This window comes from Parambassis ranga, chromosome 24, assembly GCF_900634625.1.
Source record: "Parambassis ranga chromosome 24, fParRan2.1, whole genome shotgun sequence".
Lineage (NCBI taxonomy): Eukaryota > Metazoa > Chordata > Actinopteri > Ambassidae > Parambassis > Parambassis ranga.
Window position 1 is genome coordinate 10,108,166 of NC_041043.1, and position 71,547 is coordinate 10,179,712.

At 41.3% G+C, this 71,547-nt stretch overlaps 3 protein-coding genes and 1 long non-coding RNA gene across 9 annotated transcripts; 2 read left to right on the plus strand and 2 right to left on the minus strand.

Moving 5' to 3' along the window:
- The first annotated feature begins 2,298 nt into the window (after nt 1-2,298).
- Nucleotides 2,299-8,257, plus strand: LOC114428874 (uncharacterized). 2 transcript variants are annotated; one of them, XM_028397610.1, is made up of 3 exons: nt 2,299-2,548; nt 5,809-6,353; nt 7,393-8,257. In XM_028397610.1, exons 2-3 carry the CDS (start codon nt 5,815-5,817, stop codon nt 7,529-7,531), a joined length of 678 nt encoding a protein of 225 aa, XP_028253411.1. In that variant the 5' UTR covers nt 2,299-2,548; nt 5,809-5,814; the 3' UTR covers nt 7,532-8,257. The 2 variants fall into 2 exon arrangements, with proteins under 2 accessions (XP_028253411.1, XP_028253412.1); XM_028397611.1 differs by having other exon boundaries at nt 2,311-2,431.
- On the minus strand, nt 5,845-16,233 carry LOC114428875 (uncharacterized). Its single transcript, XR_003669617.1, has 3 exons — nt 16,036-16,233; nt 7,316-7,501; nt 5,845-5,968 (listed from the first exon to the last, which is right to left on the minus strand). It is a non-coding gene; the product is annotated as an uncharacterized LOC114428875 (long non-coding RNA).
- On the plus strand, nt 8,689-16,058 carry chrna2b (cholinergic receptor, nicotinic, alpha 2b (neuronal)). Of its 2 annotated transcripts, XM_028397608.1 has the most exons (7): nt 8,689-9,350; nt 12,272-12,423; nt 12,645-12,689; nt 12,840-12,949; nt 13,661-14,440; nt 14,570-14,816; nt 15,340-16,058. In XM_028397608.1, the coding sequence occupies exons 1-7, from the start codon at nt 9,287-9,289 to the stop codon at nt 15,463-15,465; spliced, it is 1,524 nt and encodes a 507-aa protein (XP_028253409.1). In that variant the 5' UTR covers nt 8,689-9,286; the 3' UTR covers nt 15,466-16,058. The 2 variants fall into 2 exon arrangements, with proteins under 2 accessions (XP_028253409.1, XP_028253408.1); XM_028397607.1 differs by having other exon boundaries at nt 13,661-14,816.
- Nucleotides 16,234-17,830: 1,597 nt separating the features above from the next.
- ptk2bb (protein tyrosine kinase 2 beta, b) lies at nt 17,831-31,651 on the minus strand. Of its 4 annotated transcripts, XM_028397000.1 has the most exons (31): nt 31,476-31,643; nt 26,900-27,126; nt 26,467-26,645; nt 26,292-26,379; nt 24,987-25,066; nt 24,834-24,896; nt 24,657-24,711; nt 24,391-24,531; nt 24,241-24,315; nt 24,039-24,140; nt 23,804-23,921; nt 23,671-23,710; nt 23,558-23,592; nt 23,392-23,433; nt 23,216-23,313; nt 23,025-23,106; nt 22,549-22,649; nt 22,306-22,421; nt 21,920-22,020; nt 21,756-21,845; nt 20,867-21,071; nt 20,677-20,776; nt 20,539-20,598; nt 20,333-20,455; nt 20,040-20,192; nt 19,770-19,805; nt 19,350-19,368; nt 19,226-19,260; nt 18,882-19,016; nt 18,718-18,798; nt 17,831-18,591 (listed from the first exon to the last, which is right to left on the minus strand). In XM_028397000.1, exons 2-31 carry the CDS (start codon nt 27,092-27,094, stop codon nt 18,376-18,378), a joined length of 2,964 nt encoding a protein of 987 aa, XP_028252801.1. In that variant the 5' UTR covers nt 27,095-27,126; nt 31,476-31,643; the 3' UTR covers nt 17,831-18,375. The 4 variants fall into 4 exon arrangements, with proteins under 4 accessions (XP_028252801.1, XP_028252799.1, XP_028252800.1 ...); XM_028396998.1 differs by having other exon boundaries at nt 19,770-20,192; nt 31,476-31,651; XM_028396999.1 differs by lacking the exon at nt 31,476-31,643 and adding an exon at nt 28,653-29,422 and having other exon boundaries at nt 19,770-20,192.
- Between the last annotated feature and the right edge of the window lie 39,896 nt (nt 31,652-71,547).

Consider the following 71,547-nt stretch of genomic DNA (forward strand, 5'->3'; position numbering starts at 1 on the left):
TGTGACAGTACAGATATGATTAACGCTTGTCACACGACTGTAACACCGTGGCTCGGTCTGCATCAACTGCAACAGTTCATTTTTGCAAGTGAATTAAACATGCGGCTGCATCAGATATTTGATTGATCTTCAAATCTGTGTATGTCTACACAGCCTACTCAACGCTTTATGTGCAATACATGAATGACACCACACACATCACATATAAATCTCCAGTTAGATGCTGATGAACCCATTCAGTACTTGTATGTAACACATGCTAATTTCAATGTGAGAAACACAATTGACTAGTATGTGATGAAAAAGTTGCATCAAAAGTTAATTTTTTTGTGGTTATTTAAAGTGATGAAACACGCCTGCTGCATCAGATATTTAATTATCTGACTTAAAATCTGTTTATTCTATTCTTAGGTAAGTAAATCTCTGTGAGAAGGGACCTGTCAATGCTGTTACGCCTCGGTTGCAGATTAGATGTCGATAAAAATCATAGATCCCTTCCTTGCCCTTTTAAATTTCTCCCTCTAGTGAAACATTGTACTGCAGTGTAGGCATCATGAATCATTCAAACCATAACTGATCTGGATTATTGGTCCCCATCAGCAGCTGTCAAAGATTTGTACCTCCAAGATTAAGAGCAGAACTTCTGTCAGTGAAGCCACCTGCCTGTGGCATATTTCCAGCAATATGTTCAGTCTATCTCTTAGCTTTTATGTTGTCTATTCGTCTGCATTGAAGAGACAAACACATCTGTGAACAGAGCCAGAGAGCACATGAAAAATGTCTTATTTTTGTCTGGTATTAAAATCCACTTAATGGATGGAACAAAACCCACTTGGCTTGGTCATTAACTGCATAATTTCCCTATTTTACTCGGAGTGATCTAAGTTTAGAATACATCTCTTTTATGATTTTTGTAAGAAACTATGGTTATTTCTTCCAACTGTGTCGTGCAGCTGCAGTTATGATTCCATCACCATGGAAGGAACGCAACAAAGACTGCCCCTGGTTGAAGAAAAACATTATGAAATTCATCAAGATGATTAAAACAAGATGAGAAACCCTGTCGCCAAACTAAATTATTATTGTTGGACAACTCTGCAAAACTCTGTAATGTTTATGTTTGTGGCAAATAAGCATGGAATCTGATGCAATGTGAAGATACCCGTGTAAGTTTCCATTTAGCCTATGAGTCCTATTATTTATCTGTTTACTTATTTCCTGATCACTTTTCTGTATAACTGTAGACAACTTTCTTTATAAAAGAAAACGATATATTTGACTGTTCCCTTTTTTCTGCCGTAACTCTAAATTGTTGCCAGTAGTTGATAGATTAAACAAACTGGAACCCTGTTTCCAGCCCAAATGGCACTGCTAGTTTCTTTTAAAGGTAGGGTAGGTTTTGATTCTGATGCACTTTTTGTTAAATTAGTGTAACTTCTCTTTACAATCCAATAGCAACCAATTAGTTCGGCAGTTTCGCATTAAAACAAAGAATATTGATCATCTGTGGAAGTTATAAAACGCTAAAAACATCTGCCAATCCTCCGGGTGGACCCTGCGCAGAGTATTTGCTGGTTTTCACTCTCTTCAGAGAGGTACGTGGATGATGGCTGAAGTCACAGACCGCAGCTCGTCTTCAGGTAATGCGCATCCATGTGGCTCGGGGTGAGCGCCGGGAGAAAGGGGCATGTGTTTACTTTTGAAATCTGGCTGACTCTCACTGAGTTTTCAAAATCTCCTACTCTACCTTTAAGTCTATTATAAAGGGTAAAAATCCACAATGAAGATGTTTGGCTAGCAGCGACTTTCACGCCCATCTCACAATAGAAAAAATAAGGAAAAACAATCTTTCTGTTATCTCATGATAGTGAATGACAATGATGTTGTTATCACGAAAAACACCAAACTTCCGTTATCTCAGAAGACAGTAGAATAATTAAACTTCTTAACCAGAAAAAAGTGTTATCTACAGATAACTGAATAATTAATGGATCTTTAGATAATGTCCATTCTTGGCTTCTTTTTTTTTTTTTAGCAATGTCAATATTGGTCAGACAAAGTTTAAACAGTGTATACTTCAGACACGCTTAAATGGACCCTACTCTACTATGAATAGGAAACATATATCTGAGTATGTCATAAAAAGACATTCCTCCCTTTGTTAAGGAACCCTCGTGCTTCCTGTGTACCCACCAGATCCCCCCAGATGTGAAGTAGATTACACCCCTTCTTTTCCCCACCTTCTTCCAGCCCCTCTTTCCACTGCAAAGAAAGAAATCATTCAGTCTCAGCCTTTTCTGAAAACCTCCCCCTCCTCTAACAACCCCTCCCAGCAGCAGACAGGGGCACACAGACGAGCACACTCTCCAGCCAAACCCTAATTGTGTGTGTGTCTGCACTTTCTTTTCCCCGACATGAAGAAGAAAACCGAGTGAGTATTTGTTCCCTCTGCCTGTATGTAATGGTCGTTCTGAAAGCTGAGTCGATTTGCTTGACTGAAAAAGTGGAGGTGGCACAATCTAAGGACAAAAATAGGAGAGTTAAGTAGGTAAGTTTGATGTTTGGATCTTTTAACTTTTTGTTAAGCATATAGTTATATGGAAAACAATGTGCATCCTAATGTAGGGAGAGACATTTAATTGAACTGCATTATTTGTATTTACTGCTACTGATGTGGATTTCAAGCACAATATATAGATACATAAAATATAATGTCTATGTACAGATATGTCCATGCAAGCACCTCTCCACTGTATTTATCTTTATTTTTTAATGCTACCAAGTAGCTTTCCAGAATCTCCAAGGCCTCTTTCCTCCTCTAATTTCAAGATGCCTTGTCGTCGTAGCAACACTAAATCATCTATGTGTTGTGACACCTGTGACACACACCTGTTCATGCTGTGACAACTGAGGCCACAAGGCTGACCTGAACCCACACTATAAACGCTTGGATTAGCTTGTACTCACAGCCAAGAGGGAGGGGCAGGTTGGCAGAGATGAGCATCAATTTTTAGCAATCTGCATTTACATGGAAAAGGTCAAGGATTCACTGTCAACTTTAATACTTAGTCACACAGTTCATAACTTCATCACATTCTGTTCTGTCTGAAATCATTTATTTATTCAACTATTCAATCAAGGTAAACTTGAAGCCTAGGTATTGTAAAAATATAAATATATTTCAACTCTGATCAATAAATCAATAAATTAATATTGTTTTGATTTTTAAGAAAAGCCACTAAACAAGGATTAAGTCTCTCTCTCTCTCTTGTTAAAACTAAATAAAACATCCCAGTGGTGGTGGTGGTGAGCTCATGGCTGCTTCCCTTCTACTATTTGAAGCCAAAAGAAAAGTCAGCCTATAAAACTCACTTGAGAGTGACGGCTCCTTCACAGTGAAGCCAAAAAAAAGGGTCACTATAGGCCACAGAGAGTTTAACACAAACAGTGTTTCAAAGTAAGCCATAAGACAAGACGCCAGCGTGGAAACTGTGCAGACATTTTCCAAAAGACAAAGGCGACTGCTCGCGCCAGTCTCTAATACAGAGAGGAGCATGTGTGTTTCTGGTTAGTAGGCCCTTTTACAGAGCGATTTAATGTCACTAAATGTCCTCTGACTTGTGGCTCCTACTGCTGCAACAGTAATTGAACACAGAGACAATAATGTTAGATTTTAAGAAGACTCCATTTGGCAGTATTATGTCATTAGGCTGAGGTGCCATAAGGTTTTTATTTAGCTAAAAGTTCACAGAAATCAGTTCGCAGTGCTATTTCAGTGAGTTAGTGAACATACTCTATACTTTTTATCTATTCTACAGTTGAAATCAGGCATAAGTAAATAATATCTGTAGTATGCATATGGTCAAAATAATAAAATGGCACACAGTATAACGTATTTATGCATATTATCATCATGACACATGTCACCTCTAGGAAAAACACATTAATTCTGTTTTATTCCGGCAGTGATATCAGCCTGTCTGTTTCAATATATGTGTCAGTCACAAGACAGAAATCCTATTACTCCCAACATCCCCACGGCAGGCTCCTGGACTGTGTCTGTGCTCACAGTGGTGGATTGGTTTGAAGGTTTCTGTTTACTACTCGTCTTACAGCTGCTGCAACATATGTGAGGTCACCATTTAAAGTAATCACACACTGAGCCAGCCAACAGTTGGTTGTTTTATGGGCTTGGGCCACACCGCAACTCATCTTAAAGCAAATACACAATTTCCCAGCTTCCGTTCTAGTAACAGGCATGACTGGGCTTTCATGTTTCCTTCAACAAGGCATGGTAATAGGTGCGAGCAGACAAACTCACAATTCCACCTCCACTATGAGCAGCTGAAATAGTTTCAAGGCTGTGGTAAAAGAAAACTCCAGCTAAAACCGGCATGTGCGGCAGAGGCAACCTCGCAGGCCCGGGTCAGCTTTGTAAATGTATGTTCCAGATGGAAAGCAGAGAAGCTTGGATGGAAATCATCAGCATGATAAAGTGACACAATTCCACTAAAAACTGTAAACATGGAAAGGATGTTGTTTGTGATGTGCAGTCTTTTCTCTTATGTGTCGTCAGGATTTACAAGGTGAATGGATGTTATGAAAGATCCCCCAGACAGCCGCTAGTTACCACAAAAACAACACAAACACTACCGCAAAGGGGCCATGTCAGCTTTTACAGTCCTAGCGTGACACAATTCATATATCCACTAAGCTGTGGCCCAACCACAGAATGTGAAGTTCCAGCGCCACACAACTTTGTACAACAGTTTTATAAAACAACAGTAGGGAAAAAAGCAAAAACACACAAGCAAAAGCCACCAGTTCTTCAAATGCTGAAAAAAAATGTATGTATGGTGGTTTAGACCGCAGTAGACTTTTTAGGAGAAGTGCACACTGAAACAGAGTTAATTGGTTAACCACTATGTCCTGTGTTTTTTAGTCATTCATATCATTATATGATTTAAATCTTTAAGTTTCCTGCCTGAATGCCTGTTCTTCTTTGCCAGCTTGTTGAGTCTCTGAATAGTATAGCTCTCATCACGTTGATAGGTAATGTTAGCTTAACATCATTTCAATTATGATTCCGTGTTTCTAATGTTGTTGGATAAATGTTACCAATCCACTGCCTACCCTGACAGAAATATCATTATGTAAAGGTGTCAGTGGCATGTCACAAAAGTTTAACAAGTAAGGATATATTGCCTGATAAATTATGCATGGTATAAAATGATTAGTGATAAAATATGCAGCGTGACATTCAAAATGTCATATTTTTGAGCCACTATACTATTAAAGATTAAAGTAAGTAATTGCCATGTTACTGTAGGTGTGGCACAGGGAAGGACGAGTAGGAAAGGAAATGCATACAATAAATGTTTAAATGTGATGAGACTATAAATCCTATTTTTGCAGTCTAACCCTCAAAGCCATCTTTCTTCTTTGGGAAAATGATAAACACAATGTTTGTGTTATTTACACTGAATGAGGCTATTTAAAACTCACAGACGCAGGAAGCACTGTGGGAAACCATCAGATTAGACTTTGCTGAATCACACAGCTGAATCGTATAAAAACTGTGTTTATCCCTCATGGATAAAGCAGCGGAGTTAGATTAACTTTGATTTAAAAAGTATTAGTGGACAAATGAGGGTCAGCACTTGATAATCCTCTTAGCTCTCTGAGGTTTTGTAAGGGTCTTGACTTTTTTAAAGATGCTTTATACTTAAATGTATTTTTTTTCTTGTTATAACTGTACATAATTAAAACAGTGTGAACAGTGAGTCCCTTACCTTTGCGTCTTTTCAGGTCACTATGTGGCATTGCTGGATGAACTTCATCTTGGCCTGGGTATCCATGGTAACCCCTGCACTCTGCCAGAGTGGAGATGGTGAGTGGGGTTCAGGCATTGACATCTATTCTCTGTTAATGGCCACCAATGACACATTGCAGGCAGCTGGTGATGAGCCTGCAAGGGTGAAAAACAACGACTGGACCACATCAGCAGCATTCTCGCCATCGGCCTCGCCTACACTCCACTATGAGCCCCAACCGGACAAGTGCTCGGTCCACTTCAGCACTAACACTGCCTCAGCTCGGAGGCTAAAGGCACATAAAGAGGAAGTGGCCTATCTGCAGGCCATACAGCATGGAAACAAGGCAGTGATGGAGAACTTAGTGCAGTTTGTGGGGGCAGAGCTAGGAGATCACAGCTATGAGGATGTAATCAAGGAAAATGTCCTTGGTATCCAAGAGGATCACAAGAGCTGTCATGAGGTGGTGGAGAAAGCAGAAGAAGCTCTAGAAAAGCAGCTGGAGGGAGATGTGCCAGAGGCCTCGTCTGGGATGCAGAAGTAAGTGCAGTAAACTTAATAGGAGCAATTCAAAATGTCTACTCTCATTTGTTGAAGATGTAAACAAAGGACATAATTTACTGATATTTTGAGAACAGATATGGGTTAAACCTTCAGACTGTGATAGTTCTGTTGCTGGCTGCTGATTTTTTGCTTATTTCAGTCAACCAGCTTATGTGAAAAGGTTTTGCATGCGAATACTGTGTGTCCAGCTGTTCACCTCATCAGTGTCTGCAAGTACATACATCAAGCTCAGCAGCTGCACCCCCAATCACTCTGAGCACAGGCAGCCTTTCCTGGCTGAACACCTCCAACAACTGAGATTTTGTTTTCAGTGAAAGAGAATGAAGAGTGAAGAAACAATTAGTCCATTAGCTAGCTGTTTATCAAGTTCTAGGCTTCCAGTTAGCCTCAATCAACAATTGTTTCATTAATAACATCTATCACAAAGTCCAAAAAGTTGCTGGTTTCTCAATCAGAAATGTGAGACATGTCTGCTCTTCTGAGTTCTGTGTTAAAACGTAATTGCTTTAAATCTGGCCTTGTGATTGGTTGATACAAGCTCAGATGTTCCTTCTTGGTAAAATTTAAATCCAGTAATTAGCCTGAGATGCCGCAGAACCCAAAGGATTTCCAGTTTCTCTTTGTGGTTTGAGAACTTGCCAATCGTAGGGTGAACCCTGGTGGCATCAAGCTAACACATCATGATTGTTAAGCGAAAACAATCATGGCCAATCTTGGCCCAGATATCCATTATTGGTTATGTGAAAATAAGATAAACTGGAAGCTTCAAAACATAAACTGCTGCCAGATTGTCTGGTATCCAGAAGAGAGACATACACCTGTCAATGGTTTATGGAGCATTTTACTGTGTGACTGTCTCTTTTATAGTTTTTTCCATTACAAAACAGGTCTTAAAAAAGTATTACCCCAATCATGTCTACAGCTCTAGTCGTACTTACTCTTTTTGTCCCTGTGTGCTGTGCTTTCTCCATGTCTTCACTCCATTTGTAACTTGGACTGTTGTCTTCCGGAGCAGAATCAGAGAAGAGTCCTTGGCCTTTGAAGACATGCTTCGTGCTGCAGCTGACATCGCCAGCAGGTTGGAGAGCTCATCACAGGCCCTGCATGCGTCATTCACCAAGCAGCTGAAAGACATTGTCAAAATCCATCGCTAAAAAGTGCTGAAAACTGTTCACCGTTGAGCCCTCTGAATAAAGTTTGGCTCCCTGTCTGACGCCTGAAATGATGGAAATAAACCAACTGCAACTTCATATTCTTATTTTTTTAAGTATATACAGCATGAAACATGAAGACGGAAGCAGAAAGGCTGAGAGGACAGCTGTCACATAAGTTATAACTTCTTAACCGATTAAGAATTGTTTTCCATCCAAGCATTATTCATGGAATTTAGTGAGGTCAAATGTGGCAACAGTATGTGGTGCAGGTTTGAGCCAAGTGGAGTGTTTATGGATCAAACAAGATGGGCCTACCGAGAGCAAACATAATGACTCTGTTAGTCTTCTCTAGAGGAAGCTATGCATTGGCCATCTGGTTCCAGGGTAAGGATGGAGGCCAGGATACACTCGCAATGACTAGTGTGGCAACAGAGATTTTGTTTCTGCAAAAACAACAGAAGGGAGGGAGGTCTGTTACAAACAGATATGTAATGTTTGTTTAAAAAAAAACATCTGCAAGGACATCTTGAATTAGACAATCCCATTGATTAGGACACACTGTGAATCTGTACAGGCCATGTACTATCTATTATTCTCTCTTTGAGCCTGCCAAGATTAACAGAGTGGGGGGAATGCTTTATTATTTTAAACTTTGCATAAACAATAATGGATTTAAATGTTTTATATGATGCATGTTTGATCCAGTAAAAAGCAACAAAAAATGTATTTTGTTTGATGCCTCACAGTATTATGTTTCAAAACTTTCTGTAGTTATTGTAACGCTATCAAGGATTCAGTTCTCATATGTTGAAATTTTTCCTAAGTATATTAATTCACCCAGTCTGCCCTCTAGCTGTTTTGCACAGAAATATCAAACATGGGATTTTTTTTTCAATACTTTAAATAATAATTAATGTTAATATTGATTTTAGGGCAGAATTATGTTTTTTTTAATAACTACAATAGGCTTGAAGGCACTTTGGTCAATTTGACACTGAATATATTTGTGTGTGTGTGTGTGTGCATGCAGGCGTGGCGCGCGACAGAGAGCGAGAGAGAGAGAGAGAGAGAGAGAGAGAGAGAGAGAGAGAGAGAGGAGGGACGGAATACTGCCAGATAAAGATGCAAGTGCTCAGATGTGTCCTGTCTCTCTGAGATGGATGGTGTTACGGACCACAGACCACAGTGTTTAGTTCACTTGATCCTACTCTTAAAGAATCAACAGTTTTAACTTTGTAATAGGGGAAGTTATTGTAACTTTATTATTACTGGCACGCTGCGTAAAGGCGCAAATGCGCAAATATCTGGATGTTCCACAGAAGCAACCCGGACTATTTCTCGTGATTTCATTCATTGAAATCAGAGTTCTGGTAGGCTACATAACGGAGTATTAACAGCAGAGGTAAGACAGAAAGTGATGCTGGCGCTCCAGGATTCAGCACCGAGTGATGGATAGCTCTCCGGCTCAGTGCGCGGAAACTGAGGGCAAGGTGCCGTACACTGCTCGCCACCGACCTTATCGATGCTGAGCTTTAGAGTAAAGACCGTAAAGTTAGGTCGCCAGGGTGCAGCCATCCTCAAACCACGGACAGGGATATAACAGCAGCTCATGTGACAGGAGCGGTGTGGAGTTGTCCTGATATGAGTCCAAGCTGCGAAGATGACAGATGTTGCACAAACATCGCGGAATCAAGGTAACGTTTTGACAGCGGACGGAAGCTGCCCCGGTGAAGTTGGAGTCCACAAAAGTACAAAATGGAATACGACCACCTGTTCTCTGTTTTCTGGATTCTCTGGGCGCTACTATTGAGTCAGATAGGTGAGTACCTGCGCATCTGTACTCAAACCTCACACATTCTCTTGATCTAAATGACTCGTGAAATGTTAAAGATGAGGACCGGTTAGAAACTAGCAGACACGTGTCAGTCTGAAATGAACATTTAGGAAATTACACTTTGAGTTCATGTAAAAAATAGGTACAAGGATCAGCTTCTTTCTGTATAATTTGCTACCAAAAATAAACTGTGCATTCGCTTTAAACTTCACACTTTCCAGGAGTGAAAAAAAATCTCTTTATAAGAGTTATCTTCTTCTATCTATGTCTTTATAGAGCTATCTACAGATGAGAGGCAGGGTACACCCTGACAGGTCACCAATTCATCACAGGGCAACATTCAAACAACCATTCACACTCACTATGGGCAATTTAGAGTCACCAATTGACCTATCAAGGTTAACCCTTGTTACACAAGCACATCTTTAGAATGTGGGAGGAAGCCGGAGTACCCGGTGAAAACCCACGCAGGCACAGGGAGTACGTGCAAACCAGGAACCTTCTTGCTGCTGCGCTTAGTCGACCCCAGTTATGTTTAAAATTAAATGGTGCTCATCTTCCAAGTGCAGATGACGAGTTAAATTTCCATCAACTTTGACGGTGTAACTAAGAGCTGGAGCTGTACCCCACATAATTTGTGACATGTTCCTAAAACATATGTGAGAGAGGGTTTCAAAGCCACAGTCCATGCCCCCTCCCTCATTCATAACAGCAGCCAGATGTGCAGGTACTTGATCTCGTGCCAAATCAGATCTCATTATGACAAGATCTCTGACTTTCAAGCTGCAAATTTCTCACAACAAAAATGTTGCCTGTTATTTTTAGTGGCTATTTTTTACTGCAAGTATTTGACAGTCCAATTTCACCAAGAGCACCTTTGGCCGGAGAAGCTGCTGACTCGATTATCCAAACTGGTCAGTGTTTCGTATGCCTCGCCAAAGGGGGATTGGCCAAGGTCCAACATCCTCGGCCCCGTGTGCTGCATGTTGGAGGTGTCATCTCATTTCAAGACTGGTCTGGCACAAGGCTCTATGTCACCCAAGAGCCGTTTTTTTTAGGCCCACATCTGGTTCTTTCTATATGCACGGACAGATGAATATGCACAAACCTGACGGTCAAGAGAGAAGATAAGAAACCTCCAGTCCACACTTGTTTGCCAGATTCAAATTAGTTCATGATGGCATATGAACCCAAGTGTCCCCTGGGCAAATTAACAGTGTATCAACATATTAAATACCACCTCAAATGTCTGCTTTCTAAAATCTACTAGCCTAATTTATCACTGAGTAATGCTCATAATGTAGAAAAAAACTGCAGACTAGTCCAACAAGCAATTAGCAAGGTCATTAAATCATTAAAGGAGAGTTGCATGTACCCCTCAAATTAGCTATATGAAGCATTTGAGCCCTTTTCATTGACTGTCCTACAGTTATAGGTTGTAAGATCTTGGTGATGCTGCCATCTACAACTACAATTCATGCATGGACAGGTAATGATATGGCCTTGGCTAAGGAGCTATGACTCTTGCCAAGTGCAGGTGGTTCAGGGCCTTGTCTGAAAGTCCTTGATGGTGGTGGCACACTTCATTGGGCTGCATTATAATGTACATTAAAGGAGCACTCCGTTGCCATGTATACCCACTGGCCTATCAAGAGGTATTAAAAAATACACTTGTCTGCTTCCTAGCTGAGAGTCAGATCTGGGCAAAATCAAGGGATCTGCTTTTATTTATCTGTCACCCTCTTGTGGTCATATAAATATGAATGTCAAATTATTCAACGCAGCTATATTTAAAGCTTGACTGTGCATTAAAAGACATTGAGCCAAAGTACGTAAAAGTCCTGTAGAACTGAGATCAAAGTTATAACACCTTAAAGGCCCAGTTGGACATGCAAAGACTATGAATCGGGGTACCATCCTATATCAATAATCCAGACAAGAAATTATTCTTATAAAGTACATATGATCAGAATGAATGACTAATTCCAACCTAAACGAACTACAGACTCGGACGTCACAAACACATACTACTGTTACTCACCACTCCAAATGAAAGCGATCAGTTAATTGTTTTACGCATCAGCTGTAATACAGAGTGACAGACAGCTCAACAACAAACACCCCTCTCTACCGAAAATTAACTCACCTGCACTTAACACTAGCAAGTAATGATGTGTGTAATTGACTCTGACTTCACTGATGAAGGTGGGAGCTGTAATCCCCAAGGGACGGAATTCCTGTCTATTTCCATGCTTTTTTTCAGCATTCTGCTGAAACGCAACACGCAGTCTGTGCTTGTATGCAAATCCGTCTAGACTGCATATTTAGAATCAATCTGATTAAGCCGCCTCCCGCTGTAGAGCCACACATACATGACAATAACACTCTAGATGCTGTACAGCTGAAATGGCACGGCCGTTGATACTACCTCAATCTCCACCTGAAGAACTTGAGAGATTTCAGCAAGACAACCCTCATGGGGAGTTAAGATCAAGAGATCAAAAGATTTGCTAAGATGTGGAAAAGTCAATAGGACTTTCCCTGAGAAAAGTATTAGATGTTCAGAGTGGGATTGAGTGATGAAATACGACACGTTTACCTTTACTCCCAGAAGCCATACTATTATGCCTGACAGATTTACTACTGTTTTTTAAGTGAGGATTAGAAGAGACATGGATGAGAGAACATAGATATTATCCCTTATATATTGAACTTCCACATTTGTTACATTCTTTATATACATTACCATACATATTAGCTGTTGAATAAAAGTTAATTTTGTCATATATAAGACACTTAAACAGTGCCACATAGCTTATTTAAATGTTAAAAACAACCTCTTTATTTCAGTTTCAAGACAAATGGCTTCATAATAAAGATTAAATTAAGACATCATTTATCCACAGTTCTTTGTCATGACATGACCCACTCACATGCTGAAGATGAGCTCTTCAAGACACTGTTTGCTGGTTACAACAAGTGGTCAAGACCTGTGCCAAACATCTCCGATGTGGTCATCGTCAAGTTTGGACTGTCCATAGCCCAGCTCATTGATGTGGTAAGTGACAAACTACTACCACAACATAAGCAGGTTTTCATTCACACAGAGAAAAGTTGGAAACCTAGATTATCCACTCTCTGACCTATCACAAGGCCCACTTTTTGACATAAAGTTGTGAGATGTTTTGCTTTGACATACTGTATATTTCTCTCATCTAAAGCCACAGCTGACAGTATTTTCCATCACACTCTCCCTCCGTTTCTGTCTCTCTTTGTTAGGATGAGAAGAACCAAATGATGACAACCAATGTGTGGCTTAAACAGGTTGGAGAAATTTGTTTCAGTTGTGACTCGTAATTAAGATTTTTTTTCATATACATGAGTGCAAGTGGTGAGATACAATTTTAGGCAGAGGGTAAGCGTAACCTCATTTGATAAAAGTTGATGAAATAATAAACTGATCTGTACCTCCAGGAATGGAATGACTACAAGCTTCGCTGGAGACCGTCTGACTATGACAACGTGACATCCATAAGAGTGCCATCAGAGCTTATATGGGTACCAGACATCGTCCTCTATAACAAGTAAGTTGGTGATTAAATAATTAATTTTAACTAGCATGTACATGTAACTGTTGCTTCATTCTATAAAAGGTGAAGTTTAAATACTTGATGTGATTATGTGATTAAGGCTTTCTTAGAAATACAAGAAGACACTTATTCTGTCCCTGTACACAGTATGGAAAGAAGATGGCGCCATCTAGTGACAAAATATAATGCCTGAACTTCAGTCCTTTCCTATTTCTTTCTTTTCATTAATGATGTAAAAGGCTATATTAACAGTATATGTTCCAGTCTTGGAATTGGATATTTTGTTTGTATAGTTAAAAATTAAGACAGCCTTCAAATATATATTAGTTCTGCAGGGAATCAATTATAAAAATCGTTTTTTTCCTCTGGCCTTAAGTCACCTCCTGGAGATTAAACCGCACAGGTAGATGATGGAGTTCTGCTCTGTTGAGCCTGTGTAATCACAATCTGTAAATGAAATTAAAAGAGGTGAAATGATAAGGACTTATCACCAAGTCTGCCACAGAAGCCATTATCGCCATTAAAGCGGTGAATGGAGGGGAGATTACTGGCAAAGATTATTAGGAAATGATAACACCTTCTATTCAGCCTAGTTTCTCAAGTGCAAAGGGGGTATAGAATTCTTCACAATACAGCTTTTTGTTTTCATATTCTGGGGTATCAAATTTTACGTGACCATCACTTTTATGACATCTTCTTTTACAGTGCTGATGGTGAATTTGCTGTGACCCATATGACCAAAGCTCATCTATTCCACACGGGGCAAATTCGCTGGGTCCCACCTGCCATTTACAAGAGCTCCTGCAGCATTGATGTCACCTTTTTCCCCTTTGATCAACAGAACTGTAAAATGAAATTTGGTTCGTGGACCTATGACAAGGCCAAGATTGACCTGGAGCGAATTGAAAATACCGTAGACCTCAGCAACTACTGGGAAAGCGGCGAATGGGCCATCATCAACGCTGTGGGAACTTATAATACAAAGAAATACGACTGCTGCCATGAGATCTATCCTGACATCACCTACTTCTTTATCATTCGAAGGCTTCCTTTGTTTTACACCATCAACCTCATCATCCCCTGTTTGCTTATCTCTTGCCTCACTGTTTTAGTTTTCTATCTTCCCTCAGACTGTGGTGAGAAGATCACTCTGTGTATATCTGTGCTGTTGTCCCTCACTGTCTTCCTTCTACTCATCACAGAGATCATACCATCCACATCCCTCGTCATCCCTCTCATCGGCGAGTACCTCCTGTTCACCATGATTTTTGTAACCCTGTCTATTGTCATTACGGTCTTTGTGCTCAACGTGCACCATCGCTCACCCAGCACACACAAGATGCCTCGCTGGGTGCACTCTGTGTTCTTGGACTTGATCCCACGCTGGCTGTTCATGCGACGGCCTGCGCCAGATGGCCGGCGTCGCAGGCTGTTGCTGCTCCAGCAGGAAGCAGCGGCTGAGCGACGGCACCTCAGGATAGCCAGGTACAAATCTGGCAACTGCCTCAGTACTTCAGCTACCTGGTTAAGAGACGGGACCACATTAGAAGACCCCGAGAGGAGCTGCTATGAGGACTTAGAGCTGGGAACACTGACTTCCTATTTCTCCTTCAGACCCCCTTCACCAAGACCTCCAGGGTCAACTCCTCCTCCACAACAGAAAACCCCACAAAACAGCCAGAACCGACAAGAGGGAGCTGCAGGGACGAACAGACAGTTAACTGGAGCGATTCAGCGGCCAGCTAAAGTTGACAATGCAGTGGCTGAGTCTACACTGCTGCTTTCACCAAGTGTTGTACGTGCATTAGAAGGGGTGCACTACATCGCAGACCACCTGAGGGCTGAGGATGCTGACTTCAGTGTGAGTATCAACAAAAACTTTAATAATGGAGCAGCGCTTTATTTGCATGAACAAAGGCTTCAATTTCTTTCATCCATAAAGACTATGCTACATAATTGTGACTATTTGGGGGGATGTCTTCTTTGAATTCAAAGAACTTTCAAAACTGCATGCACTATATAAAAACTATGACAATACAAAACAAGCAACTCAGATGTTTTTTGTGGATGGGACATTAAAAGTCACTGAGGAGATGTCTTTGGTAATCAAATGAGAGACGAATAGCAATTGCAATGCATGGTCCAATTTAGTCACTGGCTAAGATGATACAGAACATGCCATTAAATTACAGCAGGGAGTAGTCAAAAAAGAACATTTTAAAAGTCTGGATCCAGTAAACTGATTGGTTACAGCCAAATTAGACACAGGCTGAAGGGAATAGTAGGAAGTAAAAATATACATGGACATATGACAGGGTCAACAAAACACATTATAAAAGCTTTTTTAATGTTTCTTTTTTCTTTCTTTTTTTAATAACTGACAGGTGAAAGAGGACTGGAAGTATGTCGCCATGGTGATTGACCGCATCTTCCTATGGATGTTCATTATTGTGTGCCTGCTGGGGACAATCGGCCTCTTCCTGCCCCCTTGGCTAGCTGGCATGATTTAATGCTTGTGGGAAAATGTTACAATCGTAAAAACATAGATATCATAACCTCCACTGGGGTGATGTCTGACGTTTAAATTGTAGCTAAACTTCAAAACTGGGAATGTGATTGTGAAAGTTTGTGCACCACAGTTTTAACCCACACCAAACTAAAAGGATGACTAATGGAGCGAAGCCTGCTATTTCCAGATTTGTTATGGGGTAAATATTAATGGGGTTTATTCTTTTTGTAGCAATTTCAGGATTCTTTGACGCTGCTTGTCAGGCTCAGCTTGTATCTGCACTTGTCAGCCTCAGGTGTACTCTCTCAACCTCACCTGTAAAATCACTCAGGTTGTTTTAGACCTGAATGCTAACATTAGCATGTTGACATTCATAGATTTAGCAGGTTAACATGGGTGTTACGTCAGCATGTTAGCATAACATGCTAGTCAAATGCGATTAATTTGTGTGTCAATTAGAGCGACTTAATTACGTTCCCCTGTAGTTTCAATGACTTAAAATTCAGTAAGTTAACGTCGTTACATTTGCCTGTAACGGTGGAAGTTGTCACGGCAGGTACCGTTATCTTACCGGTGAGTCAGAGGCTGGGAGGTCAGGTTATCCTGCAGATGCCAGCTTGTTGTGGAAAGAGGCTGAAGAGACGCCACCAGAAGGGAAAAAAGTTCCTCTATAAGCCCCGAGTTTGTCTTATTGACACGTTGTCTTCTTTAGCTATTGATTCATATAGAAATCATCACTAAAAGAATTAGCGACCTGTGAGCGCGCAGTTTAATCGTGAACGCGGATTCACCTGCGTGACCTTTAACCCCGCCGGATGTAAACAAAGAAGAGGGCGTGATCCGTAGGCTGAAGCCTGAGAAGCAGGTTCTGTAGCCTATTGTACATTTTACCACTTTATGCTTTACTTTAAAGTGGATTTTTGTACAGTCTAACTAAGGCACATATATATTTAAGTGTTCCTAAATGTTTTTAGACACATGATTAGCTGCTTCACCGGCCCAAAACACATTTTCCATTTGACTTTATGACAGTAATCAGTGAAATAATTACCTGATGCTGACATTCAGATGTCCAGTCAAAATAATATAGAAGTGAAGGTGTCAGTGGTGTTAGATGATTCGTCCAAAGGAGCCGATGAATGCACCAAATTCCATGATAATCAATTCATGCTGCCATAATACTGGTGCATCAGTTTTCATGGACATGTTAAACTAACAGAGTGGCATACTTGACCATTGTGAATAAAAATAAATCTGAAATAAACTGCAGTGATGCCCAATGTTTGTTCCAGACTACAAAGCTGGTATTGTTTATGTATGATGGAATGACTTTGACAGATTTCCCTGCCTGTTGTGATTCAGTAACAGTACAGGCTTTTCTTTCTGCCAGTGCTGCTGTAAATAAACTTATTTTTTGAATGATCATACTAAAGAATAAAAACCCAGATGAACATTGACTGTAAAAATCTGTCTATGTAGCATTTATTTAAGCATGAAAATGGTCTCAAGGTGTGTACATTATTGTTTGATCTTGACATTAGTTATTAATTTTTTGTTTGACACATAAAGTAGGGTTTAGTAACAAAAACAATCATTTTTGTTTTAGCCCAAACTTCCTGTATGTGTAACACACATACTTTCCATGTCTTTATTATATGCATTGTATATGTCAAAATACATAAATTAGTATGCATTAAATGCAGTAGTTTGATAAGGCTGCATGACATCAGGCATTGACATAACTGTGTTGTATGGATATTTGATTGCATTGTGATATTTTAGTAGTTTTGTAAATTATCTTCACTTCACCTGTGAGCCCAATATTTTCAATTTCCTCCAAGAGGTGGATCTAAACACAAATGTAGCTTGCGAATCCGGCATCTTTGCTGTTCTCTTGAAGACGTTTTTGCTGCTCCTCCAAGCAGCTTCATCAGTTCTGCATGAGCAGGGAAGCGTCTTGAAGAAAACTCTACAAGTCCAGACGCTTGGCTTCAACCTTCTGAATGAAAATGACTTGGATGACTGTGTGCGAGGGCCCGCCTTATCGCCGCTCTCAGCTATAATTATCATTATTTTTAGAATCACTTGCAACTAAGCGTTTGGTCATCAGCTTGTGCATGAAATATATATATCTATGTGGATTAATGGCAAAATTATCTTCATGGCAGTGTAAAATGAAATATGGCCTTTATTAACCCTTTGGCTCTTTAATCGGTTCTCAGTCTGCAGAACTGATTAATGCTCAAAATGAGAGCAGAAATACTTCACACACATCTGTGACTACAAATTACAGTGAAAAAGAGACACTAATATCATTTCAAATTTTCATACAGCACAAGAGATATGCTTTAATGAGGGGGCACACATACCATAGCAGACATATAGTTTATTTTAGTATTTTGCACTGTGTGTCATGAAACCAAAACCCAATTGATTAGACTGATTCTGAGCATCGGAACAAATTACAACCCAAACTATTGTGGTCTTCATCTTATAATCTTAACAATTTAATGAGAAATACATGAATCAAACATCATATAAGCTATATATAAAACATCTGAGAGGGTGACTAAACTTTCATGCCTGATAAAGTAAACAATGTATTTGTGTTTGAATTTGTATAACAAAGCTGTTTCTCAGCTGTAACACATTCATTTTCACATTCTGTATTTACATAGATAATTCATTATGTGCAGTTGACCACACACATAACTCACACATCACAACCCATACCGACACCTATAAAGGACCAGTCACACATTAGTAAACACATTGTTGTATAGTAAATATACAGGAAGTGTACACACAGGGTTTATTCTAAGTCAAGTTGTCGCATTTAAACTAAACATTACTTTACATAATAATGGTGTTCTAAGAGCCAAACCTTAAAAAAACAGGAGTCTAAAGTCCACTAGTCGGCAGCTGGCTTTGCTAAATTGGCCCTGACCCGTGCTTGGTCCACAGCATCCAACATGTTCTTGCTGTCCATAGCCAGAGTGTGTGCAGCAGCCAGCATCTGTTTCTTGCACTCCTCCTTCAAAGAGGTGATGGCGTTCTGCTGGGCCAGACGCATTTTGCTGATCAGCTCTGCCATGTCGTTGTTCAACAGCTTCTGGGTGCCTTCGATCTGTAGTGACAGTGTAGAAACATTTGATCAGTTGTTCTTCAACTCTAAAAACTGGAGCAGTTGTTTTGAAGAAGGAAGCGCAGGGCTGTGCTTGGGAACATTTTTAATATAGACAAAGAGTTATACCTCTGTCCTGACAGACTCATGCAAGGTGGGCAGTATGTCATCCACACTGCAGATCAGGTCCCTTAGGGCCAACCCGACAGACTGTGGATAGATATCAATGCAAAAAAAGTAATCAGATTCCCAGTAGAGCGACTGTGAAATGTGGGCGATTGGTGTCAGTGTACCTTAACAAGGCTAATGTATTGGTCTGTCTTTAGCTCAGTGATGTCATTCTTGAGCTGGACGACGACTTTGACCAGGTGCATGACAGAGTTATATACTTTGTCATCGGAGCGGTCCAACTCGGCCGTAGGTGCAGGCTAAGCAAAGAGAAAGAGTGTGAAATTACAGATCCCAATTACTCTACACAAAAACTACTGGACATTATTTCAGACACATGACGTCAAAACCCCTTTGTGAAGGTCACGTTATGAATCCTCTTTTTTGAAATAAAATCAAAGCAGATAAATGGACGGTTTTTAGCTGTCTTAAAAGCTATTACACTACATAAAAGACCAGATGTAATTACCTGTGCTGTGAGCCGTGGGGGCTTCTCAGGCGGTGCTGTAGGACAGAATGATGAACAACATGACAGATAAAGAGGAAAAAAAGTCTTCAGAATTGATTGAATGTGAATTTCTTTGAGCACTTACCATTCTCATGCTCAGGTGGCTAAAAGAAGACACAAAGGAAGACGTCATGAGGACAAGTACGTCAATCCTGTAGCCATCATCTTTAGGATAATGGTTCTAGTGGTTCATTAGTCAACAGTGTACAAAAGTAAGTATGAGGCAGTTGTTATTACAATACAGCTGACCTAAACATGCAATGAAGAACCCTTTGTATTCTGTTTGCTTTTCGCAACTTCAGAAAAACCTGTGTTTTGGTCACTTTGGCGACACCTGTGGCAATAAATGGTAATTGCAACTCTATTCATCCAACAAATCCCTTGATATCTGCACATCTTTTCTTAACAGTAGTATAATATCTGTGTGTGTAAGAACCGCCCCCTATCGTGACTGTAGGACTTTCATTAAACACACGTTACATTAAAACTCCTGATGGATGCTTACCGCTGGACTGACAGTGTCCTCAGGTCCCATGGGGTCCTGCAAAAGAACAGGCAGGTTCATTTTATAGAACACAGACGTGGACCCTCTTTTTTGAACTGTTTTCACAGGAATATTTAATTTTAGACTAGCAGGGCGTTGAGGGAGTTGGTTGATATTGTTTAATGGTGCCTCGCTCTGTGTGGCCTGCGGAGCCACATCGGATTCGAGAGCAGGGAGAGACAGAGACACAGTGGGAGGTTTGACAAATGTTAATGATGCTCTGTTTCCCACCAGGAGTTTCTCCTCCTTCTCCAGCCACTTTTTATCCTCCATCATCTGCTCTTTCTGCATGCGGAGAGTGTCCTGCATGTTCTGTCTTTCCCTCTGCCACAGCCGCTGGGCGTCCTCCATGCTGTTTGGTTCCGCTCGGAGAAACTCGCCCTCCTACAAGGACAGGACAGGACCGGGGAAAGGAAAAGAGTTTATTATTTATTTTATTTAATTAGGTGTTTAATCTTCTATACTTTGGCATGTCAACCATTAGCCTGTTGTGTGTTGTGTGTTACCCCCATGAGTTCTCTTACCCCCATGCTGCGACGTCGAGGGGACCTGACTGGAACTGCCAAGGTGTTCATCGAGTCAACAGGGGACTGATAGTCACATGGGCTAGCCAGGTCAGGAGAGCTGGCACACAGAGCCTCATTCAGCTGCACAGACACGCACATCAGTTACAATAAAAAAACTTGTAAAAAACCCTGCCATCTTTGAGGTTACATTGTTACAACAGTACCTGAATGTGAAGTCCAATACTTAGTGTGTTCCCAAACCGCACTGGTTTAATTCTGGAAGGCTTTAGTAAAGAAAAGACAATAAATCTGGACTGTCTGCTGTTATGTAGCATAAAACAGTGGCTGATTGAGATTCTTACTTTGGGGGGAGGCTCGCTTAATTTGTCAAAGATTTTGGTTGAGCGAGCTCTGTCTCTCTCTCTCTCTGCTTCCTGCTCCTTCTCCATCTTATGGACATCGCTGACACAATGAGAAGTGTACAAAAACACACTTAATTACACACCTTGTTCACAAAATATATCATTCAGAGCAGTATTTTCTCCACAGTACCTGATCTTCACCACCAGCTCTGTAAAAGTGGGTCTCTCTCTGGGGTCGTAGGACCAGCAGCGGGTCATGAGCGAATAGAGCGCAGGAGGACAGTTTTCAGGTTTGGGCAGCCTGATCCCTTGCTCCAATTGGTTGATTACGTCTCTGTTCTCCAGCCAGAAAAATGGCTGCTGCCCACCACTCATTATCTCCCATGCACACACAGCTACGTACGGAGCAACACAAACACAGAAAAAACAGCAAGGTTGACTTTGTTAGTCATTAAGAAATGACTGCTGACTGCTGTTTAGCAAGAGGGATGTAGGTCTATGCATTAGGAAAGACTAACCCACAGCATTCATGGTTACAACACTGTGATGAAATATGATACATTGCATACATTGGGCAGTAATGTTGTAATGTGATATTGCTAAAGTTTGCCATTTTCATATATTTATTTTTATTCTATTATGATGGACAGATTACACCATTACACTATTACAAAAAGGTTTCTAATGCCCACTAGGGGGCAGTATTATAGTATTATAGAACAGAATTTGTCTGAATCAGCAACGTGTTAAACACCACCTCACACTCTTAGCAGTTGAATATCAAAATGCGTCACAGTGTTGTGTTTCTGACCAATAAGGAAACTAGACAACAGAGGAAAAAAGACTCTTTGCAGCACATTTCTGTGTGTATGGAGGATAATAGACAGAGTGTTGTATGCGTGTCAGCTTAGCAAACACAGGTTCCCTGTATAGTTTTGATATCTATCAGTGTAAATAAATATTTCATAGCATGTCATAAAGTGCTTGTTGGGTTTTATGATCAACCAGCTATCTGCCCTTTTTTCATCAGAGTAGTTCCTTATTTTCTGCACCAAATATGTAAACTAATGTAAACTCACCGAACATCCAGACATCGCTGGCTGTGGTGAAGCGTCTGAAGTTGATGGATTCTGGAGCCATCCATTTGATCGGCAATCGAGTAACAGACGCTGCAGAGGAATAAGAGAATGTTTGTATGTTGAATATTAAAAACCTGTCAAAGGCAATGGTGGTTCTGTTTTACCTTTGTAATACTCCTCATCCTCAATGTATCTGGACAGACCAAAGTCTCCAAGCTTAACGCAGTCTGGACTGGCGACCAGCACGTTCCGAACTGCAATGTCTCTGTGACACGACATAAACCAGATACACGTGAAGACATCTAGATAACAGTAAACTCATCTTTAAAGGTTATTTACTAATTTATCCATTACTTTAAGGCATAACAAGACACTGCCATGACTTATTTTACACCACCAACTGATTCAAATGTGACACATTTAAAACAGATCTCTTAAAACTCATGCACTCTAAAACTGGTTCATCTCCTCCTCCTTCAGCTTTCTCACCTTCTGTATGTTCTGGTTCAGAGATGAATGGCAGCACAAAATATAAAACTCCATTTCTCACCTGTGTACCATGTTAAGCCCTGCGAGATAGACGAGGGCTTTGCAGATCTGCAGGCTGAACAGCACCAGAGTTATATTGGTCAGCTTGTTTTGGTTCTGAGTCAGGTAGTTCCCGAGCTGTAGGAACGTCAGTTATATAATCAGTCAGAGAGGAATTCACCTATTGGACAGCTGCACAGCCATACAGCAGCTGCAACATGATGAAACAAAGAGTTTCCCAGAGCATGAAAAAAAAATGACTAACCTCTCCGTATTGATAAAGCTCCATGACAATCCACACAGGATTTTCCTCTATGATTCCAATCAGCTTGACGATGTGTTGATGGTCGAGCTTCTTCATAATTACTGGCAAATACACACATAGTTCACAAAGTGAAAATGTAATCTTGTTTTTTTTCCAATGACAACACAGGTATAAGTGCTGTAAATGTTAGAAATGTTGGTGGTTTAAGCAAATGCGGACTCATTCCCATTAGTTTGGAGAACATAGCAGTTAGCAGAAGGTAACTTGCCTGAACAACTTCTATTCATCACCTGCATGTGGGTGCTTGACTATGATTCACTCAGAAAAGCTTCATAATATTAATGACTCAAAGCTCACAGTGACATAAAATTATCCTGGGATCATTTTTGGCACTTTAAATATGCACATAAATTGCTTCAAATAATCATATTAAAACCTAAATTATGGTCCCTGTAAACATTTTTTTATCCTTATACCTGCTTCACTCATGAATTTCTCCATCACATCAGGTGAGCAGTCTTTGCAGGTCTTCACTGCCACATTGACCCGTTCTCCATTCTATTCAAATAAAGCAAAAAAAATAAAACAGCAGTAATGTAAAAAAAAAAAAAATATCTGTGCATGTGTATCTCGGATGCTGGCAGGAGGCAGCTGCAGACGCACGTACTTCTTTTTTGTACACTCCGTCGTAGACCTCCCCAAAAAAACCCTCACCGAGAATTCGTCCGAGAACTATGCTCTTCCGGTCGATGCCATACTTCACAACTAGAGAACAACGACAACATTTATGTAGCGAAGAAAAGAGAGTTTTCAAGACAGCCACAAGTTGTGGATTCAACAAACCTGATTTTGGCCTCTCATCGATCTCACAGTAGATATCTGAACCTGAAAATACAAAAAGGGAGAGCAGTCCTTTATGGTGTCCTCGTCCCAGTGATATAAAGTTGGACATTTTAAATGTGTATTGTACAATGTGGGTTGCAGAAAAATATCAAAAGATCTAGCTCACCCACACTGTGTCTGACAGAGCTGGTGTCCCTGTCGCTGCAGAGAGAATACAGTATGAGAGAAAGCTGGTCATAGATTTTTAAGTTATGGTTCTTCAGACAGACAGCCACTCACCCTGTAGGAATCTCTGGCAGAGAATTTCGTGCATTCGCATCTGGAATAAAAATGATCCAAAAGTAAAATGCCTTTTACTGTAAAATGTAACCACTGTTATATATATGTATATAAAAACAAACAATACACACACCTTTATTTGGTCTGTAGATAACAGAATTTTCTGTGTTATTTTCCAGGCGGCAGTATCCATCAATAAGATCCATCATGTTCTCTGCTATAGGGACCGTGGCCACATTGATTGATAGACGCTGTCACAGAGGGGCATGACATACAAGCATATGTGTGTCGGGTCAATCTTCTCCTGAGTCATTAATAACACTGATCAGAGGGATGTTGGGTAATATGTTTTTTTTTGTGGTGTTTACCTGTCTGGCACCCTCTATGTCCAGGTTTAGCAGAGCTTTCCCACCAGCCTGCGGTAGACATTGGATTTTCTTGATCTGCTTGAAGTCAGCTAAAAACACGGCCTGTTGCAGAGAAGGAATACTATTATGTTTGTAATACTACAGACACTGAGGAACCTTTTTTTACATAGGAGAATAGATATGTTGTCTTCTCCACACTTACTGCTGAATCTTTCTGTGTGCGTTGGCGTATGCCTCTCCCACCGATGACCAGCTCCACTGACAGACTCCAACCTTGCTGTTGACAAACAAATTATATTCAATATAATGTTACACAGAATCCAAATGTGTGTTTGACATGTGTGCCACTCACCACTAGCTCACATGGGAAGACCTCTTCATCGTAGCTGGCGAAATCTTTGAGGGTCTCAAAAAACTTCACCATGCAGTTGTCCTCCTTCAGGGCCGCATACTGCTGGAATGTTTGCTGGATCAGTTTCCGTAGTGGCCTAGACTGGATCAATACCACAGACCTTTCAAACAGCTCTTTCCGATGCAGCTCTTGTTTTATTTAAAAGAACTAAATATGTATTTAGAGAGCACACACAGTAAGTAAGCTGGCTTGTAAGGTGTGTTTACCTTCATGCTGGTTATCACCTGTGGAGGAAAGAAAAGGTCCAGACCCACTTCTTTTCTAGAGTAAAGCACAACAATGAATTTATATGTATAATACATCTAGATGCAATCTGCAACCTCACCACTAGATGTCACTGCATGCAGCATACTGGTCCTTTAAAGAGAAGAGTTGTGACTTACTCTAGCAGCTCGAAGTTTGACTTCTTTTCTAGACCTTTTGCATTCATGTCTTTGTAGAACCTCCTGTGAAAAGAGAGAAAGAGACCATGTGATCCTCTGTTCACACAGAAAACTCCTCACACTCACAGAGAGCCGAGGAATGCAGTGACTCACCTGATCTCCAAACAGCCAAGCTGCAGAGCCATCCCATCACTGACTTTACTTGCATGATACTGCATGTAGTCACTACGCACCTGTCAAAAAAAATATATATAGTTACACAATCACACACACACACAGTCTGTGGGTGATGACATCCATGTTGGGTCAAACTTGAACAATATGTGTGGATACAGATCAGACAGGTGAAGACGGTCCTATCAGATATGTGTTAGTTTTTGTCTGAATTAATGTATAAATTCTTGACTTGTGGCAACCAGTGTTAATTTTGGCAGCAATTTTGGATTTAGTTTTTATTTTAGTCTTGTGACTAAAATGTCATTTGATTTTAGTCACGTTTTAGTCATCAACATTTTTAAAGTTTTAGTCTAGTTTTAGTCGACTAAATATCAAATAATTTTAGTCGACTAAATCTGCCGTGGATTTAGTCGACTAAAATTCTATGATATATATTTTTCATGAAATATTTAAGGTTTGATTGTGCAATAAAAACAGGCACAGCTTTAACTTGTGTTATTTGAAACAAACATCTCTTTATTTAATTGCTATGATCTTTTCACAAAAGCAGCAGTGAACAGTGAGCTGCTCTCCCTGAATACACTGTTCAGTCATGACCTTCTTCATGAATACTCCATAACTACAGCAAAACACTTCAGTGACAGCTTAGAAACAGGTCGCATGCTGTAAAACCATCAGCAGCGGTGTCTTCATTTATAGATTTTGTCACGTGTATCTTTGAACGGAAGTTAAGATGACTCGTCTGCAAATGTCGCTTCAGGTTTATTGTTTTTACCGCTGATAGTCGCTCCGCACGGTTTGTAAACCGTCTTGATTGTCTTGAAATTAAACGTGTCTGTGTGTCTGTTCTCCTGTTTTGTGTGACCATGCATGAGTACGCCTTCTTCCAGCATCGCGGCGCAACGTCCTTACACAGAGAGAGCACTTCTGATTGGCTCTCTGCCGCCGTCTCCTGATTCGTCCCTCCCTTTCCACAAACAAAATTTGCTCTGATTGGATCTCGTCTCCATCAATAATTTCGTCTCGTTTTTATTCGTTGACGAAGGTGTCAATCCATTTCGTCTTCGTTTTTGGCACCGTGCGTTAGTTTTTATTTAGTTATCGTCTCGTTTTTATCAGCAAAAAAAGGTCGTTAACGAAAACTATGACGAAAATGATTCGTCAACAAAATTAACACTGGTGGCAACAAGTGTGCAATGAGATTGACCTTTGACCTCTGATCAACAAATTCTAATTTTGTTCATCTGCTCATGTCGTGACAACAAAAACATTTTCTGATACCTGTTGGTAAAAATACACCAAGGTAGATCTGTCGTCTTTGAATTTTTCCAGGAAATTTACAGGTATGTATCTGATACGAAGGTCGTACCTACAACCAAGAGAAAAAACATGAGAGTTCGATACCATAGGTTTATTTATAATATCTCTGATATCTTTAATTCAGATATAAACTTGCCTCCACTCAGCTTCCACATGATGGCTCTCATAGCGTTGCTCCACCTCTAAGACGGTAAGGTCAGGATGGAGCCAGTGAATTTCTTCTGATTTCAGGTGCTTCAGCAGGAGGCCGTAGCATCCTGCATGTTCAATGTTTGGCCCCAGTCGTCCGCTGGCCAGAATTGAACGAATAATGGCCTGAAGAAGAGAAAATAATTGTCATTAATGCTTGTTTCACATGCATGTGTGGTAGGTTAGTACTAAAATAATGATCTCATGCACTAGAAAAGCATTGTTGCTTCATACTAAGAAAAAATAGATTGTGCTATGATAAAAGATCCCAGCGTTCTGAGGAGGCCAAATAAAACATAATTGAAATGATATCCTCTTTCTCCTCTTCATCTTCTTCTTCTGACACGTTAACTCCCTCTCACTCCTTAAATCATGCTCACCCTAATCTGCCAGGAGCTGTCACATTTGACCAGCTTGAAGTTCTTGCCCAGGTTGTTGTTGGTGCAGAAGCACACTTTGAGGATCTTGACAGGCCCTCCATCCCCCGTGAATTGCGCCTCAGGGCTTGACTCTGAGCCACTTTGTCTTGGACTGGTCGCCTTCCAAGAGATGTCACCGGACATCACCTCATACATTTTCAAGGTTGGGTTGTCATATCCACATCATCCTATCAAGATACAGGAGACACCTGAATACATCATGTTAAACAGCATGTGTAATGAGGGATGAATACTGTATCTTCAACATATGGGTACACTCTGTTCTACCATGTGCATCCTCATAGTACTACAGTCATGCTATGCTCCACATTCATTCTGTGATCTCCTGCCATGTGGCTGCTATGATTCACCTTAATAGATTCTCAGATTGGCTGATTACATTCCTTCCGAATTGTGATTTCATGTGAGGGCCTGCATGATTCATAAAGCAAGCCCAACTGAAACTGTGGAGACTTGTATTATCTGCTCCATATCAAGATCCATTCCATTACATAAAGTCTGGAAACCCAGTGCCAATTCTACCCATCCACAGACTGACAGGTTTAACAACCCTTTATAAACAAAGTCAACAACACAAAACAAAACACCTGAGACCAAAAATAACACAGAGATGCTGACGTAAAAGTAGCAGCTTCTTTAGCTTTGGCATGCTGCTTTGATTTGTTTTACATGTGAGGAAATCCCCAAAACATACTTATTGTTTATCGTATGCTAAAACTAATGTGGCAGGTAGTTTAGCTTAGCATAAAGATAAAATTTAGGAGAAAAGTCTGTCTGGCTGTGCCTGAAGGTCCCCAATTCTGCATTCTAGCACCTGACTTGTCACTTATTGACAGTTTATCTTATCTTATCTTATCTATGTTATACATATAATAACATCTAATTATATAATACATATAATTGTTTACAAGCAATGCATTAGGATACTTTCTCTTTGGCCCTCCAGAACCACTTTAACTGCAGATGTTCTGCAGGGATGAAGCCTTCGTTTGCATTAGACAACATATTCATGGTAGGGCACTAAACTGTGGAACATGTTTCCTTCAAGCAGTTCTCTCTATTTGGCATTAAATCTCTCATCCAGGAGATGCATCATACTACCACCACCATGCTTCACTATTAGCAGATTATTACCCACTTAATGTTTTCCTTCATGTTCTATTTGTCCTTTAAAAGGACTCTCTCTTCACTTTCAATTTACTTAATTTAATACCTGCGCTGTATCAGTAAGGGTTATTGTTTACAAAATGCCACTTAATTTGATAAAACACACTTTGATAAACCCAGCCAATGCTAGCTGATTCACACTGTTTCCAGGTTTTGCCAAACTAAGCTAAGCTAAGCTAAGCTAAGCTAAGCTGTCCTTATGGCTTAAGCATATGTTAAACACACAGGTATGAGAGCAGTAGGTTATTAAGCAGTATTATTGTTACCTAATTCCCCCTTAATAAAGTAAATATTTATCTTTAATCTATACAAACAATGTACTTTTACAAAATCTTTAACAGATTCAATTACAACCACTTCATTTAAATCAACACCGTATGCGACCTCTGTGACTGTGCAAACTTCTGCAGCAATAACACATATTTGTGAATCAGAAAAGCCAACAACCTGCACACACTATGACATTGAGAAGGGTAAAAAGGAACTGCACATCAGAATCAGAAAACTGAATTCAAGCTGCTCTTACCTGGAGATTCTGCTCAAAAAAAGCTCAGCAGGTGACTCAGTAAACAGAGTTAAATCAAGCTACTTAAAAACAGTAATGTCAGCACACCAAGTGGATCTCACAATGCCGCCCATCTGCAAAGTGCCTTATTACTGTCAGAAGGTGTTTCCTCTTAGCTGTAGCTCCCTGCTGTCAGTCCGCTTTGGGGAAGCTGAGCTGTGTGAGTTTCTCTCAGGGTTCTCTGCGGCTGCTGGGCTGTGTTTTGTTAGCCTGAGGCCACGAATTCCCCAGCAGGGCTGTACAGATATGTTGGTGTAAGTGTGTGTAGTGAGAAAGAGAGAGAGGAAGAGAGAGAGAGAGAGAAGATAAGTGTGAAGAGTGTTGCACCATCACCTGGGTGTGGGAGGCCTGAGAGAAGGGTTTCAGGAAACAAGGTTGCTTCTTAGAAAATACAAACATCCACAGGTTAAAGCATGGACGTAGAAATACTCAATCTTTTACTCACACGGACAATTATAACTTGTGTCTTCTGACCAGATGTTACAAATACTCTGACTAGAATTGCAGAATCTTATGTGTCACAATATTTTGCACGTGAGCTGTGTGTGTGTGTGTGTGTGAGAGAAAGAGAGAGAGAGATGAATGGGCAGAGTCAGTGTTAGGCTTAAAGCTCATACAGTGAACTTTAAGAAAAGAAATATCTAAAGACTAGAACTTGCTGCAGTGAATGTATGTGTGAATTCCTGTGACCTCTAGTTCTGTTAACAAGTAAGTGACAGTTGTTTTTGTCCACTCTAACACATAGACACTAAAACCTTGAACAATCAGGCACAGAAATTGGACACTTAAGCAGGACAAAGGACAAAATATGACTGTATAAAGCAAGTAAAAAAAATTAACCAAAATGTTTGGCTGAATTAGAGATAGAGATAATGGGAGTTTTTGAGTGCTTACGGTCCAATTACAAATGACCATGTAGAAGAATATTGCACAGCATCACTTCACTTTCTGTTTTATTCTTTAAACAGTCGTATAATATTTGGCTGTGCTCCTCAAAGAAAGGTATCAAAACAGACAGTCCCGTACTCACACTTGTTTTAAAATGACTCATGAAGTGATGAAGTGTACATCTACTACACTAATGAAATATTGTGCAAGTGTATTAGGGAGGGAGGGAGGGAGGGAAAGCTAAACAGAAAAAAACAAACAAAATAATAATAAAAAACCAAAATGAAAAAGTCCTCTAATTAAAAGCAAACATGAAGTCATCTCATCTGCCTGTTTACAAAAAGCGACACTTGCCAGGCACATGCTGTTGTTGCCTCTCTCACACACTGCACATGCTGGTACTTGAGTTGTTATGGTAACAAGGGAGAATTTTATCATAAATTGAGACCGAGGTGGAGTAAAGTAAATCTTTCAACACTCCACCACAACAGTCAGAGTCCTCAGTCGGCCAACTGCTACAGCTCAGAAAATGGCTGAAAGACATCAAACATAGTATTAAAAAAATACTATTGACCTACAGCCACACACCATGTACAGCTCAAATTTCTGAGTCCTGCAGAATCTTCTTGCAAACAAGTCGTCCTGCCTCTGATGCAGCAAAACAGGCCCAAGCCATGATACTACCAACATTATTTTTAACCTGCATCCCAGATTATTTTACCGGAATGCTGTGTCACTCTTTCTACCTAACATAAGGCTTCTCATGTAAGCCAAATAATCACATAATGTCATGTGTCTATAAAATATTTTTGTTCCCAGCAGCCCTCTGAATATTTATTTGTGTGATACAGCTCTCTTTTGCCACATTCAGGAAGTTCCTGCTGATGTTTTGGGTCGTATTTATGCCAAATATAGAACATTATAAACATTATAAACAAAGCCACCATGTTTGTAGTCATCTGTCACTGCTAGGTTAAAAACATGTAACTGTTGCATATCACAGTGTGTTTATTTATGTTTGTTTACATGGCTATTGGGAGATACAGGTGTGGCTAAAGTCCAGCACTGATCAAGCAGTGACAGTGTCTCTGTTGTTCTAAGTCATTAGAGACAACACAGATTGCACAGGGGTAAAATCAAAAACTCACTCCTGAAATCTGCCATGACTTGATTTCCATTCTGTGCACATCAGATGGCTTTTCTAGGAACTGGCAAGGCTGTGTCTCCTTTTGGAGGTAATTTAAGAAAAGCCGGTTTTTGAGATACACATCTCACATTTTTATATCAACAAGAAATCTAGGGCATTGCTGAAAAATAAAAAGGAGTGAATTCTTCCCTTTTAAAGTGACTCTATCAATGATCACACCAAAGCAGGGTGTTTTCCTGTTCACTGCTCACAACACAGGGATTCAGGCCTGCTCTCTAAACAGGGTTTGTGCCTGGGGTCTGCATATTGCAACGTCATGACCCCAGGCACTGGAATGTGGCTGGCTGTCTCTTCACCTGCACAGACATGCTCTGATACTGAACAAAGTTCTCCTTCTCTGGGAGAAAACAGCAGTTAGCTCGTCACACTGTGCCTTCAGAATCACTTTTATTATCCTGGAAATACGATTACATAAGCTTCAAAGCAGAGTTCCTCACATTGCACTGTCCTACCAACAATCACAATCTTTGCAAAAAACAAAAATACATGTTGTTCACGACCAGTTTAACCATAAAAACAGAACTTCCAAGCCCATGTAATCATTTGAAAGCAGACCTGCCTGTTTTTGTCTTCTCCCTCTGTGAATGTGGATCTATTGCAAACATTGTGACTCATTGAAATCACCTGAGCAGCAGCTGCAAATCCCTGTGCTGACATAAACATAAACATGAGTTAATCCAGAGACTTACCTGATTCTGACTGAATTTGAGAAGAAAAGCTTGGCAGGAAAAGTACAATTCCTTCACAGAGAGTGGAGGCCTGACAGAGAGTCTCAGTCTGTTAGTCGAGCAGAGTGGCAGGTGGCCACTCCCTCACCTCTGCAGGCTGATCCAAGGTGGGCCCACTTCCTTATTTCAGGAATCTCATATCCTAGGTTGAATAAGGCGGAGTTTTCGATTGCTGTGACTTTTAAAAAAACACTGAAGTGTCATGAGAAACAAGTGGAAACAAGTTTATAAATGGAAACAATGATTTACTTGTTTAAAAGGAGAGTTACAATACAAGCTAATCTAATCACACACTGAACTTTTGGACTTCTTACACAGTCTCTATGTGCTCAGTCTTCTTCACTGCAGTTACACTTGTGTGGTGCAACATCTGAACAGCAGAGGGCGGTATATGCTAAAAAAACAGGACTTAAACCCTCATTTGAACTGTGTACTTGTTGAGTCAGAGATAGAATTAATGCATATAAAGAACATACATTTTATCACATTAGGTCGTATATTGTAAACACATATAAGGACTTTTTGTGCAACTGATTTGTGTTCTTTTTAGCTCTAAAGGTGGGAACTTCTGTTTATTGATCAATTGTCGCAGCTTTAGAGCATATAGGGAGTATTTAGATAATAGCCTTGTGTGTTTGTCGGCTACTTTTTCAACATGGCACCAAAAAAAAACCTCATAGAAATGATTTTCCTTGCCTGTCCTGACCTCATCAACCTCTATTATACTTTATAAATGTTTAACAGACAGGACAGTGAACCAGAAACATGGAGGTGGTGTTGATAGTTTCAATGTGGCACTGGGCACACATACCATAATGTTGCTTGGATGCTTTTCATTCCATCCTCACATTATATACCCACGATGACAGAGGAGCTAAAATAGCATTATTATCTTCTTTGCTGCTATGGCATACATGATATGTTCCCTTACCCGCACAAAACTCCTCAGGGAGGCACCAGCATGCCAAGAAGCCACCTGTGCACCCGAGTTTTAAACACTGGCACAGCTCTGTGCAGTGAGGAGGAGGAGGAGAAGGAGGAGGAGGAGGAGGGATACAATGGTGATGATTTTGGGGCCAGAGGATTCTTTAAAAAGTCAGTGTTAATGGGCACATGGAGCCAAAGCCAACAGTGAAACCATTGTAAGCACTAATGCTCATCACTGCAGTGCATGTGCCTGCTACTGTGTGAGCTTGATGGGCACCTGTTGTAGATCTTTGCCCTTGACACTGTTCCAGTCGGCTAGATGATGGGTGTGGTTTGGTCTCCCGCTGCCCCAGACTTGAACTCCACTTCAGCTGTCACTGTTCAACTCAGATATTTCAAAACCCTCTGGCACAGAAATCAGAAAGAGAAAAAGGGAGGGCTGACTAAAAAAGGATGTGTGTGACAGAGAAGAAGAGGTGAAGAAGGAACTTTTAGGTCAGTTTGGCACAAGAATTATATATTTCCCTTTACACACACATTTAAAACACCTCAGTATTCAGTGCATGTCATTATTTTTTATTCAGCCTTCACTCATAGCGATTCTTTCTTTGTCCTCAAGAGGATTCATAACACAAATCATCACATGATGATGCATGAGATGTGGCTTGTTACTGTATGCCTATGGGCTTTATTTAATGTTTATTCTACCAGTGTGAAACATTTGATCGTGTCCACAGCCTGAAGTTCAAATATTTCTCTTTATAGTCGAATCATCCGACTGGCCCCTATTTTTAGAGGCCACTTTTTTTATGAGGGATGAACTGTCATAAATACTCTAATGACTCCCACTCCTGTTCAAGCACTCTAATGACCAAAGTCCCCACCCGGAGCGCCTGCTGTGATGAGGAATGCTTTGATCACACAGGTCTGTACCCTCCCACCTCCTCATAGACACCCACCTTCTGTCACTTAAATACTGTCTGGAATATTTATCTTTCCCTCGATGGTCATTACGCTCAAATTCTCCCAGCCGTGACCTCTGAGGTCAGAGCCTTGTTGACTTCACCTCTCTGAGTAATGCTCGGCTGTGACTGTTTCTCTATTTGTTCACCTTTTGACTTGTGGAGGGGACACCTGCATGACAAAGAGATTGCACACTCACCAGAACCAGGCGAGAGGAGGAGAAGGGGGAGTTGTTTGGTTTGGGTGGCAGGTGTGTAGGTCTCTAGTGTGTGTGTGTGTGTGTGTGTGTTTTGTAAAAAGTGGCCAAAGAACCCCATTCAAACTCAGTGGGAGGCCACAGTGTTCACTGAGGTGTGAAGTGGCCAGGGCCAGGAGTGGATTATAAACCTGTCCCCTGCATTACAATAAGGTGAAAAGCAGCAGGGGCCCCGCATTACGGCTTTGGCAAACAAGTTAAAATGTGCACAAGAACATCTTATGCAAAGCCTCAAACTGTATGTTGAATGGAGGCCTGTTGTTTGAAATGATACACAATTAAGCCCCCCTGGAAGGAGGAGTAAAGGTCACAGTGGTGGTTAAATAGGTCCCATAGTAAAAACATAAAAAAACCAGCAGGCCATTAAAGACAGGTTAAACTGGTGAGCAAAACTAGTTTGACCAGGCTGATAACCTCATAAAAACCCTCTAATGGAGTTTAACTGATTTTCCTTTGAGACACAAGGACACAGCAAATTCATGATTTCAAAACTAATAATTTTCTCCAATCTAGAGACCCAATATTAGATCACACATTCTTTCTCAGCATATTTACTGTGTATAAGTAATCTGATTATACAGTTTTAAAGATGGAAATCTCACCCAATATGCCAATAAGTACAATATAATAGCATTTAAATAACATTTAACATGGATATAATTACAATGTGTTGGATCAGATTGTCTGATCTCAGAGGGAGGAGTTGTACAGTTTGATGGAATGGCTTTCTGTGGTGCATTTTGGAGGGAACAGTCTGGCACTGAGAGTACTCCTGCACTTCAGCAGCATGTCAATAGACTAACAGTAGTCCATTGGCAGAGACGCAGAGTCTCGGTTTCATGTGAAAACTGTTGATTAGAAGCGCTTTAAAGAAAGACTCTGTTGCTTTCATTGAGCTATAAAACCAGCACAGCTCCACAGAGAGTGAAAGGGTCACTTATTTTGTTGACTTGTAACATTTTTGTGGGCTGACTCTCAATGAAATGAGGTTTAAATTCCAGGTTGTACATCTGTTTCACATGCCTGAATATGAAGCTATTTTCGGTGTGGTAATAGCTCGGGTCTTTACTTTTCCAGTGACACCAGAGGGTCAGTGGTTTCTCCCAGATTTCTGGAGCAGTGACCAGGGCACAGAAATAATTACTGTAAAAGTCACATTTACCTGTCACCTTTATACAACAAAGGAACTTGTGGAGTGTCATCCAGAGGGAGTCGTATATTTTTTTGGGGTGGTGGTGATGGTGGAGGGGGTGTTGGGACATGTACAAAGGGCAGTGATGGCACGGCTGGCATGCTTCAGTGGGCTTTACGAGCGTCAGCTGCCGAGGGCATCAGATGGTGTAATAACATGACAGAGGACAGTCTTAGCAGCACTCCACTGAGACACACGACGAGGACGTGAGCTGAGTGGTGGACGAGTGGGGGGGGGGGCACATTTGTCAGCAGGGGTGTGTTCATCTGTGCACCACCTCAAATTGTTGAAAAGATTAGTGAGACATTATTATAAAACACTTACATCATTATAAGGCCTTGTACCAGAGTCACTGGATGCCTTTTACTGTTAACATTGTTTCCTGGCCATCTGAGTAGTTAGCCGGAAACAAAACAGAAACATGTATACTGGAAAAGGGGATAAACACCTTATTTTGACAGGCTTGCACATATTTTACACAACTCGCGTATAAGATACAAAAGATGAGGTTGGAAAATGGGTCAATAAAGGTCAAAGGTTGTGACTTTTCCCTATAAGGCACAGTTTTTCATTCACACAATCATTTATTTGTGATCTTCTCAGTAGAGTCCACTCTTAATCAATCAACTTAAAATGTATATATTATGTTAAATTAAAGGTAGGGTAGTAGATTTTGAAAACTCAGTGAGAGTCAGCCAGATTTTGAAAGTAAACACACACCCCTTTCTCTCGGAGCTCACCCCGAACCACGCCTCCCAATGCGGTCTGTGACTTCGGCCATCATACACGTACCTCTCTGGTGCGCGCAGAGCAGGAAGAGAGTGACAACCAGCCAATACTCCACGCAGTACTCCATACTCCACCCGGAGGATTGGCTGATGTTTTTAGCATTTTATATCTTCTACAGATGATTAATATTATATTTGTTTTAATGTGAAACTCCCGAACTAATTGGTTGCTATCGGATTCTAAAGAGAAGTTACACTAATTTAACAAAAAGTGCATCAGAATGAAATCTCCTACCCTACCTTTAAGTTACATTTTCACTTTATATAATTGTATATTGCACAACACTTCCCAGCATGCATTGTTTTAATGTAAAAACTCTACAGACTTTTACTCTCCAGACTTGAGACCTCTCTTTTCCCCAGCTACCTCTAGCTCCTCCAGGAAGATACTGAGGTGTTTCCAAAGCAGCTGAGACATAGGATCCCTTCAGCATCCATGCCCGGAACACCTCACCAGGGAAGCATCCTAATCTCATGCCTAAACCACCTCTACTGGCTCCCCTCAGTGTGGACGAGCAATACTCCGAGCTCCTCCTGGATGGTCAAGAAATTCACCCCTTCTCCCCATTCAAACTCTTGCTGGAGCAGGATTCAGCACGAATCTTGCTGAAGCCGGATTTGTTTACACACCTTTTCTCAATCTGAACAGCACAAAATCCGGTTAAAGCCAAAGACAAGGGAAAGATCAGCCACTCATTTTAGCTGCTTGTATCAACAGTCTTGTCACTACCCACAGGGGTGGAACGTAAGTGAGGGTAGGAATGTCTTCTCCACATCCACCAAGTACATGTGGGCTGTTTTCAAATGTATTGCTCTCAATGCATGACTGTCAATGTCCTTCGTTTCCTGTGCAATGCACAGATGTAGAGACCACTACAAACCACTCTAATAAACTTCTTATTCAGATAAATTCATTTTTTTTTCATCCTTTTAAAATATTTTTTAAAGTGTAATGACAAATTACTCTGTGCCATCTGTTGATGTCTGAACCGCTTATATCATTTAACAGCGTGTTTACATGCACTGCACTGTACAAAGCAGCATTTTCCTTACAACTGATCCACTTGTTTATTTGTTTTTTTTTTGTTATAATCATAAGAACCTTGAGTGTGATAGCATCCTAACATAATGAGGCAAAATCCATTTAAAGTGTCAGTGAAGTGGATTTTACATTTTGTCAGCATGAAAGCTGGAACGCAGACAAACATCCACTCACGCTCGTATCTCTCTTGAAATTGCTTTCCTGCACACGCCTTCATGCACACACACAAACACACAAACACACTCCCTCACCACACACAGCCTTGGAGAGAACAGAGGGGGGAGGGGCAAAGAGGGGATGATGTCACCTCTGTAGACAGCTAAGCTGAGGCTTGAGATAATGGTGACATTTCAGGGAAGGTGATGTCATTCTTCCACTGCTTCCTCCTCCTTCTCATCCTCCCTCCCCTCCCCTCCCCTCTTCTCCCCTCCTCATCCTCAGTGCAGGTGGCTGGGAAGGCTTTTTGAATCCCAGCACTGAAGAATTAGCTTTTGAATATAGGCACAGAGCATGCAGCCCCCCCCCACCCCCAACTCTGTGCTGTGCTCATCGCAGCCTCTTAACGTGTGTGTGTGTGGGTGTCATGTGTTTGAATGTGGGTGTTTTAGTATGTGGGAGTGTGTGTGTGTGTGTGGACGTTGCTGTTTAACTGGCTTTTTTTTTTTACAGGATGTCAGCTTGTATATGTTATAAACGAATTGTCTATGTAGATGGGATTTCTGCCCTCCATCCCAGTTTCCCACTGAGACCAATCAAGTGGAGAGCTGCCAGGCTGCAGGGCGGGTTGGCAGTGAGTCCCTCGCTGAGCTCCTCACCCTCAGGATCTGCTCATTTAAGGCTTCTCTGCCTTCACACGAGCCCCGTTTTTTTCTCTCCAGAAATGTATTATGCTATGTCTAATAAGGCTTAAGTGGTTTATTCACTCCTTAGCCTGTAAAAAAAGTGCTCATTCTGATGTGTGTGTGACTGTAAATATGATCACATGACCTCTATATTCAGTCAATGCAACCTTACTTCCCAAAAAAAGTTGAATCTGAAGACTTACAGGGCATTTGCATTTCATGGAGATTTGGTTAGCCTACTTCAGCGCACTGGGCTGATTGCCACAGATAAGTGATGCTTCAAAGCCCAAAGGCTGTTGTACCTCTAGTATCACCGCTGAGCTCGGCGCTGCTCACCGGCAGTATTTTTATCCCTGAAAACTCACCGCTGGTGCACTGCACTTTCACTCTGCCAAGTTCTGGTACGCTGTCTTCCTTCCCCTGTCGAGAGGACTCAAAGCAGCGTGTGTGAGCTGTAAACAAGTTCCCACCCCCCACCCACAACGCCACACACACACACACACACTCATACACACACACTCACAGGCTGTATCTGGGCAAAAAGAGCTTTCCGAAACCATAAGCGTCTGTCTTATCATATGATTGTTTTTTGTGTGTCACACACTTGAATCACGGGGCACGGAAGGCTTCCCTTCACATCTAGAGGAAGTCGACCAGGAACCAGAGCACATGTTCCAACTGTAGAAAAGAACAACTGCCCGCAAATGCGTGCATAAAATAAACATGAGCGCTGTGGAGTTGTCACACATGGTGCATTATTATTCACTCCCTCAAATCCACAAGTAAATAGTAGCTGTTAAAATTTCACCTCACTTCACCATAACATCCTTTGTAGGCTTTCAAATTCAAGACAGCACACACACATACACACACACACTCATCATCACCACTATACTGAAATTATAAAAGCATCTTTAAAATTTTTGTGCTATTAGTCAAATGAACTCATCATGTGACACCACCTTGGCAGCTGAGATGGCTGAATACCCTTTTAGTCCATAGCTGAAAACCATATGTATTCATACATTTCAGCCTCTAGGGTGAGTTGTATAAAGGAAGGATTGACTCATTTTTGAAGCCAGCCTCAAGTGGCCACTTGAGGAACTGCAAAGTCAATGCCCCTGTAGCCACACATCGGCTGCTCTATTCTCTTATGCAGTTAATGATTTTTCGTTTGTTAACAATCTGAGCAACTCCAGGAAAACATACATGAATTATGGACGTTTGAGGGTTATGGTGCAGGCTATGGTGATCTCTCACCTTGACTATAGTAACACCCTCCTAACGGGTCTCTCGGCTTGTGCTGTGACACCACTACAAATGGTCCAGAATGCAGCAGCACATTTAGTTTTCAATACAACCTAAAGGGGCACATGTTACCTCTAACTGCTAACATCATATTTAAGCCAATAGTGCTTGGAGCGGTCTCTCCCCAACTAAATGCTCTCATAAAGGCTTATGTCACCCCTGGTTATCTACTAGTATGTTGTGAGCCCTCTGTTATGTGCAGTTAATTTCCATATCAGTGTGTTTTTAATTACAGAGGTGAATATTTGACTTTTGTGCTGATGTTTGCATGTGTATGAAGTCTTTGAAAACTATAATGAAGTAACTCACATGTAAAGTTACATAACAATGATACTGAGTTTAATTAATTGCACAATATATGAATAGAAACAAGGTTGCTTCTTTTAGAACAAAGTAGCTTCTGAAGGATGTGTGAGTTTAAGTGCGGGTGTTTAAATTATGTTTGGCATATCAAACACACCCACTCTCACACACAATCTATTTTTTCATCCCATTTGACCTGGTTTTAAGATTTTTTTTTCACCACCTCAAAGTAGAATGCACCTGTACATAGTGCCAGACTAAGGTAAAGAGCTGGAGGATGACACACAATGTGAGCTTTACATTCTTTCCTTTGTGAAAGCTGATGAAAAGCTTTCTGTCTTCAGACTGAAACAAACATTTACTGTACTCTTTTTAAGTGTTGACGGAACCTGAAGGCTGAAAGCATTCAGTGCGAAGTGTTATGAGCTATGCAGCAGCTTTTTTTTATATCGTGTGAGTAATTCCACTTCACTGTGTCTCCCAAGGTTTGACTGCCTCACCTGATGTGTGAAAATTGCGTTTGAATTGATGAATTATTGAAATTTTAATATACAGCATGTGCTCTTGAAGTATAAACAGTAAATCATTCATACTGTGGTGACACTTTTGACATTTGGGTTTGACACACACACGCACACACACACACAGTGGAGAGTATAGAGGAAATGAGAGTGCTGCGACATGTGATTGGAGCTTGTTTTAATTTACTGAAACAAAACAGGTGTGTTTGCACATGGATTCCCTTGAACCCCTGTTTGGTAAACACACAGTCAGATGTAATGACAGATGGCATTTCCAATCCAGGAACATTCGTATGTGACACGCTCATGAAGGGAGAGGGGGGTCCCCCAGGATGCAGCACTGTCAGGTTGATGGACTCATTAGACACGCGTCAATGTCTGTACAGGAGTGGGCTTGTTGCTTACACCCTGTGGGCTGTTTGAGACACACTTTCCCTGCACTGGATGGATAGTAGACGGTCTAATTAAGATGTAAAGATATTCTCCTGCACCTGAGGTGTCACAGAGGTACCGCAATACTAAATGATCTCGGGATTCCTCTACTTAGTTTCACATTAATAACTTGCAGCACAGGTACAGAGCTGCTGGCTGAAAAATTGAGCCACATTTAAAAAAGACGGCTGCTTTTATTAATGGCATTTAAATTGTTTATAAATGTTTAATAGGTTAGTAGTATGACAAATTTAGGAAGGGGCATTCCTTCAAGTGGTGGACTCCTCTTCTTCCGCACTTTTTTTTATTATTGTTAATTCATCATGATGGCTTATTAGAAACTGAGAAAAGCATGACCTTTTTTAAATCACTTGCTAATATTATTAACTGCACACTTAATGGTTTATGAGGAAGTGAGGAGGTCATTAACAAATTAGGTCATGAGTCTCACCCCCATGATGAGCCATCAGGCCTCTGTTTACCCTGTTTCAATGTGATAAACTGCTTTGGCATGCATGAGCGAGCTAATACATGTTGATGTTAAAGGAGGATACACCTGACAGCTTACATTTTACAACCTGGCAACCCCAAGACTTCTTTGTTTGCTAGATTTTGTTGCATTTGTGTCTTTACATATGAAAGATAACCCGAGTCAGTCTGTCAGTCTGAACAAAATAAAGGGTTCATAGTTGCACAGTGACCCATTAGTCTGTCTTACTATAAGGTCACAAACTCAATGACCCTTTCATCCAACAAAGTAACAGGGATTCCTGAAGGTGGAGTTCCCCTGCTCAGGCTGACGACACACAACAGGAATGCGGTGATGCACTGGTGTGATGCCCAACATAGGCTATCTGGGTTGTGTCCCTTCCTGTGAAACCCCCCTCTGCACAAGGCTGATGTTTATGAACTGCAGGTGGCTCCTGAGGGGGTCACAGAGGTCCCAAAGGGAGACCACAGAAGAGCCGCTTAGGGGGGTGACATCACTTAATCCTGACGCTTCGATGCCTCATTCACAGAAGCAGTGGCTAAGTGCTGAAATGCACATGTGTGTGTGTGTGGACATATATGTGGGTGTGAGGTGATCCTGATGTCATTGTTTGTCCAAGTCCAGTCCGCCCACCTGAAAGAAGGGAAAATGTTTTTATAGCTATTTCTGCTTGTCCGCATGCCTCTCCCTGGACTTTCTACTGAGCAAACACACACTTCCTAGGCTAAAGGTGGAGACTTCAAAGCTGTGGAGGAAGCTACAGGAAAATTAAGTCAGCTCTTTTATAAATGGAACCAAATTTGAGTGCTTATCCATATATTAGCTGCTTTCCATAGCGGTTGGCACGCCCGAGTTTGAAGCAGACATGAGAGCCAACATGGAGGCCACACAATGAACACCTCTGAACTGGGTCAGCAACAGAATGTATTTTTAGACACCTTTAAAAAATCCCTTTAATCATATGCTATATTTAGAATATTATACATCATGTTAATGCACCAAAGTCACACAATAAGACAAACAAACTAAACAACCAAGATAGACGTCTATGTTCTGTGGGGTAAAATGAATGGAGTTTGGTGGCTTTAAAGAAAACTCAGATTCATGATTAGCATTATTTAGTTCCATTATTCACCATTCCACCATTATTGAGCTCGATGTAAAAAAAAAAGCAGCGGGCATCATGTGGAACCCACGGCTGTATAACGGTAACAGGCAGGACTCTGCTTTGTGGAAAAGACACTGTAATTAAGCGATGGTGTCATCCGTAACATAACCCTTTTCATGGGCTGTTTACAAGACTCTTTTGATCATGCATCAGTTGTACTACCAGGCGTGGTAGCGGCGGTGGGAGGGGTGGAGCACATGCTTATTCAGAAAGACTCAGCAGACAAACAATGAAGGAAGTGTACACAAAATGGAGCGTATAGAATTCTCAGCTACTTAAGTCAAGCGTTTATTCCAATGATGGCTGTGCCTGTCTGTGTTTGATGGGCGTAACATTTATGAGATGCATAAAATGTATTCATGGCATCCAGTGTGATGATATGGCAGCTTTGATGCACCCATACATGTTCGCAGACACTTTATATTCTGGCGCTACGCCTGAATTTAAACAAACAGCTCTTATTGACGTGCATCGAATGTTGATGCAAAATGAAGCGTGGATTTTAAAAAAGACAACTTTGAGGCCTGAAGAGAATTCACCCTAAACCTCAAGTTTTTGGTCGGCACACAGGAAATGAGGTCATCTCCTCTGCCGAGTCATTGAACGAATGACATCATTATGGGTTTGGCAATGGCTCTCCTGCAGTTGGTGTGCATTATAGGGTCATTATAGGGTCATACAGGCCATTTGAGACAACAACTATTACAAATATTCTGAAATGAATGACTGTATCTGTGGGGGGAAAAATGTATGCTCGGTCTTTATTTTGTTATTTTGCTCCTGTGATATTCTATGATAAAACACAGTTCTGCCAGGGCAGAGTGAAATATATCCAGCTCTCTCTCTCTCTCTCTCTCTGTGTCCTCATTGCACCCAGATCTGTACTTCCTTTTTCCTCTACTGCTAAAAAAGCAGTCGCAATCATGCTGACAGTTGCCTCTCTTCAAAGCCTCTTTAACGGCACGTCAATTCCTGCTTCCCCTGGGACGGTTACTGAGGGGAAGATAAGGAGACCGTGACTGTGACTGCTGGCTATGTATGGACCAGCTACTGCAGCTCATATCCACTGTGCCAAAACCTGCTCATCCTCTCTCAACTAGGCAGAGACATGTTCGCCTTTGTGAACTCTCTAGTTAAAGGCAAGGCTGTCACAATGACGTCTGGGTGTGTGCATTCACTTCCAGATGATGAGCGTTTGATCCGCACACACACACAAAAAAGCAGGAGACATTGTCTCCAGCCATTACTGCTGGTTACATTCCTACCTGGTGTTTTCTATTATTCACTAGGCAGTGGATAAAATTCTCACAATTAAACTCACTCTGCTGTGGAGACATCTTTTTAAATATTTAACAGTATTTCTTGGAAATCCTGAACAGTGCTCATTAAACTGTCATATTTTATGCTCAGGCTTTGAACAGTAGTGGCATCTTCTCTTGATCTGAGACATTGATCTTCAGCTTGTATCAGTGTTTATAACAGACAGATTGGTGAAGGTCCACTGAATGGAAATGCTACTGCCTTTGGTGGTCTCCTGCCTTTTCTTAAGGGGCCTAACAAGAGAACAATTGGCAAGAGCATTTGCTCAAAGGTATGATTGTTGTAAGGCTCAGACTTGACGTGCATGCGGGTAAAAACTGTAGTTCACCTTGCAGCCTCTAGGGACTACTTTCAAAAACGAGTCAATCCCTATTGATTGCTATGTTAAAACGTCCAACTGTACAGCAGAAATAAACATGTTTGTTTATTGTTGTCTGGTACATTTAACTGTGTCGGGCTCTTTTAATAACTTAAAATATTTTTTTATAACTTTTTTGTTTTAATCATATTAGCCATGTTAGCATGCTAATGTGCTAAAGTAAAAAGGTGAACATTAAACCTGTTAATCATTAGCATTATCACTATGTTAGCATTGTTAGCATATTGACTTTTGCATGATAGCTTCACAGAGCTATTTATATAGCTAGTCTTGCTAATATTGTTGTACACTGGAAAAGTCACTTCTCCAACACACACACGCACAGACACACACACACTGACTGTGAGGTGCAGGAATGTGCTGGTCATCAAAAGCAGGTGGTCCCGACCTAACACAGGTGTGTGTGTGTGTCTGAAACAGAGCCACATGTGTTTAGGCACTGCAAGCAGAATTACAGCACCAATACCATCCTGGCACACAGACCGCTAACATCTGCCACCCATGTGCTATGTGCAGCAGCAATAGAAAGCTGTGGAAGGGCTCCGTCACCCAAAAAGCCCCTGGGAAGTGGAGGAAGGAAGCCAGTGCAAAGACAGTAAAATTAATTTGCAGCTCAGTCATGCAGCCTTCTCCTCCTCCTCTTAAATTGGCCAGAAAATAGAATTTCGCAAGCATAAAATTCCTCTGTGGTAACTGGATCATTTCTTAACAGTGACTGACAAATTTCAGTAAAGCTGCTGCTGAAGGCTACAAAATCGCAAACACTATATTCATACATTTGAGGTGTGAAGCATGGTGGGTGTTAAAATGGTTGCTGTACTATGCACTGACTGGATAATGAGTGTCTAATTAAGACAACCTTAAAATTAATCAGAGCATGCCTGGGACTGTCTCGGTTACAGTATATGTGTCTCCTCTTCTCCTTTGTAGGTTTGCTCTGGCTCTTTATGTTCAGTAAGACAGTGGAAATCAGGGCTCACGCTGAGCTGTCTATGTGGCTCGCTCAAGTGCCGCCGCTTAATATGAGGAGAGCTCCCGACTGAGGATACGGGGCAAAGTCTGTCCTTAGATCTTCAGAGGCGGTGGCAGATCAGAGGGCGGCTGTCACACCTCCAGGCAATCTTCAGCAGCAGCGCTGTGGAGATCCTTCAGAGCCTCTGACCCCCCAGAGACACAGCAGAGCTGCCCAGGAAGCTGCACAAGTGTGATAAATTTCAAAGAAAGGAGCAGCTGCTCCATTGATTTGGGGTTGCCTGTATCAGTTAACCGTGACAGAGAGGTGATCTTCCAATCCAGGATGCATTGATTTGATTGATAAATGATTTCTTTTTTTTGAAATGGAAAGTTGCTATATAGGTCAGAGCTGAATGTATAAAATGAGAGGCAATTAAAGCTACAAAGTTCCAACCATTTGTATAATTTAAAATTCTCTTTCCATGAGGAATATGTTCAGTTTTTAATTATACCATAATGACAACCATGCAGTTAGTCTGTCAAGATGATGAGAGGCAGAATTTGGATAATTTGAAGCCAAACATCCTGGATTTAGTTTTTTTTTTTTTAGAATATATTATCCATTCCATGGCATTTCCTGTTAAAGTAATTATTTGCATGATAATACTACATCCTGTGGCATCAAAGTGTGTCTGTTTTGTGTGTGTCGAGGGAAAGAAAGAGGATTTTACTGTCTATTCACAAACCTGTCTGACATCTCTCATTTCTTTCTGCTCTCTTTGCCAGTCCTTTTTCCGGAGACGGCAATGTGCTTAAAATGCTGAATGCACACTGTTTTTTTTTTGTGTGGAGACAATACCTTTATGTTTTATTTCCTGGAATTATTCCTCCTGGCTGTGAAGCATGGCTTGGTGCTCTGCTGTATCCAATTAGTTTCACACAGGCAGCAGAGACGATCCTCCACAGGCCAAAAAAAAAAAAAAAAAAAAAAAAAGTTGAATAGGTCATTTCACGGATGAGCACGGCATGCTGCTGATCCGCAGCACAAACATGAGCATATGTAAATCCATACGGCTTGGGAGGGTGACGTAATGCGAGACATAAAATCTCCAAAATCATGACACATATTGAGCTTTTGAGAAGCGCAAGAGAGCGACAGAACCTCCTGTTGAAAGAGAACAGGAGGATTTACGGCCCATTAAAATGCATCTTTAAATTAGGTGCGTCATAAATGCTTCAGGCTGTTTGGAAAGACCTCTCACTGGCTGTTTGTCTTGAAGTCATCCCCTCTGACATTAATGAGGCCTATAGTCAGATGGAGAAACCCAGATTGCCGACCTTTAGATAAAGGTCTGTGCAGGAAATGGCAGTTTAATGCTGACCTTGTTAAAGCAATGCCTGCAAACTTTCAGTCTGAATCTGAACTTTGAAGATCAAACCTCCTGATGTTTGATTTGTTTTATGACACAGGGCTTGATAAGGCTTCCTTTAATCTCAATTCTTTTTTTGCACACATCATGAAGAATCTGCTGAGCTCCTAATACTCATTTTGACAACAGCTATATGGTAGAAACTCACATCTAAGAAACATTCCCTTAAGAAAAACCCTCCTGTGAAGATTGCTGAATACAATGTGATGTCAGGCTTGTAATACCTCAGGCTAGCAGGAACCCAGGGGACTACGATTAGCAATTCATTTGGGGAACAAAGTCAGCTTCCACCATATACAGCAGAGCATAAATGCTGACTAACAGCATGAGAAAGGAAGAACAACAGACCCACTTTAACTAGTTGGTGATGAGGTGGAACATGACTAAGTAGCCTATAGTAAAAGTATCAACAACATGACAATGGTGTGTTCACCTTCAAAACTGGTGCTAAACCTGATGTTGATTTTGGACACAAATTCGGATGCTTCAGTACTGTATCGAGGTTGCCAGGCAACCAGCTGAGACTCCTTTAATCAAACACCAGTATAATGTGCTAATTAGCTAGTTCTATACCACATTCAGCCTATATACTGAATTTGCATTGGATAAAAAGATTAGTTGAATACTGAGTTATAAACTGTTGCCATGACTTTGCCAAGACTGTATATTGGCTACTGAACAATCATAGCTTGCAGACTTTTTCTTGCATGATTTCTTTGGCAACTTGATGCCACAGACTGATAACCAGAATGTAAACAAACAGAAGTGTGAATGATGCTGGCTGTGTTGAGTCAGAGAAATTAAAGACAAAATCGCCATGGACTGTCTGTTCTTTCAGCCCAGTCTCATCCCATAATGTGGAATAATCACTCAATGGCACAAAATGTTGCTTTGTTGTTGTTGTTGTTGTTGTTGTTGGTGGTGGTGGTGGTGTAGGGTGGACACAAACCCGGGACTCCTGGGCAGTGTTGGAATGTAACTTTGGTACTTTTCTTTTTAATACTTTAAGTACATTTAAAAGTAAGTACTTAAGACTTTCCCTTAAGTAGGATTGTTGATGTAGCACTTCTACTTTTACTTGTGTATATATATTTTTACTTAAGTACCAAGCTTCAGTACTTCCTCCACCACTGCTCCTGGGTGAAGGACTTTTGCAAGCTGGAGCCATACCTCATGCCTCCTAATGCTGGTTTTTGCAACTGATTTGTATATAAATGCAAAAAACAAAGTTTCACAAAATAAGTTGTTGATTCAAGTTGCAGTGCACAAACCAATACATGACATTATGTGTCTGTTCCACATAATGGGATGAGAATGTGTTCTCTAACAGTCAAATTAAACCTGTCTGGTCTTATGACAAGATATTATTACAATTATCAGGAATCATTGACTTTCCTGTTGGTCATCAGATGCAAAATGAGACTCCCTAATTAAAATGAAGGTCTTACCCTATTATCCTGCATTTGCCTATTTATTTTTAACATGCAGACTAACCAGTTCGCAGTAATTAGCTGTGTTTTTGTAACTCAAACAAACTGAGCTTAATATAGTATGTCCAGACTGTAAACATAGGGTCATTGTGCCCTGCATCACGTGCATAACACCAGTAGCTCAGTAGCTCATAGGCTTCAGACTCAGTTGTACGACATGCAGCTGGTTAATGTCTGCAGGAGTTCAGCTGCGTGTTAAGCTCAGCTTCTGACTGATCTCAGGAGTCACCAGGAACTCCCTCCGGTGTCAATACAAGTTTTACTGCAGGGATGTTGGGTTAGACTCGACAAGTAAGAGCATTTAAGTGCAGCTCACTTTGACATCACCTCTAACTAGAGGAACACTTTTTGACAGCAGTTCCTTTCTGCTCTTTCTGAACTCCGTCTCTCGTGCGGGAAATGTTAGGGTTCAGCGTGCTGTGCCTCTGGAAAGAGCTTGAAACCACCTATTAGCTCCAAATAGTAATTTAAATGAAACATTCAGAGTAGAATAAATAACACAGGACAGTGTTTATTGTTGAAAGAAGAAAAAATAATTCTCTATTATAGATTTTGTTTATCTTCCATCCCCCAGAAAAAAAAGTAATTTGTTAGAGAGCTATGAGCAATTTCAGTGTTGGATGGTAATGTTGTTTTTGCTAATCATCCCAGTATAATGTTCCTGCCTTAGTGAGTTTTTGCCTGCAGTTATGTTAAATTAGGCTGTATGCATGGCAAGCTCGATTCGCAGAACTATTTCAGTCCCCCCCACCCCCACCCCCCTCATTAACCATTCAATGTGAACTCTTGCTCCTGCGGGGTATTTACATTCATTCCCCGCACTCCTGAAACAAGCAGTTTGGAATGTTTAAAAAAGATATCATCCAGGCTGCCTTCAAAAGCAAAAAGTTTCTCAAAACAAACCTAACCGTTTGGCTCATTTGTGTCTTGCAACTTCCTGCATTATTAAGTGAAAAGCTAATTACACCTTTCACTGGCCCGTGTCCATTACAGGCGAGACAATAACAAGCTCCTGACAACAGGAAGAGCACTTGTGTTATTTAACAAGTTGTTGATCACTGGCTTTAATCCTGCTCTGACATGATGAGGTAGACTTGTTACTAGGATGGTGTTCTGCTCCTGCCTGTCTAAACCAATCCCATTCCAGCAGCACAGTCTTTGCATTGACCTTCGGCAGTAGATTTCCTTGAGGGCAGGGTGGCCACTCTGGAAGTTGAACGAACTGGCTGAGGGTGGAGGAAACAGAGAGGCGAATGCTGAGGCAGGCAGAGAAATGTATGAATGACTGCAAAGAAGGGAGCATCAAACCAATCGGAACAAAGAGGAAATCTGTCAGCCAATCGCAGAGAGTTTTTCTTCTCTCCCTCCAGCGTCTCCCTGACTTCTTCTCCTGACTGTTACCAGGTCACTGTGCCTGCCCGTGCCTCTGAATAATCTGTTTCATTGGGTCAGTGTGCCTCTCACAACGCGCCTGACTGGCTGGATAGACATACGCGGTTGCTAGGGAGCTGAGCCAATCAGAGCAAGGCGGAAGTTTCCCCTTGGTTTCTAGGCAGGTTTCACGTGCTGTAGATGTTTTGGCGGGAGAGTGGGAGAGCAGGAGCGGGAGGGGCAGCTGCGGGGTGAAGTGGAGCATGTGATTGTGTGTGCGTGTGTGCGAGAGCGGGTGGGTGTGTATGCACAAGTTGAGTGTGCATGTTTGCGAGCGCGTGTTCATTTTGCCCTGCCTCTTGCTTTCTGATGCAACATCGAACTGTGTCTCCTGGGCTACTAGGGGACCTTGTTATGTTTTTTTTTTCTTCCTGTCCTCGCAGGAAACGAGAACCAATTGCTGTGCTGTTGCCATCGGAGCGGGGAGGTTTGTTTTCTCTCCACTTTCATCACTGGTACCTCCCCATCGACAGTTACCGTAGAAACAAGAGCAACTCTAACTCTATTTCCATCCATGTCTCCTTCCCTCAATGATTTATCGTTGCTTTCTTTTTTTAATCCGCTGCACAGCACCTTACCAACACTTAAGCAGCCAATGGAGTTTTTAGAAAACTGTGTGACATCTCTGAAGAGGATCTGTATAAAAGCAGCGATGAGGAGCTGCAGAAGCACATGCTGCGGTACAGTGTGTTCGGTGGCACCTGAACTCTTCTGTCAAACATTCCACTATTGCAAGTTAACAAGATTTAAGAGAGTAGCTCCATCTCCCCTATCCTAAAAAACACACTCATATCTTTCAGCAGCGTGTTATCTCTCCCCTCACCTCCCTCGACCCCTCTGTCAACAGGAGGAAGCAGTTCATCGCCTGACACAGGCTTCCTAAAATCCCATTACTGCCACTTCAGTGCACGCAGAGTTAGAAGAATTTAAGCAGCAAGTGAAGGAATCAACAAGAACAAAGGATCGAACAGCTGTAAAATGACATGCACAGAACTTAACAACACATTTTACAAGAGAACATTTCTGCAAAACTACCTATTGTAACACTTTTACTTACTTTTTAATATTTGCACCATTGACCGTTATGGTCATGGATTTGTGATCAATAGTGACTAATGACATGCAGACAGGCTACAAATCAATAGTGTGCACTTTAATTGCAGGTGATGGTACATTAAGCCCTGCATTAATAGTTGATGCACCTTTTTTTTATTTGATCTTCCAGTGAGATGACCTCACTGACCCAAACTTTCATCAGTGCCACATGAAGGGCTGCCGACTCTTTCTTCTAGTAGTAGTGGCTGTAACCATGGTAACCAAATCCCCAAACTATGACGGAGGGTTTTGTTTTGCTAAAACTAACCTTGTAAACTTAATCCCTAAACCTAACCAGGGGATTATATGCCTAAATCAAACTAATTAGAGAGTGAAAGCATTTTAAAACAGTGAGACAAAGTCAAAGTAAACAGAAAATGAAACTTTCAAAATGAAACAGCGCCTAACAAGAATCAAAACCAGCATGTGTGCACCTCCACCACTCTTCATACCGCCTTAAGAAAAGGACTTTGTCAGGGTATTTTTTTGGTGACATGTCACTACCAGTATGGATGACCATGCTAGGGTCGGTGATGGCAGGTGTTTGATGTGAACAGAAAATCCTCTACAGGATTTCAAACAAGCGCTGCATGATCCAGTGTTGTGGGTCCCGCCCCCCTGCCAGCCCGACCAATCAGACAACAGGCTATGTAGCATGAAAAGCTAATTTGAAGGCGCTTGAAGTCTACAAAAGCCACACAGCTGCAGACCATGTTCTGTTGCATCCGCTAACTAGCGAGTACTGCATTTTAGCTTTGGAACACCGGACCTGCAGCGGTCTGGCCTATACAGAAAGGTGTTGTCCACATGAAACTAGTATGGCACCTGGTATAGCACCGTCATGGTGCACTCCAAAAGTGCAACACTGAAACAGACACTGCTCTATCATGACATGGACAGAATGAACTGAGCACTGCTTGGAGACCAGGTGTTCTTGTAACAGTGTATTCGCAGCATGTCTGTGTGTTATTAGTCAGCTGCATTAAGGCTCATCCGGTTTGTAACAGTCTATTAGGTCATGTGGAGAAAACGATAATTATGTGTCTATAAAAATCTTAATCATCCAAGCTGACAACTCACGAGCAGTGAGTCAAACACGGCTGGACTTTATGTTCAGACTGCTAAAACCACTTGGATGAGTGTTGAGTCTGACTCATGACTCCCACATTGATTATTTGGACAAGTGTGATATGTGTGTGTCTTATTTACTTTAATCACATCATAACAAAATTATAAACCAGTTCATTGCATGAAATTATATAGTCTATTAAACAATAACAGGGCGAGAGCTACAATCTGCAGCGGTGTTAGGACGAATGTAAATTGGATTTAGGGATTGTTTTGGATGTTGCACGGGTGTCATCACACTGCCACTCTGCCTCACACCATTCCCTGACAAATGGTTTGTTTACCACCTGAGCTGCTGCTGCTGCTGCTGCTGCTGCTCAGTAATCATTAAGTGTTCATTTACTGCTACTTGCCATCACAGCTGGAAAGACAAATTGAAAGACACCATGCAACAATTCTTTTCTGCCTTCCCAAACATGCCCCTCCACTACTTATGTATGGCATTACATTTAATTCAACACATGAAAGTGGTGTCAAAATACACACCATGGTAAGGGAAATGTTTCCCCCGGGTGGTTCTGGGCTTCAAATGTGTTACCTTTGGATGAACCCTGTGAGAGCAGCATTCATTGGCTGAGCCCCTGCTGTACCTGTGGTTAAAATCAAGAGGTGTTGACAGAATAGGAGGAGGGAGGAGGGAGATTTGGACAGAGCTTTTCCAATAACCAGTGAAAAACTTGGCATTGCTGTCACGTAATTTCACTATCAATTTATGTGAAAAACAGTCCCTTAAAACATAGGTCTGGGGTAGATAATTAAATGGCATGGGGATTGAAACTATGAAATTGCGATGTGGACGTGCACGCTGTACAAGCACAAACAGTGATGGAGTGTTGTTTGGGTGCGGGAGAGGATTGAAGATAGAAGACAAAGCGTCTGGGTGTCAGACACCATTAGGCAAAAAAAGACACGCAGCAAATTGTATCATTATGCAGTGAACTTTGAAAATTTTTCAATATCCAGGGGCTTATCACCTCAGCTGGCAGCACGTAGTCAGAAATAACTCACTGTGGAGAATTTTTTGACTGAAAAAAAAAAAACGCTTCGACAAAAATGGGCTGGGACACATTGTCTGCCTCTGCACCTGACAACATTAGAGATAAACTGGAAGTTTGGATGACAAGTTCGCCGTTCGGCGCCAAACACAAAAGGCTGCCCCCCCTCTCTTCAAAAGGGTTTGAAGGGGTGCACTTGAAAGCAAAAATGATTTAAAACAGTGGATGAGATTGCACAATACAATGATGCTTTTGCATTGACGGCACATCACGTTATGTTCTCTGCCAAAACACACACAGAGAAAAAAAAAGAAACAACTGATTTGCAACACAAATGTGGTTAGCAGCTCTGTGTTCAGGAAAAACAACCAAAAATCACAGTTTAACTGATGAAAAACTCTTAAATACCCCAGAGCCTGCTGGCAGTGAGATGACTGACTGAAATGCACAGTTCTTGGAGCTGTTGTTTGGGAACATTAATTGGTTATTGATAAAGGGAACTGGATTGGGGGGGGGGGGGGGTGATGATGAAATGTTTATAGGCGATTTGAATGTCTTTGTTTTTCCAAATGCAGCACACAGCAGACTAATTAATGTGTATTTTAACATCAAACTAATGCTTTTAACTTTTTTTTAGTTCCACTGGGACAACTTTTAGGTTTTTATTCTTCAAAGGGCATTTTTAATGAGGTATTTATTAGTAATTACTCACTTATAAAACATTGATGCGTTCTTCCACACATGTACCTCAATGACAGTGCAGCCTTGAATGCCAGAGAGGGTTAATATTGTTAAGATTATGGATGGATTGCGATCTGCGAAAATGAGACAAAAAACACATCGATACATAAAGAAAAAGAGAGAGAGAGGGAAAGAAAGAAAGAAAGAAAGAAAGAAAGAAAGAAAGAAAGAAAGAAAGAAAGAAAGAAAGAAAGAAAGAAAAACAACCACCATCTGATCTCTTCTTCCAAATTTTTTTTTTTTGGGTGGGGTCCCTTTCACCGCCGGATTGGATGGAGGGATTGGAGTAGGGGGTTGGGAGCTTAAACAACACCGAGCAGGGGGTTGGTTGTTTGCCTCGTCTGCCAATAATCCGTTCATGGGAATCTTGTGAAAAGTTGAGAAAATCACACTTTGCACATTAACAAACCAAACATGCAACAAAAAAAAGGAGTGAGACAAGTGTGAAAACATAACACGAGCTGACCAGCACTCAGATACAAAAAAAAAAAAAAAGCAACAAGCATCTGCTTTCACCCAGAAATTGTCTCTTGGGAGGGGAAAATCTGACTCACACCATGGATCAAATAGTCTCACTCCTCTTCTTGCTTAGCTGTTTTTTGCACTCGGTAACCCCACAGAAAGATCAGGCTTGATTTCACTGCTCTCCCTCTTTTGAGTGATGCCATGCATAGGCGTGCCCTCAACCCTACAATGAGGGTCAACAGCCATGTCTGCTGTTTATGCCAGTGTCACTGTGCATCCATCAAGGGGGAGGACACCCTCAGGGCCTGAACTGAAAATGGCTCATATCAAGAGCCAGGATGCATTTAAGGACATGTTATGTTATGTTAATAACATATAATGGCTCTCATCATGCAAGATGGAATCAAACAATGTAAATGCATCATATCTTTTATGCCAATAATCTTAATCTGGAAATCTACTGCTTGACAAATGTTCAGACACACCAAGACAGATAATAGTACACTGACATCCATGTAAAAAAAGAAAGAAATCAATTTCACTGACATCCATGTGTGACAACAACATTTTGTGAATCTATTTGTTGCCTTGACAGTAGCCTACACAACTCATCATCATCATCATCACACCGACCCACAGCAATTGGGTGGGTGCAGCTCTTCTACCAGGCAGCAGCTCCCAATCAGCTGAGCTGAGCTGCTGAAAGCAGTCACATGTCTTATCTGGGTTTGTGTTTTTCCCCCTCCACGTGTCAGGATACACGAAGCAGAAGGCGGGACCAAAACAAACCCTCTGATTGGTCCGCTGCGTGTCACCAGCTTATGCTTGCTAAGGGAGGAGTGTTCTCTTAAAGGGCCAGACACTATTATTTTTTTTCCCTCTTCCTAAACAACAAATACAGCTTGCAAATGATGTAGTTAATCAGGTAAATAATACAACAATAAATGATCTGTGAATTTTAGTCTTTTATTTGGTAGATTAACCATCATGTAAATCTTAAAATAAGCTAATTTGATACTGATATTGATCAGTATGTATATATATATAGTCACCAACATGACACCTATGTGGACATGGTAATCTTTGGCACCTTTTTGCTGTGCATCTCAGCCATAACTTCCATGTATTTTTGATCAAGTTGAAAGACTAAATTATAATATTACTAATAATTAAAAATTGCTATTTACTGGTCTCTTTGTCACATTGTTTTCCTGATGGCATGTTGTCATATTTGACACAATGGAAAATGCCAATTGCCCTTTAAAAAAACAGAATATGTGCAAAATCTGATATGATAAAGAGCATTTTTTGGTTGTTAGTGCTACACTATGTAGCTACATTTCAATGCAGGATCAAATGGCCGCTTTTCCTCATGATATCCACTTGCTTAAAACCCCCTAAAGAGTCTTTTTATAGCAGTAACTGCGCTTTATATCCTTCCATGTGCTGTATTTGCATAACAACTGTGGGGCTGAGTCTGTTCCTTAAGAAGGGGCGTGACAGAGCCACGAAAGGCGGACCGTTCTGACACAGGGAGGGAAAAAAACACACACACAACCCCACTCCTGTCAGCAAACATCTATGAGTGGTTGTAATGCAAAGAGGGATACATCGCTGCAGTCCGTAGGAAACAAGGTAACAGCAAGTTGTCAAGATACCACCGACCACGACGGAAAACGCATTTACTGGCGGTGAGTGCCGCTCGTGTTTATATCACGCAAGTGATGCATGCCTCGCTGCCTGTTTTTTGTGTTTATGCGTGTGTCTGTTGTTGATTTGTGTGTTTTTTAACGCGGTGTGGGACTGAATGTGCGGGCATGTCCGGGCAGAGACGGGATGAGCGCACACGCTCACCGGGCGGCTGGCATATGGTACAGAGAGAGAGGGAGTCTGTATGGTTTATTTCTTCACATCACTTCCTATTATCGTGTCAAAAGGAGTGAAAACACAAAGAAACACACGTGGGTTCTCCCACTCTCGCTTTCTGACGCATGTATCGCCTTTTCTATTACAGGTAAATTACACGCCGGGCGCAGTAAAAAAAAACACAACATGTCATGTGGATATGTCGCGCGTTATCTCGACATTTTTAATTGAGTAAGCCAATCTATCGTGTCTCATGTGTTTGTTGTGAGTCAGGATGTTAAAACAGATCTCTCAGTGTTTGAAACTAGTTGAGCCAGTGTTGATTGTTGCTGTTTTATACGACAAAAACAAACACAGCTGGCTCGAACCCACAAATTTAGTTTAGTTATTGTTGTTATTATATATTATATTTCTCGGCTGCATGTGTCAGCATCCCGTTTCTTCAGTCCACGCTATGATAGGTGCAGCCTTGTTGAAGTTGTGACTACCGCGGTGAGCGGGCGTGTTTACGCGCTGAGCTGCCCGGGACAGCGCGCTCCTGGTGCGGATACAGCCCGGCACAAACACCGGTGGTCTACCAGAGACCCCGATTCCAACGACCTCACACGGGTTATATTCAAGAGGGTCATAGCTTTGGTCAATATTATCTTGTTTTGTTGTTTATTTTATGTTCGCGTACATATGTGCCTCGGATACATGAACATAAACAACAACACCTCATAGTTGCAAAGGATAGATTGGCTTTTGTTTGTTTGTTTGTTTGTTTGTTTCCGGCTACAGGAGAAGTGAGATTCATGACTTTATTGGAGTCACTTGCACACTGCTATCCACAGGATCTGCAGTTATATGACAGCAGTAGGTGCAATAGCAGCTGAGCTCACTCTGTGTGTGTCCGTGTGTGTGTGTGTGTGCGCGCGCTCTCTATCCCCCTGCCCATGCTCAGCGTGGAGTGGAGCCTGTGCACAGATGGTGCAGCAGAGGGAGCCACTTTCTGCTGGAGCTTTGAGCCTCTGACCAACAGCGTGGTGTGTGCCAGGCCTCCCTGCAGCCCCCAGGCAGTGTTCCTGTGTGTGTCTCCCTGTCTCTATTTGTTGTTGTTTTTTTTATGAGTCTGACACTATGGTAATATTGCCAGACCTGTGTAGACTGCCAGTGCATATTCAAGACGGGGCTTGCATTGCCACTGACACACAAGTGCACATGTGATCTCAGTGGAACTTGCTGCACAGTTGCAGAGATGCCCCCACAGCCTGCATAGCATTCATTAATGTGGTATCATCGCTAGTTATCATGCATGGGCAAAGTGGACAGATTTTTACTTTGGAATGGTAGGAGAGGATGTGTGAGCCTGTAATGATGGTTGTTTAAAACCCACAAACACATAGTTTACTTAGACTATAAGGATCTTACAGCAGTAACGTGGCATTGGAAGTCAATGTCATAGTGTTTTTCCACAGACTCCCTGTGATATGACATCATACCAGGAGACACTTTCACAAAGAGACTTAAGTCAGCTCTCTCAGTAAACACAATACCAGTGTATCCAGTTTCACCTTTTGACAACTCAGCCTGTTTGTCTCTACTTACACAACAACAAAAAAAGACAAGACAAGACAAAATGATATAACAGTAGTTGAGATTGTGGCATGCGGCCAACAAGGAAGTGAGCGTTGAGTGTTTTGCAGCAGGCACAGTTGAGGATAGAGTGAAACTTATTATCTCCCTCATGAAACTGGTGCAGCGCACAGTCCAGCCAGAACGCTGTTTGTGTGTTTTTATAGCCTGGATAGACAGCGATCCAGTGATTGTGTGGTTGAAGGAGGGAACACTTGAGTTTAGTTTTTTAATGCACAGGGAGACCTGATGTCCTTGTCTGCTGTTCAGATTAAGGTAATTCTGAGGGACAAAAGCCTCTCCGGTGGATCTTTTGGCACTCAATTACAATTTGGCACATTATCAGGAACAGTTTGGCAAAATCTGCTGCAGGAGGGTAACATTTTTAGCTGCCCACTGGGTCCCTCTGCACGAGGTGTCTTCCTACATTTGGCTCCTGTTGCTACCCATCCACATATTAAAAATGAGGCTACTTTAAGTTATTGTTTTTCTTCACATATCCATCTCTGCCTTACAAACAGTGTGGCCCTGCTTGCATATTATGACACACAAGATAAGCCTCTTACAGGGCATTATAATGACTAATGATTTATTTCCATTTAATGCACATGATGAGATAATTTTCCATCTGCCAGACTGAAAAGTTTTCATTGTGATATTATATTTTTTTTTCTTAAAACAAATCACCCAAATTACCTGCAAGGTAAAGATCATAAACACATATACGTTTACATTTTATTTCACAAACACACACTCGTCATCTCATTCTAAATGTTCCATCTCGTGTCTCCCCTTCTTCTCTCCAGGGAGTTTACCGCTGAGGCGGCGGATGGATGATGAGGAGGAGGACATGTCACGGCCCATCTCGCAGCTCTGGGGAACGCCCTGTAGGGACGTTAAAGACCGACCCACACCGATCTCAGCCGGACGGGTTCTCACTGCCGTCACAGGTGCTGCCGTGTCCGCGCCGCCGCCGCAAACTCACAACAACAACATCATCAGCAGCACCATGCCCTGCAGTCTACACCGGCACCCTCGCATACCTTTTCACGGTAAGGAGGAGCGAAACTGCTGATGTGATGTGGACTCATGTCTCCTATAAGAAAGAGAAACTAATGTATATTTCAGACAAATGAAAGAAGTCAGATCCATGAACACTAAGAACCTAAGAATGACAGCGTTCTATGGAAGTGTTTGTTTTCTGTGTAGTACTACAAATTATCTAAATCACATAATGTTCTATAAATATGTTGTTAACCCAAATTTGCTTATTGCATTCCCTCAAAAAACAATCATTTCATACACACATAAAGGTACATACCAACACTAATACGTCCATCAATTTTAATCCAATTGTGTTTTCCCATGTCTAATCAGATCAGTGTGACATCACGCTAATCGAGTTGAAGGAACGCTGTAGCAGAACGTTGTTTATTTGTTGACTCTGAACCAGTGTGAGTGCCTATTGTTTGAGGTTTAAAGTCATCAATACATGAACACCACTGGCTGTTATTACCTTGTCATTCATTGTTAGCAAACCAGTAATGGATGTCATGCACTTGGCCCAGTACCATGTCTCCTCCCCACACACACACACACACACACACACACACACTGTCCCAGGGCACTGAGTTCCTCAGTGATATTATGGTCCTCTGTGAGACAGAATAGCAGGGCATTCTGCCACACATTATAACATGAAAAAAATTGTTTTTCCTCCGAGTGGCATGACGGCAGAAGCGCATGCTAGAGGCGGTGAGTAAACTCGGTGACACAGGTCTTTAAAAGGGCCTTGTTGATTTAATAAGTGTGTTTGCGTTTCTGTTTGTTTCTGGACTCTTCAGCGCTGTGTTGTAATTTGCTCAGTCACGAGAAGATCTGATAAAACCTGTTTGGGTTTCAGAGAACATTATAACAGTACTTTAATTATGTTTATTTGACTACTAAGATACTCAGACACAGCTGTGTTTGAGGCCATTAATAGTAAACAAAATAGCTGGCCTTATCATGAGATCACTCAGTCTACACGTGAAGAGACGACCCATTAGTGTTTTTACTGAAGTGAAACTACCACTTTAATCACACTGCTTTTATTATTGATGTGGATTAATATTCATTCATGCTCTTCGTGTTTTACAAATGCGACTCAAGTTTTAAGAAGCTTGGTGTTTCCCTTTTAGGCAACGCTGGATTGCGCTCACATTTTCCCGCTCAGTTTGAGCCCATGGAGGACCGGGGAGAGAGGCAGATTGAAGACGAGGAGGAGGATGAGATGGAGGAGGAGGAGGAGGAGGAGAGGGAGGGCAGAGGGGAAGAAAATGACAGGATGGCAGAGAGGCCCCAGGAGCAGGCGGGGGTGAGCGTTGAGGTGCAAATTGGTCGTAAACTTCGGCAGATTGGAGACAAGTTCCACCAGGATCACGTTGAACTGGTAAGCCTCACTCTCCTGGGCAGTGAAGTGGCTCTGTTATAACCTCCCACTTAAAACACTCAGATGTAGAGCTTCCAACACGTCAACACGATGAAGAGAAGTAGATTTACATTATCCCGGAGAAGTGGGTGATACTCCAAGAATCTGTCAGAACTGAACTCTGTTGTGTATTTTATGGGCTTTTACCTGATTAGAGACTCCCGATTTTAACTTTCTGCCCTTTTTAAAACTAACTTTCTGCCAATTTGTGGCTCACTGTGGGGAGAAAGAGACAAAACAATTGCAGTGTCTGCAGCCCACAGTGACTAAAAATAGCCTGCACAGGGATTCAGCCAATTTCTTAGGAAAAATCCAAAAGATACAAAGATAATCCTAATTCTTGTTTGGTGTTATCCTCATGGCCATCCGGCCGTGTCCTTAACAATTAAGCTTTAGGCGGAGGGTTTAGACGATGAAGGGGAAAAATTAAGGCACGTTTCCTGGTCTACAAAGACAGAAGAAAAGAAAATGTCATGCCCTCATCTGGGTGTGACGCTATCGTATTTCACTGTCCCCTCATCTCTGCCTCATCTCTATTGACAGCTTTATACTCAAAAGTTTGAACAGATGGGAGGGAAAATGGAATCAACTGCAAAAAAGAGCTCCTTAGAGGAAAGTTAAGCTGCTAATTGTGTTTGTAGAGCAGGTCCCAGTTTGCATGAAAGGTCCCATTACTCATATGACCAATGAATTTAGTTAATAATTACCAGTAAACCTGGGCAGGTAAGTTTCTTAACTGCTGCTGTGACTGTTTTGCCATGGGGGTCCGTGCTGATAACAAGGTGTGGTGAGTGTTGTTTGAAGAAGCACTCGCGTAACTGTGAGGTCTAAGACGAAGGAGACAGAGTGAGGTTTGACAAAGAGGAAGAACAGGTGAGATTGACTGTCACAAACACGAGCGGGCGGCGCGTCTGTGTCTGGGTAGACTCGGCCGGCTGTTTGTATGCTCAACTAAAAATAGAGTCTGACTCACACTTACAGACGCAGCCAGTAACATGAACAGCTACCCACAATACCTCAGTTGTCCCGCTGCCTCCCTCTGTGTGTGTGTGTTTCTCTGTGACAGAGAGATAAGAAAGATTTTTTTTCTGCTGTCTGCGCTCTGGTTGGTTTCATCCAGCAGGATCTGATACTGCTGTTGTAGTATATTCCAAAGGGAGAATAATCACAAGTGATCCTTTATGGTATCCAATCATTCCTCTGCTGCTATTGTTAGACTTTTTCACTTGCTTCTCCAAGCAGAAGTTGCTGCTGTGGGCTAATGTGTGGGTTTTCTGTTTATGTGAGGCAGACTGGCTTTTGGTTGGAGTGTTCACCATTACTTTTGCAGGCTTGTATAGTGTTGATAACTGTACCCAAACAATAAAAAGTGCGTGCATATCATCATCTGGGGTGCAACAACCTAAAAAAGGGGGCGAAGAAAATACACACTATTCTGCACTACCCACAGAAATTGGGTTCAGAAAGCAGAGCTTCATGTAAGAACACCAAGGTACTGTTTAAATAAGCTCAGCAGTGTAGAATTAAGGCAATTAAGGACAATTAGGGTTACATTTAGTGGTGCTGGTTCTGTCTGCTTGTTCTGCATCAAATAGCCTGTGGCGGGCTCTGATTGCTAGGCTGGTAGAGACCTTGATGAAGAGAGCACAGAGGAGGAAAAAAAAAAGAAGAAGAACAAGAATGCTTATGCAACAGGCTGCAATATCAGAGTGGTAGCTGTTCGGGAAAACCTGTGGGAGCTGTGCAGGATCAGAGATGAGACGCAGGGAGACAGGAGGTTTCAGCATGCAGCAGGAAGCCATCGTCTGTCAGTGCAATACAAAATGACAGAGCAGCTTCACTTTGGCTGGTTTCAAAGTATAAATTGACTCTTCAAACTCTTCAAGCTAAAAATGTGCACCACTTTCCAGGAGATTGGACGATCCATCTGTACCTTGGTCTGGACCATTATCTTGTGATCTCACAGTTCTCTTGAGAATCCAGCTGCCTGACTGTCTATGTATCAGAGCTGATAAATACCTGCTGTAGGACCACTTACTCTGATTGTACCCTTTCACACCATAGATAAAAGCCTGATGTTAGGGGGTGAATGAGGGACTGTCTGAAACACTTAGAGGGGGGTTGAGAAAGATGTGTTTGTTTCATTAGTCAACTTTTCAATCAATAAAGCAGCTAAATGATTACAGTTGGTTTCTGTTGGACAAGAGAGCCACTGTTGGGACAGACCTGTTTTCTAGACACAAGCTAATGTTGTGGAAACATGACGGGTTTAGCACGGTTCACCAGGCCTTACCTCTGAAACCAAGTGTGTGCAGTGTCTTTTTTTGCATGGTGATGCTAATTTTGCGCTCTCTTTCTCTTTCTCCCTGTGTCTGTCTCCTTGCAGTTTATGAGGCACCAGAGACAGAACCTACCCTTGTGGATGCGCCTTTCGATGGCCCTGTTCGGCTTTTTGTTTCCCAGGGAGGCCGTCGTCCCCCGCCTGAGAGGGGAGCACAGATGAAGGGACTTCCTGCTGGCCCTTGTTTCCTAAACAAGGGATCATACTTTTTTAAGAGATGGCACTGTATGATGGAACACGGGTTTTGGATTTTGTTTTCGAACTGAATAATGAAGACGCGATGAAGACACTGGTCACCGCTGGACGGAGACTGATTACAATTTTTTTTTTCTCGCTTTATTTTTGTTTGTTTGTTTGTTTGTTTGTTTGTTTGTTTTTTGCCTCTCCAAGAAGCCATTGCGTTTGAAGAGATATTTTCGAAATATTTGTAAGATTACCTATTTTGTACAGTAAACTGCTCTTTTTATTTGGTATCTCAAGTCTTGAAGGACCTCCATCATCAGTCAGGGGATTGCCTTATTCTCTCCTGCCACAGTATCAAGAAAATCAATCAACTTTACAAGATTAGGACAGACTGTGGACATTTCTGTTACTGAAACCTTTTGAGGACTCCAGGCACATGTCTAATTTATTCTCATAAAAAAAAAATAAGCCCTGTACTTACCCTCTACTGTTCCACACTGGTTAATTTGAACATGGTTGTCGTGACTCTGTGGCGGGTTAACACCAGAATTTTACCAGCTTCCACTGTAGGCACGGCGACGTCCAGCATCTCCAATACCACTCATGCTGTTAGAGGTGACCCACTGTGTACATTCAGACACTGTCGATTTAAATACTTGAACTTAGGTGTGCTGAAGATATTTTTTTTTTTTTTTTTTTAGTCGAGCAAATTTCAAGATCTGACATCATCACGATGTGACCACGTGTTTGTTGGAGCGTGTGCTTACATTCATTGTTGAAACCAAATGAGCACAAACAGAAGCCTAGCAAGTCTCACTTGTGGGATAACCATCAGGGAACTGGGAACAATCAAGACAGCTGAGAAGCTTTGGATAAAATAATGTCACCATTCTCCAAAGATTTATTCCTCTGGCTGGGTTGACAATCGCAATTTTTTTAATTTTTGATATTATTTTTTGCATTTTTTTGCCCTCTGCTGCATTGTGCGTCGCCTGCGAGAGATTTATCAGCAATTCTAAGGGGGTGAGCAATATTCAAGCCAGTCAGTTGTCTCCACAGATCCCCCCTCTCCAAAAAAAAACAAAACAAAAACACGTCTGTATTCTGCATGACAGAAGGATTTTTGGGGGTAATGATATAGAGATGCATTTTTATTTTATTTCGCTCCAGGTGTAAATGTCTCAAGCACTGATTCAATCCGGATGTGCTCATATATATATATCGCAGACTGCCAGTGGTACATTCAGCTTCTGTACAGTTTCAGAACCTTTTTTTTTTTTAATTATTACTACGACACAGACACACTAACAATGTTAGTGCAGCAACACAGCCACTGCTCCTCAATGTAAAGTCTTTAAACAGACTTTAAAATTCCTTATTTGATGTATAATTTCAGTCATGTTGTAGAGAAGAGAAGACATTTTTGAAGACACTGTTGGGTTTTTTTTTTATTATTATTTCATCAGGGAGTAGTTAATCTTAACAATTTATGACCTGTCTTTATGTTGTCTACATCCCCGAGGTAGATGACTCTAAACAAGCATTAGACTGTTTCCAATGTAAGCATGGAAGCACATTAGAGTTTGTGTTTTTCCTTCTGATGTCAGGAGTAGCTGCACCAAAGGTTTGTTTCCTGCAAACACTGAACGCTGAGCCAATTCAGATTGTCGTGACAAACTCTTCTCATCTTCACCCCTAAAGCTTGACACCCCCTTTTTTGCGTTTAACTACTCCCTGTCCTTATAATGAGAACAAAAGAGTTTGGATAATTTATTCTAATTTATTTTCTGTATATTTTGCTCACTGCTACTGTATAGATGCTAATCTCAGTGTGTACAGTCCTTTTTTTTTTGTTTTTCTTCTTCTTCTCATTGTTGAGGTGCATTCAGTTGTGCGTTTGATGCCTGTGCGTTGGGAGGTTGGACTTAACAGCCATGTGCCTCGTGCGGTTCTCACACACAATGGTGTGAACTCTTTTACAGATCATGTGAAAAAAAAACAACAAAAAACAACAACAGACAATCAAAAAATGTACAAAATGTGCCTTGTGAGTGACAGACCTGCCACATTATTCATCATCATCATCATGGCATAATTATCCAAAGTCACTGGTCAGAGCTCTTGTTTCACTCGGGCTCTGTGAGATCAACAACAACAACATGAATTTCTCACATCAGCTCACGAGGCACATGCTCAACCTTTGACATCTCTCAGAACGGCGAGTTTCACCACACAAAAACCTTCTCAATATCAGAAACGTCTGTTTGCAATCAACATGCACTGTAAAAAAAACACAGTCTTTTTAGTCTGTAAACTGTTTTTGCGCAGCTTTCTCTTTATACTCCTGAGCTGAACTTCCCCTCTAGATTCTTCTAGAAACCTTTTATGATCTGTAACATGCTGGATCAGCCTGGCTTGTCTGGGTTTTTCGTGCTTTATTATCTACAATCTAGCAGGGCTGTAGGGTTTTACGTGTGAAGGAGGAATGAGCCACCGTGGTGCCCAGTATTATTATTATAATCATTGAGATGGGTTGAGCAGCCACTGAGCCTGTTCGTCACCAACCACTGTTGCAACCTTGACTCAAGTGAAACTTTTGTTTAACCTTCAGTGTCTTTAATATGAAATTTTTTCAATACTTTTTTTTTATCCAAGCAAGAGTGCATCTTAACTGTCAAGTGCTGTGATTTGGTGTTTTTTATACATTAGATATGAATTTGACACAGCTGTTGTTGCTATCTTTATAAAAAACTAAATTTTTCCATTTTTGTAAGAAGACAAAGAAAAAACTACAACACAATTATTTCGGTTTTCTATGATTGTTTTTTTTTAATGTTGTGGCATTTTTCTATTATTATTATTATTATTATTATTTGAATATTGCCAAGTCTGCTGTGTCACTCTGAGTTCAAGGGCTTTTTCTCGATATATGTAAATGGAGTAAAAATGCATGTCCAACATTCCTGGAAAAAAAATCTGTATCCTAAAGGGTTTGAATGTAATTTAATGGAGTGAAAATACACAATATCTCTTTTTTTTATATTATATGAAATGAACAGTGGAACTTATTTCAGACTCCTGTGCGACTCATGCGCACGGCTGGAGTTTGTATCGTCTTCACGTTTGCTTTCTTTACGTTCAGAGTGGTCTCAAGGATTTCACATTCATGTGTCCTATGAAGTGAGACCCAGTCCAGATGTAGCAATTTATTTTTTTTCCTCTTTTTGGTAAAGCATCGTCTGTGTTATCTTTGGGACTGCTCTGTTTGTCCTGCACGGGTTTTGATAATGGTGCAGGAGCGTGGAGCGATGGAGGGATCAGAGGAGGACGAGGGATGTTTGTTCTTTTTTCTAGTGCAATATGCTGTACATAAGAGCTTGGCTCACCAAATCTTACAATTTCTCTTAATTTCTTTTGTTGTTAAATGGGTACATTGCTGTTTTTTTTTTCATTAAAATTTTATGGACAACTGACATAAACTCTGCTTCTTTTCTTTTATCAATATGTGGAAATACACTGAAGCATTATGGCAGCATTATACTTCCACCTCCATGTTTCTTAGGGTTACCTTCTTACATCTATATCGTGCCTCTCTGGACGGCCCTCATTTGCATAAAGTAGTCAAGTCTGATCTTAATGCAAATGAGGACCAGGCTGCATTGATGTCACACGTCTGAAATGCTCCCAGAAATGGCATCCTCTATAGACAATGAATGAGAAGTGTGTGCACACTGGATCCTGTTGAAACGTACCACAAACACACCGGTCTTGTATATATTGTGTAATAAAGCGCCTCATCCCACTTCTGAACTTCTCACCTCACACACCAACAGGGATGATAGTGATTCGTCTTGTACACTTGGTTGTGTATATTGTGTTGAAAAACATGCACATAACCAGCTTTAACTGGGTCGCTATAGGCCACACTTGTTTATCGTGGTTGCTTCTGCAGTCCCACAAAGATGGGCGATAACTGCATGTGCACAACTAGTTGAGGTTGCTTCCACTTGTGCAAAGATAACTCAGTTGCTCACTTACAAAGTTCAGACAGAAGAGAATAAAATAATTTATAGAAGAGGTGAAAACTTACAGGATAATCATAGTTAATCCTCTGGGAACCATGAATACCCGTTTAAAGCTTGAACTGGCTTGTAGCTCTTACAATAATTAAATCTGGGTGGAACCAACCAACAGAGCTCCCTAAAGCACTTCTAAAAACACGCTGTTTAAGTCACGTAATGAGTCATGTGGGCATCATTTCACTGGCCCCTGATGCCATTATTAGCAACAATCCCAATAGCTCATGTCCCTGAATGAAAACCTCCTCTGTGACTAGACACCAGTGATTCAACCCCAGTCCCCTAAAATATGCATTTAGCATGAAATGTTGCAGCTTTTTAGAAAAAACAACCCGAAGGCACCGCTGGAGCTCATACTACTTTTTTCCACATGCTTTCCCCCCTCTGGGTTTGAAAGGTGCGATCTTACATAAACTGTGATTCACGTTTCTGTCAGTGAGTTTTTACAGTGATCTCCCCCAGGCAGCTGCTTTGTGTAGACAGGGGTATCAAGGAGGGTTAGTAGAGTGTATAATATATGTGTGTGCGTATAAACAAACAAAAAAAAACACACATATGTCCTCTGGAAAACGGAGAATCTGTGTTCAGAGTGAAGGCCTGAACCTTGTAAAGTGTTGCGCCGTGGGGTGAGCAGAGTTGAGTTGATATAATAATGTTACAAAAGCAGTAACAGCTGTAACCTTTAGGGCATTTCTCTGTTTTATCTACTCACACAAACAGCGTATAGTTGTTTTGGCTTTAGCTGCTGTGTGTTTAAGCACATGCAAAACAAATCACTGCTCGAGTGATGAGTACCTTATCTATAAGACATCAAACAGTGTTATAAGAAACATTAAATTCTATAAGGGGGCTGTTATGTGTTTTTGTTTTTTTTTTTTGCTTAAAGGTAGGGTAGGAGTTTTCATTCAGTTTCATATTAAAATAAAGAATATGAATCATCTGTGGAAGATATAATACGCTAAAAACCTAGGCCAATCCTCCAGGTGGACCCTGCGCGGAGTATTGGCTGGTTGTCACTCTTTTCCTGCTCTGTGCGCTCCAGAGAGGTACGTGCATGATGGCGGGAGTCACAGACCACAGCTCGTCTTCAGGTAATACGCGTCCATGTGATTGGGAGGTGTGGCTTCGGGGTGAGCTCCGAAGCCTTCTTGTCTGATCTTTCCAAAGCTCAGTTTGCTGAATATTTTTCCTGTAGTTGTCTTATCAGAGTAGTAACAGTGTCATCGCTTACCTTACCTGCAGATCTGACTGATTTAGCTTTCTTGGGAATGCCATGGTCCCTGCCTCTCGCTGCCACCTAAAAGACATTGCACCCAATGGTGGGCTTGTAAGAGAGTGACCCCATGTCATTAGGCCCCATGGCGCTCGCCAGTGAACACTTAACCCTGGGCCTATCCATGGCATTGTCAGCCAGTTAGTCTGGCTCTGTTTGCCTTGGAAGGAAGGCTTTAAGCCTACAAAGTCCAGTGGTGGTCTGGCTCCCTCACGGCTGCCCTATGTCACTGATTCTGCCTTGGCTACCTAGATGAGATGGTAGAAGTCGCGATGGAGAGGGAGGTCCGGGTTTACTCTGCTCAGTCTGCTGCCCCCTGTGACCTGACCCAGGATGAGCAGAAGAAAATAGATAGGTTTTCATTTAAATGCCTTAAATCCCATCCATGGTTGCAAATTTCCAGAGAATTCTCTAAGGATTCAAATCAGTTATGCCAATTGCAGTATCTGCTTCTTATCAGGAGTCACGGAAAGAAAGAGCCTCCTCCACCACAGCCTCATGGACTTGAGTCTTTGAGACAGATCTGTTTGGTTTATTTTCTTACATAGTGTGGACAGTTTCTATTTATCTGACAGAAATACCACAAATGTTAGTGCATTGAGTTGGCATCATTTTGAATACACCCATAGCACATGAGAGCTGTGCCAAAAACATATTAATCAGCCTTCAGCCTTGTACTTCAAAGAATAATGTCATTTTGTTTGCAGTTGTCGGTGTACACCACATTGTACGTGGGCCCACTAACATGTTTTCATGCCTAATTTCAGTGTAATTTAATACAATGATTTTAATGTTATTATTAAGACTTTTTTGTGTATGTGCTCTTGTCAATGTCCCCCCGTGGAAATTGCAAGCAGACCAGTAAACACAGAGTTTGCTGTGCACCAAACACAAGTTATTTTAGTCTTTGTGTCGAGATGAAAAGCAGACGCATTTCTAGGCAGGATGACATGTTTTTCAAAGCTTTTTTAACTGCAGACCAAATCTGTTTGTAACTTTTTGCAGCGAGGCATGTTAAAGTATCAAAATGCATCCCACAGTGTAGCACTAACACATAGCTTTAAGTTTTCAACCTCAAAACAACCCCCTCCACCCCAACCTCCCACCAGCTGGAGTGAAAACCTCGTCCCCTGGGACTTCTGGTAAATACAGACAAGTGTGTGTGTGTGTCCTCTGGGAGAGAAAGAAGAGAGAAAAAAGTGTGGAGGTGGGAGTGGTGGTGTGGATGTGTGCAGAGGGTTGGGTGGAGGGGGGAGTGAAGGTCTGCTTGGCTCAGCAGCTTTTGCACACAGCCCTGACAAAGACCTCTCTGTTCTCCTGGCCAGTCACTGTGGGAGACGCCCTCTCTGCCTATCTTAAGGGTCACGGCTTGACTTCAGCAGCAAGAGAAGCTCCAGCACCCAGCGCTTTTTTTTCCTTTTTTCTTAACCCTTTAGAGTCTGGTTTCAACAGCAGATTTACGTTTCATGTGTCTTCATACTGATTTGACCACAAAGCCACATTTCCACCATATTAATGTTTTATTCTGTGCTGCTGCTGTGAACAAAGACAAACTCGGGACACATGCGCACTGATAATGTCTGTCTGGTTTATGAGATTGCAGAACTATCCCCATGAGACGTGTGACAAAGTGATGACATTTCAATTATCACCTTCTGATTACTTCCTGTGTCTTCTGGTGGTTTTCATAGAAACAGTTCAAAGGAGGATCCGCGTCAACACCATTGATCTGCAGTGTCTGCCACTACCTGTAAAACTACTCGGATTTTTATTGATCCATGTGTTAGCGTGAGAATGTGAACTTATATAGCAACATTTCTAACAAGTGTAAAAACATATTTTTAAAAGGAAAGCAGGAAGAACATGGATAGGATGTGTTTGCAGGTAAAAAAACAAATAGTATGATAAAAAGTGAATAGGTGTGGTTCCATGCTCTGAGGAAATGAACTTTCCATCCACAAAGAAGAGTTCCTGTTGCTGTGAAAGGGCACAAATGTCAGCTGAAGCCATTGGTGCAGCAACAGCTGAGGAACATCCTTCATAGAAGAGGCTGTGATCTGTGGACCATGTTATGATCACTGCCCCAACACCTACCAAGTTTGTTTGAAGTGTTACAACCAAGTCCAAAGGCTGCAGCATAAAGTGGAGGTTGAGGTTAAATATATATCCATCTATCCATCCATCCAGCCATCATCTGAACCTGCTTCATCCTCAGTGCAGGGGGCTGGAGCCTATGTTAAATGTATAAGTTAAATGAAACAGGAAACATAAGCAGCCTGGTGAGCTCTAGCTCAGAGGCTTTGGTCAGTTAGAGATTAAAAACTTATCGATATGTACATGCCAGTCAGACAAATATGATCATTAATATAAAATCTGAACTTATATTGTGGCCTTTTACTTCAATATAGCCTAAGTGCACTCTCCAGGTATTGGAATATATAGAGGGAAATTACAGAAACATAATGTGTAAGGTTAACCAAAGAATACCAAGTCAGGATAAACAGCTGACATGGTAAAACAGAAAGACAGCTACGCTAAGCTAGTTTGTCTAAAATGTTATATTTACACAATATTAAAGAAGGTAATATTGTGTCATTATAGTGTAACAAAAGTTACACTATAATGACAAAAATGTCCCATTATACACAAAACAACAGCAAAATTAACCAGGAGTCTCCGCTTCTCGGACAGCTCAGTTACCTGGCTCCACTCTGACTGAGCCGGGCTGCCTTCACTTAACAACCGCAGCCCCTCACATACACACAAACACACACACACACACACACTGCTCCACCTAATAAGGGTGGGGAGCCGCCAATCCATCTCCTTGGGTAATAAAAGTTAAATGCAGCTCCTGAGTCGAGACATGCCTCCAGGGGGACTCGGAGCAATGGGCGTCCGCTATTGTCTGTGTCATCTCAGGCTTGTATCAGGGGAGGATAAACTACTGAGATGATAACTGGGTCTTTATATGGTGGTGACTGCTGTCTAATTCAAGACAGATGAGTGGTAAAGGGCTGCAGCTCCACAGCCAAACAGTCTCTGAAGGCTGAATAACAGCCTCTGTTCTCTGTCTGTCTAGAATACATGACAATGTTAATGTATTTGTTACACAGTGCCATCAGTGTATTCACATTCCAAATTACAAAGTAAAATACAGGTTTGAACTTAATATGGATGCAGTACATTGTCCAGTCACAGACACTGTGGTGTGTTCACATTTAATATTCATTTGTACTGACAACTCTATAAGCTGCTTTACATTCATCATTGTATGCAACATGTCCTCATTAAAAAAAACATAGATTACATGGACATGTTTCCTTGAATACAACAATACATATGATCATATGGCCCAACATCATCCGATCATGGGACCAATATGGCGATGGCAAATGTCTGAGGTTCAAGTCCCCCTGACATCATGATCTGTTTTGTTTTCACCTGCTCTTAAGTTTTGCTTTTAATTGCAGCTGGATTTTTAATAAAGTGCATTAATAGCAGGTTCAGGGTTTAGGTGAAGATCATCTTAAAACATACAAGTGCATAACATTAAACATAACTGAATATGTTTTTTTATGTTTAATTTTTACACAACAAAGGTGTTTGTTTAAACTCCAGCAGAAATCCCTGCAGTGAGGGCTGGCACCAGAATCCAGCCAATGAATAAATAAACTTTAAAAAATTTAACATGTAAAAATCACATCCCAGTTATGCATAATTAACTGGGATGGGCTCAGGATGAATCCTCTTCACATGATATATTTTAATATTTTTCTTCTTAGCTGTAATATGTTTACTAAAATCAGAATGTGAAGAAACAACTTGCACTTGTTTCTGTCCAAACATTCATTATCTGTTAGCGACCTGCTGTCTGATGTTATCTGACAGAGCCTCATGTTTTTTTTTTTTTTTTTTTTATGTTTATGGAGAATCTCTGGATTTGTGCCTTCCCGGAAAGTTTTGTTTATGTCAGTCTGCTTGTTGGATGAGGGTCAAACTCTGATGATCGTGTTTATTGACTCTGCAAACAAGCAGGGCTGCTTCCAGAAAGGCAGCATCGGTTTACACAGTGACATAATGACTCGGTAACACGACACCCTTTTGTGATAGGTAACTAATTGTGTAAGAACAGTGTAGTAACAATAGTAACAATATCCAGCCTTCGGTCAGGCTTTGGATAATGGGTTTGATGGATCATCTTTGAAAAAAAGGCATGAACATGAATTATATGCAGGTAGTGAAAACACCACATTGATCCGGTTCAAGCAGTGCATGTGGAGTATGGAATGAAAACAAAGGCTCTGACTAGCACAGTTACTGCAAGAAAGCATACAACCACTGATTATCTTTGTTGTTTTTCTGTCCTCCTCTAGACATATACTGCAAGTGGAGACAAAATTAAAACTCCGTACGCCTCTGAAATAGATATGAAAGGCATTTTCAGTTTTTTTTTGATCTGCCCGGCTTCACTTTCATGAATACCTTCGTGGTTGTTTTTCTCCTTGAACTGATGGACGGCTTGATTGTTATTTTATCCTCTATAG

Bases quoted from the DNA above. Each gene is read 5' to 3' on its own strand.
- LOC114428874 (XM_028397610.1), top strand. From the start codon at position 5,815: ATGTGGCATTGCTGGATGAACTTCATCTTGGCCTGGGTATCCATGGTA. The intron at 6,354-7,392 runs GTAAGTGCAGTA...CTTCCGGAGCAG, and splicing joins GCCTCGTCTGGGATGCAGAA to AATCAGAGAAGAGTCCTTGG.
- chrna2b (XM_028397607.1), top strand. From the start codon at position 9,287: ATGGAATACGACCACCTGTTCTCTGTTTTCTGGATTCTCTGGGCGCTA. The intron at 9,351-12,271 runs GTGAGTACCTGC...ATTTATCCACAG, and splicing joins GCTACTATTGAGTCAGATAG to TTCTTTGTCATGACATGACC. The intron at 12,690-12,839 runs GTTGGAGAAATT...CTGTACCTCCAG, and splicing joins CCAATGTGTGGCTTAAACAG to GAATGGAATGACTACAAGCT.
- ptk2bb (XM_028396998.1), bottom strand. From the start codon at position 27,094: ATGTATGAGGTGATGTCCGGTGACATCTCTTGGAAGGCGACCAGTCCA. The intron at 26,646-26,899 runs GTGAGCATGATT...TCTCTTCTTCAG, and splicing joins ACAGCTCCTGGCAGATTAGG to GCCATTATTCGTTCAATTCT. The intron at 23,711-23,803 runs GTGTGTGTATTG...TTTTTATTCCAG, and splicing joins TATCTACAGACCAAATAAAG to ATGCGAATGCACGAAATTCT.